This window comes from Tachypleus tridentatus, chromosome 10 (assembly GCF_004210375.1).
Source record: "Tachypleus tridentatus isolate NWPU-2018 chromosome 10, ASM421037v1, whole genome shotgun sequence".
In the NCBI taxonomy this organism is placed as follows: Eukaryota; Metazoa; Arthropoda; class Merostomata; order Xiphosura; family Limulidae; genus Tachypleus; species Tachypleus tridentatus.
In genome coordinates, this window is record NC_134834.1 from 188,012,639 (window position 1) to 188,084,727 (window position 72,089).

General features: G+C 36.6%; 2 protein-coding genes across 2 annotated transcripts; one reads left to right on the forward strand and one right to left on the reverse strand.

Moving 5' to 3' along the window:
* The first annotated feature begins 12,634 nt into the window (after positions 1–12,634).
* Positions 12,635–27,734, forward strand: LOC143228293 (uncharacterized). The gene is made up of 2 exons (XM_076459573.1): positions 12,635–13,076; positions 27,357–27,734. Exons 1-2 carry the CDS (start codon positions 12,933–12,935, stop codon positions 27,534–27,536), a joined length of 324 nt encoding a protein of 107 aa, XP_076315688.1. The 5' UTR covers positions 12,635–12,932; the 3' UTR covers positions 27,537–27,734.
* Positions 27,735–50,505: 22,771 nt separating this feature from the next.
* On the reverse strand, positions 50,506–66,669 carry LOC143228294 (uncharacterized). Its single transcript, XM_076459574.1, has 3 exons — positions 66,478–66,669; positions 52,129–52,331; positions 50,506–50,854 (listed from the first exon to the last, which is right to left on the reverse strand). The coding sequence occupies exons 1-2, from the start codon at positions 66,592–66,594 to the stop codon at positions 52,164–52,166; spliced, it is 285 nt and encodes a 94-aa protein (XP_076315689.1). The 5' UTR covers positions 66,595–66,669; the 3' UTR covers positions 50,506–50,854; positions 52,129–52,163.
* Between the last annotated feature and the right edge of the window lie 5,420 nt (positions 66,670–72,089).

A 72,089-nucleotide genomic window follows, 5' to 3' on the forward strand; every position in this document is an offset into this window, starting at 1 on the left:
GATTGGTTAAAGATTGAATAATGTTCATAAAAAAAACTTACCAAGTTTACTATGTAACTACAGCACACACTAAAGATAGTATAATGCAACACGTGCTACAAATTTCTCCCATATATATATATATATATATATATACATAAATGAAATAATATAAAAATGACTAAAATATTTTTTAAATAATTTTGTTTCAAAGACATAGATGACATCACAGTACATGAAAGTAGTAAATACAAAGCTCGAGTCCTTCAGGATGATCTTTAATTAGCGCACTGTTTGTTTGTTTTTGAATTTCGCACAAAGCTACTCGAGGATTACCTGCGCTAGCCGTCCCTAATTTAGCAGTGTAATACTAGAGGGAAAGCAGCTAGTCATCACCACCCACCGCCAACTCTAGGGCTACTCTTTTACCAACAAATAGTGGGATTGACTGTACCATTATAACGCCCCCACGGCTGAAAGGGCGAGTATGTTTAGTGTGACGGGGATGCGAACCCGCGACCCTCAGATTACGAGTCGCACGCCTTAACACGCTTGGCCATGCCGGGCCTACAGTTAGTGTACTAAATACAGGGTTTGTGTCCTTCAGGATGATCTTTAGTTAGTGTACTAAATACAGGGTTTGTGTCCTTCAGGATGATCTTTACTAAATCTTTCGTTAACAAGACCTACTTTATAACATAAAACTTCGTGAGGTTTTTTTTACCTTAAAGCTTTGTATATGTTTGAAACTCACTCTGTATGTTAAACTATATAACAGTTTGTGAATTAATTAATAAAATTTCTTATTTTCATAAGAATACTGCAGTGGAAATATTTGGGTAAAAATGGTTCTTTTAAAGTGTGATATTTTTCCATATTATATTTACTGATGTGTTTGTTAACAGGTAATGGGCTATTACTTGCATGTATAATACGAGATTTGAATAAATTTGCTCTCATATAAATGTTCTGTTTCTCCAACACATTTGTTTATAACAGATAAAAGATAATACATAAATAACATTATATGAATTATAATTAGATCTCGAGTTGATAACAAAATATTTTCTCCATAATATGACAAATAATATATTTAATGTGTGTTCTATTACCTTTCCTACGAATACGATAATTTGCTTCATTGCAGGAGAAAATACCTTCTCATATTTCTTTCGAGCCCGGCATGGCCAAGCGTGTTAAGGCACTCGACTCGTAATCTGAGGGTCGCGGGTTCGCATCCCAGTCGCGCCAAACATACTCGCCCTTTCAGCCGTGGGGGCGTTATAATGTGACGGTCAATTCCGCTATTCGTTGGTGAAAGAGTAGTCCAAGAGTTGGCGGTGGGTGGTGATGACTAACTGCCTTCTCTCTAGTCTTACACTGCTAAACTAGGGACGGCTGGCGCAGATAGCCCTCGAGTAGCTTTATGCGAAATTCAAAAAAAACAAACAAACATATTTCTTTACTTTATATTTGTGATTTAAGACAATATATAATTTTTAGGCTGTCTTCATAATGATACGATTTGTTTATATTTTCAAACGTAGATTTGAGAATTTTATCTGAAATTCTTTCTCGTTCAGATGTCATTAATATTAACTTTAGCTCCAATATAGTCAATGATGGTTTTAAAATTATATTTGGTGTCAGGACTTAAGGGTTAGCTACTTTTAAACGTTTAATTTCGTAAAGTTTGCATTTAGATAAATTTTCTTTCCTTTATTCACTAAAGCAGTTTTCATTGGACGATCTTAATATTGTATTATTTTTTATGTTTTCTTCCATTTTGTTACCGAAATCTTCATTAGAGGAGCTGGCGAAATACTACAGTCCAACGAGTTCTATTAATACCTAGAAATATAACATTAGTAATCGGAAAACACGTACGGCCAGAAAGGTGTTTATAACAAACAAACAAAAGTTTAAAGTATGAAACGAAAATGAAAAAAATAAAAATAAAAATGAACGTGATTGTCAATGACGTCACGGCTGCTAAGCTATCACATGACATCAGCAGAGAATTTGTTTGTTAGTGAATAACGCAAATATAGTGAACAACAAAGTAAACTAATTCCGATGTAGAATTTGTTTGTTTTTGAATTTCGCGTAAACCTACACGAGGGCAGTAGCAGTCTCTAATTTAGCAGTGTAAGACTAAAGAGAAGGCACTAGTCATCACCACCCACTACCAACTCTTGGGCTACTTTTTACCGAGAAATAGTTGGATTAACCGTAATATTATAACGCCCCCATGGCTGAAAGGGCGAGCATGTTTGGTGCGACGGGAATTCGAACCCGCGACCCTCAGATTACGAGTCGAGTGCCTTAACCACCTGGCCATGTCGGGTCATGGATGAATAATTCAAACCCTTTGTGGGTTAAAAAAATCTACATTGTAGAGTTATGAGTGTCTTATAGGGTTGACTATCAAATTCCAAAATTTAGTCAGATGAAACCAATCTAAAAGTTAGCTGTGGATGTTGTTGGATAGCTGTTTTCTATTCGGTATATAGTGGCCCTGCAGGGCCAGGTAGTTAAGGCTCTCGTAATCTGAGGGTCGCCCCAAACATTCCACGCCATTTCAGCTGTGGGAGTGTTTTTATGTAACGATCAATCCCACTATTCGTTGGTAAAAGAGTAGCATAAGAGTTGGCGGTGGGTGGTGATGACTAGCTGCCTTCCCTCTAGTCTTACACTGCTAAATTAGGGATGGCTAGTAGAGATATCCCTCGTGTAGCTTTGCGCGAAATAAAAAAAAACTCATCTAGTATTTAAGTTCAGAGGACTATGCGTAGAGAGCCCTCTGTGGAACTTTGCGTGAAATTTCTGAAATAAACAAATTGATGTAATAATTCGCTAAACTAAGCACTGAACTTATATATCGGTTTCCAACATCACAGAAACAGTGGACTTTACAGGATCACTAACAACTTATCAGTATTACTATCAACTTAACAGGACCAGTAACAACATGGCAGGATCTATATTAACTTAACAGGATGAATAACATTTAAAAAAGATCAGCATAAAATCGAAATGATGAGTGACAACCTTAGTGAGGAAGCAATAAGTTTCAAAAGAGTTTTAAGTTTTACATTTAATCAATGCGCACTAAACTAAAAGTCTACTAGAAACACAGAAGCGGAAAAGTTTAGAAGTAATACATAGATAGATATATATAGATATATTGCACTTACACGAACCAGGACATAATTATCTCTGGAATTTCTCTGTTTAACAAGAATGTTTGCTGGAAGTGTTTGAAAGATCGTCTAGAAACTGAAAAAAAAAATTCTTGTAACGCTTCCAACCGTTAAATTAAAAAGTCTTCTGTGATATTGACGAGACTCTCGTCTTGTTTACGTCAGTGATGTCCACCAAGCTGTCAAGTTGCCGGTGACGTTCCACAAAGGAAAAACTAAATACAGAAAGTTGGTTTACTTTATAGAACTGCTGTAATGTACTGGGCTTGTCTCAGCGAGTTGCTCACTTTGTCCACTTGGAGGCGGTTCAAAGAATTTTGTTCTATCGAAAAGAATCAGGAACTTACGAATTATTCCAACATTTTAGTGTAACTTAGCTTTTATGTGGTGGCTGAATATTTAACATATTATTAGGGCAGTGTTACCACTAAGTGTTATTAAATCAAATACAAAAAAAAAAAAAATCAGGGCCCTTTTGAAGTTAAATTTTATCAAATCGAAAAACACTTGGAGCAGAAAACGTCACGCCACTTACGAATTTCATTTTTGTTTCGTTCCGTAACTGCACTGTATTATACATTGTCCATCCTGACTGGCCCTCCAGTGGCTCAGCGGTATGTCTGCAGACTTACAACGCTAAAACCGGTTTCGATACCCGTTGTGGGCAGAGCACAGATAGCCCATTGCGTAGCTTTGTGCTTAATTCAAAACAACAACCATCCTGACTGGTTAGACTATAGTGTCCATTCTAACTGGTTAGTCTGTACGTTGTCCATCCTGACTGGTTAGTCTATTGTGTCCATCCTAACTGGTTAGTCTGTACGTTGTTCATCCTGACTGGTTAGTCTATAGTGTCCATCCTGACTGGTAAATAAGCATCAGACAGATTATTAAAGGGCAACAAATATTAAATCAGATAAGAAAGACACTTGGACATATCTAGGTTTTGTTGGAAGTTAAGCACAAAGCTACACGAAGGACAATCTACGTTCTAATCACCATGGGTATCAAAACCTTGTTTACGGCGTCGTAGATCCGCAGACATACCGCTGCGCTACTGGAGGGCGGACATATTTGATGCCTCGGAAAAACATTAAAAAAATGAATAAAATAACACTGAAGCGGTTTCTTTAATTTATAGAAGAGATATCAAAGATACAAAAATAATACTGAAGCGGGTTGTTTAATTTATAGAAGAGATCTCAAAGATATAAAAATAACACTGAAGCGGGTTGTTTAATTTATAGAAGAGATTTCAAAGATACAAAAAATAACACTGAAGCGGGTTGTTTAATTTATAGAAGAGATTACAAAGATACAAAAATAACACTGAAGCGGGTTGTTTAATTTATAGAAGAGATTTCAAAGATACAAAAAATAACACTGAAGCGGGTTGTTTAATTTATAGAAGAGATTTCAAAGATACAAAAAGTAACACTGAAGCGGTTTGTTTAATTTATAGAAGAGATTTCAAAGATACAATGCTTATTTTACAGAATGCAGTCTAATATCAACTTTAAACTGTGTGTTCTGAACATTGTAGAAGTTTCACGCCTTTAATTATTTTGATTATTGTTTTTTTATGGATTGTTAATTTATCTTTCCATCCAACCCCTCCGTACAGTAAGTGAAAGAACGTTTTCGAAAGATAGAAACAAGACTTGAAAGTTACGATTCGCTCTAGTGTTTACTTAGTCACAAGACCGCTTAAAGACTTCATGATCAAAGACTTAGTGATGAGTAGTTACCCAATTCACGGGAAGTGACGGCTCTTTAATCCAAAATCTCCAGCTCAGTTGCTTGGAAAAGTGTAGGATATTTGGATGAATACATCCACTCTACAAGAGAAAGAACACTGAAGCCAAAGCAGTTCATATGTCTGAAAGGCTTTCTATGTCTTTTTGTAAGCAATTCCAGTTTACTCAGTATGTTCTCGAGGCATTTCTGGAAATTCCGGGTTCTTAAGTCTTACTAGAACACTCTGCTATAACAGATAATACTGATTAGAACGAATTTCAAAATAGTCCAAATCTAAGTAAAATGTTATATTAATAATAGTCATAAAAATAAAGTAACATGCGCAGTACGTAGACACGTGTGGTTATATCTACTGTATATATGTTAAGTTCCAATATTATAAAAAGACACTAAACAAAATGGCGAATATTTATACAATTATTCTCATGCAATCCATTTAGTTTCTTCTGCCATATTTTTCTCCTCTTGATTTTAATAAAGGTTTATCCAAATCGAACTACTGAGATAAACTATGGTTTACATTGAATTTAGCTAGAAGTCAGTGGTTTAGATAAATATACAGATTAGAAGTCAGTGGTTTAGATAAATATACAGATATAGAAGTCAGTGGTTTAGATAAATATACAGATATAGAAGTCAGTGATTTAGATAAATATACAGATATAGAAGTCAGTGATTTAAATAAATATACAGATATAGAAGTCAGTGATTCAGATAAATATACAGATATAGAAGTCAGTGATTCAGATAAATATACAGATATAGAAGTCAGTGATTTAGATAAATATACAGATATAGAAGTCAGTGGTTTAGATAAATATACAGATATAGAAGTCAGTGGTTTAGATAAATATACAGATATCTTAAACTTCAATACTCAAGATTATTGATTTTCATTGAACGATTATTTGAAATTAAGCACAAAGCTACACAATGGGCTATCGGTGCTTTGCTCACTACGGGTATTGAAACCTGATTTCTAGCAATATGAGTCTGCAGACATTTCGCTGTACCACTGGTGGGCACTCAACATCAGACCAATGTCAGTTTCATTATATAATATTTGGAGCAACCTCGGACAAATGACGTCACTGTTCTTCATACTTGGACGTTCCTAGCATTACGTTTGTTGCAAAACATGTTACTGGTATCTTGAAAGACTTATTAATAATTTTACATCGTATAAACATCATTCTTTTTGTTTATATTCCGTCTTTCTTGGCAACCACTGAAGCCTGGCCTTCGTTCTAGTTTTGTTTCATGCCCAATAACCTCAATACCCAATACTTCATTTCTGTTGAATCTAATGCTATAACTTAATGTCTTTTTTTAAAGTATAGATTGTCTTTACTATTCCATGAGAATAACTTTTCTGCAAAGAATTAGACTGAGTCCCAAAAGCCTTTTGCGAATAGCTCTAGTAACTGTCTATGGCCTTTTGCAAATACTTAGGCCAAGTACCAAAATCATTTTGTAAATTACTAGAATAAATACCAGAAACCTTTTACAAACACTAGATGGAGCCAAAACACCCAGTCACAAATAAGTAAATTCAGGACTATGTTATTTTGCAACATCTCTAGAATGGATACCAGAAACATTTGTTAAATAACTATGTATCAGAAGTCTTTTTAAGTACCCCCTAATGCATATCGAAGAGCGGTTGTATTTGTACACTGGATTATCTGTTGCGAATCCTACACAAGTAAATTCAGAAGACCCAGAAGTGTTCTTAGCAATATGGCGCAATTCCCTATTAAGGAAGGTCAGACGAGTTTTGGTCACCCGGTCATGATTAGGGTTTAACATTAGGTTTTTAAGGTCATTGAACACGAACCTATCATTGGATTATGGGTTCCTTGCCGCCCCCCGGATCCCAAGGTCGCCATGATTGAAACTACGTTCATACCACCATTCACGAGCTAGACTAGAGGGATCAGACCTTGTGCACATGATCAGGTACCAGGAGTGATTATACTAACAAGGTTTATGTTCTGATAAACATCCTTCGAGAGGTAACTATACAGGTAACAGAGCATAATGAAATAACGTGATCGTTGTATATATATCACCCCTGTTAATCGTGAGGGAGGATTTGAATACCACTATTATTTTATTCTAGTCTATTTTAAAAGAACAAAACAATTTTAATTTTACATTTGTTCCCAGAATCTCTGAACAAAACAATATTTACGCTTCTGTGAATAAAATAAACGACAGTTTTACTATATACAGCTGATAAAATTAGTGTAGATTAAAGAAATAGTTCTTTCTAGTATTTGAAATAATGTTTAATTGTACTTTTGTGTAAATAACGAAAGAACAAAAGAACGTTTAATTGTACTTTTGTGTAAATAACGAAAGAACAAAAGAATGTTTAATTGTACTTTTGTTTAAATAACGTAAGAATAAAACTGCTTAATTTTCAAAACATGGAGAACAGAAATATTTTTAATTTTGTTTTTATTCAAATGTAGCGAACTTTACATCTTCTCGTGCTCAGCAAACCTCAGCAAAATTATATTATGTCTGTTTGATGTTCGTTCACTTCTCAGTAAATTAATGTTCAGTAAGAAATGAAAAATATAGATAATTTGACATATATATTTAATGTTTGTTTGTTTTTTGAATTTAACGCAAAGCTACACGAGGGCTATCTGTGTTAGCCGTCCTTAATTTAGCAGTATAAGACTAGAGGGAAGGAAGCTAGTCATCACCGCCAACTCTTGGGCTACTCTTTTACCAACGCATAGTGGGATTGGCCGTCACATTATAACGTCCCTACGACTGAAAGGGCGAGCATATTTGATGTGACGGGGATTCGAACCCGCGATCCTCAGGTTACGAGTCGAACGCCTTAGCCCACCTGGCCATGCCAGGTCCTATATTTAATGATCCAAACTGATATGAAGATATGCACGCGAAACTCTTAAAATATTGGACGTCTCTGAACAATTCCTTGTAATTGTTGTGTGTTACTAAGCACACAGCTACACAAAGGACCATTTGTGCTCTAGCGGTTACAATCCACAAAAGGACCATTTGTGCTCTAGCGGTTATAATCCACAAAAGAATCATTTGTGCTCTAGCGGTTACAATTCACATATAACGTGCTGAACCACTCTGGGAGGAGAATCTCTGTGCTTTCTACTTTAAAAAATGAAACAAATCCATCTAAATTCAGTTGTCCCTATGTCGCTTAACGGTACTTCTAAAAACTTACTTTAATGGCTAAAAAACGGGTTTCGATACCCGCGGCCCGGCATGGCCAAGCGCGTAAGGCGTGCGACTCCTAATCCAAGGGTCACGAGTTCGCATCCCGGTCGCGCCAAACATGCTCGCCCTTTCAGCCGTGGGGGCGTTAAATGTGACGGTCAATCCCACTATTCGTTGGTAAAAGAGTAGCCCAAGAGTTGGCGGTGGGTGGTGATGACTAGCTGCCTTCCCTTTAGTTTTACACTGCTAAATTAGGTACGGCTAGCACAGATAGCCTTCGAGTAGCTTTGTGCGAAATTCAAAACATAAAACTCGATACCCGTAGTGAGCTCAGCACACACAGCATCGTGTAGCTATATGTTTGATACAAACTAAAACTTTCACCTACATAGTTGAACTTATTGTTTCTTCGATATAGCCCAAAACGAGGGATAATGAAATAAGATAAGGGAATATTTTAAATAGAAGGTAAAAATAATCACAACAATATTTAAACTTGACAGTCAAGCTGTTGTACTAATTCATCATCGAATTCAAATGAAGTTTAAATAATGTTCATATTACCAATAGTTTTCACTTATTTTTTATGGTTTTCTCAAAGAGTTCTTTTCATATTCATCCGAGCAGGCCCCCGGCATGGGTAGTTGGTTAGAGGGCTCAACTCTGAGTGTCACGGGTTCGAATCCCATTCACACAAAACATGCTCGCCCTTTCAGTCGTGAGTACGTTATAATGTGATGGGTTAATCCGTAGGTAAAAGAGTAACCCAAGAGTTGGCGGTGGGTGGTGATGACTAGCTTAGGGACGGCTAGCGCAGATAGCCCTCGTGTAACTTTACGCGAAATTCAAAATAATCATATCGTCCGAACAAAGAAAATTTCAACAACCCGCCATTTTAATTGATTTTTGACCAATCACATTGTAACACATAGCATCTAATGTAGACTACATAACATTAAGTATCTGATATACGTATTATACTATAAATGGCTAATAATCCTCACATTACTGAAAAATAAGAAAATTCGTACTTTTTTGCCATCCAGGCAAAATATCTTTCAAACTTCAGTGCACAAAACAGCATAATATCAGACCGCTACTCCGGTGGCTTACCGGCAATTCCGAAGGCTTATAACGTTACAAACAGGGTTCTGTCTGACAACTGCGATGAAGAGAGCCATTATGTAGCTCGATAACAAGCAAACAATTTCGTGAGCATTCACGATATGTAATAAAAAGCTCCACCTAGCGGTGTTGTTTTAATAAGTTACTGTTTTTTTGTGTATTGTATGTGAATTACGGACTGCGCATTTTTACTTTGTTTTACTTTTTAAATAATGTAATTTTTTTTTTTTACACTCACCAGGAGGATGTTAGACGTTTTACGGATTTCAGTTTTGATCAAATCGAAACCTTTCCTAACTTTGAATTAATTTGTTAATTATTTTTGTGTTATAATAATTAGATTTGGTTTGTTCCGAATTTCACGCAAAGCTACTCCAGGGCTATCTGCGTTAGCCGTTCCTATTCTAGGAGTCTAAGATTAGAGAGAAGGCAGCTAGTCATTCCCAACCACCGCCAACTCTTGGGTTGCTCTTTTACCAACGAATAGAGGGACTGACCGTCATATTGTAACGCCCACATGGCTGAAAGGGCGAGCATGTTTGGTGTGAGTGGGATTCGAACCCGCGACCCTGGGATTACGAATTGAGTGCTTTAACCCACCTGGCCATGCCGGGCCTATTAATTAGGTAATTAATTAGCAGCTAGACTTTAATTCGGAGAGTGTACATAAACATAATCTTTATCAATTGATCATTACGCCATTATCTAAAAAAAAAAAACGTGTTTTTCTGCATTTTAATGACACAGTTAGAAACAGGAAAACTTTAATACAAAGCTGAAGTTCAGTTCACATGAAGAAAAGTGATGTTGAAACATTACACCTAACAATTATCACAAAGTTGAGTTTCTTTAAAGTATCTTCATGTAAATCAAAACGGTTTTCATCCACAATAATTATAAGTTTTGTAAACTTGTGGTTTCAAAGTGAATTTCTTGTCGTAATTTCTTTTCTTTTTTGCATGTTATATTTCAAGTTAAATTAAGAGTCAATTGGAAAATAAATAACAAAATCAGTTATTTTAAATAGAACGTATCAAGTTTTACAATTTTTTATTTATATATTAAAAGACAGAGTACTCTTTCGTAGTTATCAAGCAGAGTAGACAAAAACACACAGAACAATCATATATTGGCAAAGGTTAAGAAATATCAAATTACTCGTACATAGAATGCGTCTCCCCAATACGCTGTTCAGTTAACTTCTATAGTTTGACTGTACTTTGTTAAACGTAACCCGAACTCAGGTACTGATATCAGTTGTCATTGAAGTCGTAAACGATTTTGAAATCAAGACCAGGACGTTTCCACATCGAAGATCCCATCATGCTCTGCTACTAATACATAGGTCTGTTCCCGCTGGCTTGATGAATAGTATACTATAGACCCAAACAGTTAAGGCTATGTGGTTAGGGCGCTCGACTGACAGTCTTGGGATTTTTGGTTCGAATCCCTGCGCCCTACCAAATATACTTTCCCTTTCAGTCGCGGTGGCATTATAAAGTGACGATCGACCCCACTTTTTGTTGGTAAAATAGTAGCCCAAGAATTAGTGATTGAGTAGTGCTGACTAGCTGTCTTCCCTCTAGTCTTACTCTGCTAAATTAGGGACGACTAGCACAGATAGCCCTCGTGTAGCTTTGCGCGAAATTCAAAAGAAGTCAACTGGTTACTTTGATAACTTTATACCAAATAAAAATTATAACGAAAATCGACTTTATCAATTTAAGGCATCGTCTGAGGCTAGCAATTTAAATGTTAAAATATTGGATTATATTTTTGGTTCTAATTTAAGCTGATATTCTGACTTTAAAAGAAAATATCCAGTTCTGGTTTTCCACATTACTCTTTGACATTAAGACCAAATATTTGGTTTCAGTTTCAGTTTGCGTCTTTACCCTAAGTTAGTGTTAGATATATTACTTTGGTTGAAGCTGATTTTTTAATGTTTCAGTTAAATGTCTGGTTCTGACTTCGCTTACGTCTTAATTCTAAAAGTAGAAACACATGGTTCTAATATCAAGGCTGTCTTTTGTTTGTTGTACTACTCTATAATCTCAGAACAGTCAACAGATAGTGACACAATAAGTTGGTAAGTTAGTGAGAGCCATAACTCATTATGATATATGGCAAGAGGTTTATTGTATCAAACAGGGAAAGTGTTAGCTTCTTAGAGAGAGTTTGGATTTAAGAGCTAAAGAAATGGTTTCAAATCCGTGCAATACCACGGTAATATTACCTGCATTTTAGGCTGTTGAGGCGTGAAAAGAGTTACAATCAATCCCTTAATGTGAGTGGTGGATGGGTGGCACAGGTTATCACTTAATAGCTGCCTTCTCTCTGAGTAGAAGTTAAAAATTATGGAACTCTTCAGATGAACTTAGTAGCTGTAAGACAAAGTTAAAATTTAAATACATAGAAAAACAAAAGATATAAAGCTCACATTTCTCCTGCTGATTTACAACGCTAAAATCAGGGGTTCGATTCCCATCGGTGGACTCAGCAGACAGTCTGATGTGGTTTTGCTATAAGAAAACACACACAGACTGACATCTCAGGTTTATTACCATGTTTAATTGGAATTATTTGATTTTTTTTCTCGAACTGTCGACACGTCATGGTTTGAAATCAATCTAAGCTTTATTGAGAAAAGTATGCAATGTTTTAATCTTAGGCTTTGATAAAAGAACTGCATCGCATTCGTACATGCACGTGCGTTCCTTGAAGACTTGGTATCGTTGGTTGCTAAATTCTACTTGTTTGTTTCGGTGCATAAGCCACGCAATAGACTATTAGGGCTTTGTCGACTGCGGGAGTCGAACCCCACATTTTAGCATTGTGAGTACATAAGTTTACGGCTGTCCAACCAAGGATTTTTCTTCTTTATGTAAATGGTTATATCAGACGTAATGTAATCATTAATTAGGTCAGCGGTAAGTTTAGTGAATTAAAAGGCTAAAATTTGGGGCTCGATTTCCCTCGGCGTATACAACAGCTTGTCCAATGTGGCTTTCTCTAAAACAAACAAATGTCAGAGAAAATTCAGAAGCTTCATAGTTAACAAAAAAATCTAACTCCATTTCCAACTAATTCTTTTATGGATACTGAAGAAATAATTACTTGAAAATAAAAAAAAACAAACTAGAAAAAATAAAGATAATCACTAAAAGGAAGAATCCATTGGTGCTGCTGTAGACTTGTCGTGCGAAGCTCCTCCCAGTCAAAGCCAATCAAACAGCTTCGAGCTCACAGATTGGCTAGCCTATTTTGCAGTTATTTTATAGGTAATCTTTATACACCCACAGTTTTCCTTTATAACACTCCAAATTTAGTCTCTTTTTTTTATTATCTCTAGCTATCGCCAGTAAAGTTTAAAACGTTACCATGGACATGAAACGCTCAGGCGCAACGTCTATTTGAGGGGGAGTGAGCCTCTATAAAACCCATCTTCTTGTCTTGTTTTGCCATTCGACGGAGGCCTGTTGCATTTTCCAAGCAGCGAAACTTCTCTCGAAAAATCTCGTAGAGAAGAATACTTCGTAACCCTAAATCTGTTGATTTTAATTTCCAAAACATTTATTACAAACTTTCATTCTTTAGTCATTTTTTCTGTAACCGCAACTGAAAATTAAAAAAAATTAAAATAGTAAGAAAATGACAGGCAAAGAAGCGACTTTAATTTTCCTCTTTTTAACCCTAACATGCGCCCTTGTCACCAAAAGTGAAGACGTTTTCCCCGACTTCTGGAAGTCCATCAAATATGGTCCGATTTTTAGAGGCGAAGACAAGAACAGTCAGGTTAGTCAAAATCTATTATCAGACTTAAGAAATTCTGATACAGTAGACGATTGTTTGTTTTGAAATTAAGCACAAAGCTCCATAATGGGCTATCTGTGCTATGCCTACCAAGGGTATCAAAACCCGGTTTTTAGCGTGTAAGTCCGCACACATACTGCCATTGGGAGGCAGTAGGCAAAGATAAGAATAGTCAAGTTTGTCAGAATCTCCTATCAGATTTTGGAAATTTCTGGTAAAGTAGGCGGACACAAGACAACTCAGGTTTGTCGGAATCTGCTATCAGATTTGGAGGTTTCTGGTAAAGTAGACGGATACAAGACAACTCAGGTTTGTCAGAATCTACTATCAGGTTTTGGAAATTTCTGGTAAGGCGGACACAAGACAACTCAGGTTTGTCGGAATCTGCTATCAGAGTTGGAGGTTTCTGGTAAAGTAGACGGATACAAGACAACTTAGGTTTGTCAGAATCTGCTATCAGATTTGGAGGTTTCTGGTAAAGTAGACGGATACAAGACAACTTAGGTTTGTCAGAATCTGCTATCAAATTTGGAGGTTTCTGGTAAAGTAGGCGGATACAAGACATCTCAGGTTTGTCAGAATCTGCTTTCAGATTTGGAGGTTTCTGGTAAAGTAGACGGATACAAGACATCTCAGGTTTGTCAGAATCTGCTATCAGATTTGGAGGTTTCTGGTAAAGTAGACGGATACAAGACATCTCAGGTTTGTCAGAATCTGCTATCAGATTTGGAGGTTTCTGGTAAAGTAGACGGATACAAGACAACTTAGGTTTGTCAGAATCTGCTTTCAGATTTGGAGGTTTCTGGTAAAGTAGACGGATACAAGACAACTTAGGTTTGTCAGAATCTGCTATCAGATTTGGAGGTTTCTGAAAGTAGACGGATACAAGACAACTTAGGTTTGTCAGAATCTGCTATCAAATTTGGAGGTTTCTGGTAAAGTAGGCGGATACAAGACATCTCAGGTTTGTCAGAATCTGCTTTCAGATTTGGAGGTTTCTGGTAAAGTAGACGGATACAAGACATCTCAGGTTTGTCAGAATCTGCTATCAGATTTGGAGGTTTCTGGTAAAGTAGACGGATACAAGACATCTCAGGTTTGTCAGAATCTGCTATCAGATTTGGAAGTTTCTGGTAAAGTAGACGGATACAAGACAACTTAGGTTTGTCAGAATCTGCTTTCAGATTTGGAGGTTTCTGGTAAAGTAGACGGATACAAGACAACTTAGGTTTGTCAGAATCTGCTATCAGATTTGGAGGTTTCTGGTAAAGTAGACGGATACAAGACAACTTAGGTTTGTCAGAATCTGCTTTCAGATTTGGAGGTTTCTGGTAAAGTAGACGGATACAAGACAACTTAGGTTTGTCAGAATCTGCTATCAGATTTGGAGGTTTCTGGTAAAGTAGACGGATACAAGACAACTCAGGTTTGTCAAAATCTACTATCAGGTTTTGGAAATTTCTGGTAACGCGAATACAAGACAACTCAGGTTTGTCAGAATCTACTTTCAGAGTTGGAAATTTATGGTAAAGTAGCCGAAGCCAACAATACTGAGGTAAGTGAAACATTTCAAGCAGGTTCGGTTAACTTAGGTGCAACAACCGAAAGACCAAAACATTCAGATTAGTGAAGCCAGTACGAAACTGGGGAAAACATTCAGGTTAGTGAAGCCAGTACGAAACTGGGAAAACATTCAGGTTAGTGAAGCCAGTACGAAACTGGGGAAAACATTCAGGTTAGTGAAGCCAGTACAAAACTGGGGAAAACATTCAGGTTAGTGAAGCCAGTACGAAACTGGGGAAAACATTCAGGTTAGTGAAACCAGTACGAAACTGGGGAAACATTCATGGTTGGTGAAGCCAGTACGAAACTGGGGAAAACATTCAGATTAGTGAAGCCAGTACGAAACTGGGGAAAATCGTTCTCCTTAAATCTTACAAAACAATTTAAAAAATGCACTATGTTTTTTTCTTTCTTTAATATTACTGAACTAACTGTTTACTGATGATTTGTGTTCGTGTTGAGATTAAGTTCAGTTCTTCAATATTTTGTATGGTTTCTTACTCTAGGCCTAGCATGGTCAGGTGGGTTAAGGCGTGCGACTCGTAATCTGAGGGTCGTGGGTTCGCATCCCCGTCGCGCCAAACATGCTAGCCCTTTCAGCCGTGGGGGGCGTTATAATGGAACAGTCAATCCCACTATTCGTTGGTAAAAGAGTAGCCCAAGAGTTGGCGGTGGGTGGTGATGGCTAGCTGCCTTCCCTCTAGTCTTACACTACTAAATTAGGGATTACTAGTGCAGATAGCTCTAGTGTAGCTTTGTGCGAAATTCAAAAAACAAAACAAACAAACAATTCTTACCCTAAGAACGACTTAAAGTAACTGACTATAATGGTTTTAAGACTCTACGCTAACACTAATCTAGTTTATAATAGGCGAACTTGTTAGACAAAAGGAGATATTTCTATTTTAAGGGTATAAAATATTTAGTAATTTATGAATTATCCTTCAGAGATATTTTTTTTCAGCGATTCCTTTTTGAGTATATTTCAAGAAAATTAGTACTAAAACGGCTCTGGTTACAAGTATAAACCAGCTGGTAAGAATTTGTTTGTTTGTTTTGGAATTTCGCACAAAGCTACTCAAGGGCTATCTGTGGTAGCCGTCCCTAATTTAGCAGTGTAAGACTAGAGGGAAGGCAGCTAGTCATCACCACCCACCGCCAACTCTTGGGCTACTCTTTTACCAACGAAAAGTGGGATTGATCGTACCATTATAACGCCCCCACGGCTGGGAGGGCAAGCATGTTTAGCACGACTCGGGCGCGAACCCGCGACCCTCAGATTACGAAGCGCACGCCTTAACGCCTTAACGCCATGACAGGCCTAGCTGGTAAGAAACATACAGTAATAACGACATCACCGTGAACTTAAAGTAGTTCTTAGAGTTCAGAGTATTCGTCATATATGTGTAACAGAAATGGTCTTTCATACAAATATACTATTGTAAAATATCATCTATTTTCTATGTATGAATATTTATTTTGGTACACGCAAGAAACACAACTGACAATAAAAGTAAATATTGGTCGCAAAAGTGTTTAATATTTGACACTTAACACTTTTGACAACAGTGTAAGACATTTCCACCTTTTAAAATGGTGATGTGGTACTTTTCTTTGGGATTGTTGGTTAGATTTATTGTTAAGTTGTATATAACTGGCTTCAACTACGTTTGTCCCCGGATTCTCTCTACGATCTGATACCATTCGAGGCTTCACAAGTTTGTAACTAGTTCTCTTGTCTAAGCGTCGATTTGAAACTTTAAAGTTTCCTAAGTACGTTACATCACTAATGCAAAATTGTGTTTATATTAACACAGATGTTTGTGTATGTTCACATTAGTGTCTCAGAACTTTTGAATAAAAACAGTGTTAACCACAAAGACAGTCAAAGACTGTCCATGCTAACCGATCTGTAATTTAAAACTGATAGACTAGAAATAATTATTGGGTTACTCTTTTACCAACGAAATGTGCGATTAACTTTCATATTATAACGCCCTATTGGCCGATAGGGCGAGCATGCTTGATGACGGAAATCGAACTCGCGACTCCCACATTGTAAGTAGAACGCCTTGACTTCCAGACCAGGCCTGGTAGTTTATATGATAAATATCCAGTAAGTTAATCTATACGTTCTAATCAGTATAAGTTTTCTTTCACTCAGCTATTGTGCAGGACTATTTTCATTGCGTATTTCTACATAATTGCATGTGCAGGACTATTTTCATTGGCTTATAAGCTCCTTAATAGAAAGAATATGTTTGCTTGAATTAAATTGGAAGTTCTAGTCTAGTAGATCGTAAGGTACCTAAACCACACACACGTACATATATATATATATATACACACTTAGATAAAACGAGTTTGGAGGTTGCTATTGCGATTAGTGTGTTTTCTTACAGGAAAGCCACATCAGGCTATCTGCTGAGCCCACTGAACGGAATCAAACCCAGATTTAAGGGTTTTAAATCCGTAGACTTTCCGCTGTACTAGCGGGTGGCACTATCGTGATTAATATTATGTTACTTTATTTTAAACTTATAATGAACATATTGCTGTCCGACTGTTGCTTACAGTATTACTTGTTCTTTATTGGTATTCGCACACTACTGGACTGTGTAACATTTACAGGCACTCAATAGCATTATTAAATATTATCCCTACATAGTACGGGGAAGGGAAGCAAAACTGTATTCGGAACTTTGCAACTGAGCCACCGAGAAGGGGCGACCAGGTTCTTATATTTTTCTTACCGCACGTTTCGTGGCGTGTCAAACTAATGACAGTGTACTTTCTACCTGTTCCGATAGCCGGAGACAAGTTGAGTAAAAAAGAAGACATTCAGGGTAACCTTCTGTTCTCCTTCTAGGGCCCGGCATGGCCAGGTGGGTTAAGGCGTTCGACCCGTAATCTGAGGGTTGTGGGTTCGAATCCTGGTCGCACCAAACATTCTCGCCCTTTCAACCGTGGGGTTGTTATAATGTGACGATCAATCACACTATTCGTTGGTAAAAGAGTAGCCCAAGAGTTGACTGTGGGAGGCGAAGACTATCTGCCTCCCCTCTAGTCTTACACTGCTAAATTAGGGACGGCTAGCGCAGATAGCCCTGGTGTAGCTTTGCGCGAAATTCAAAACAAACAAACAAACTCCTGCCAGAGGACATTCTTTTAGGTCTTTAGGGTTTGTCAGTATGTTTTTTTTTCTTACTGTTCGCGTTAAAATTTTTGAAGTTCGGGACTATACATACGTAAGCTTTGTTTACTCTCTAGTCTATGATCAGTAGTTCAAAATTACGCGTGGTTCCGAAATTGCCGTTTAAGTCAAGTGCGCGTGAGGTTGAAAACCGCGATTCCGTCAAACAGATATGTAAACGATATCTAATTAAAAACGCCACCACCACCAACAAAACAAGTGTATTACAGAAGAAAAGCAAATGTTAAATGATTACATTCCCCTCATTTCTTTCCCGCCTCCTAGCGGCACAATGCTATATCTGCAGACTTAAAATGCTAGAAATAGGATTCCGATACTGGTGGTGAGCAGAACACGGATAATCCATCGCATAACTTAATGCTTAATAACAAAAAATACAAAACATTTCTTTCCTCGGCTATAATTTTCTAATATACTGCAATCCGATGTGAATTTTTGTTTTCAAAATTAATATAAAGCACTTCAAATTTGTTCGACTGAAACAGAATGTTCGCGATGTCTTTAACATAGGACTAAACGGAATTGGTTCCAGAGTGGCCTGTAGTTTAACGAGCCTGGACCGTGAATCCGTGTATCTTTGGTTGTTTTTCTGTTGCCACAAAAAATCACCCCGCACTGAGGGGTCGTAAGTGTGTTCTAAGAAAAATTGTTAATTTTTACTGATCAAAATCATGGTAGCCAAGCAGTTGGCGGTGGGTGCGTTAAACAGCTGCTTTCCTCTCGGTTTATCGCTTTGAATTTATGGACGGTTAGAACAAACACTTCTTGTGTTTTTTTTGCACGAATATTCGAAACAGTATTCTATAACTTTCACCTAAGCAATATTTATTTAGATACTAATGGACGACAACAATTTTTTTATATATAAATAATTTAGATTATCGTGAAATCCAATTAAGGGGATGTTTTAACAAGAAATGTCAAGGAAGTTTTAGTTAACAATCCCATCAGCAACGCCATCATTACACGTGTACAGTCTAGTCACGTGTCTCAGTTTTAGGCGTGATCTGATTGTGAATTCAAGAATTCTCGAATTCATGGTTTGTGATCCGTTTCCTCAATAATATACATTTGCTAACGACAGTCGTATTATTTTTATGGTAAGTTTGATTTTCGAAGTTTATATGTATAGGTTTCTTTTTTATATAGAAGCATCATGAAAAAAACCGGATTTCGGTTCCCTTGGTGGACACAATAATTGTTTGTTTGTTTGTTTTTTGAATTTCGCACAATGCTACTCGAGGGCTATCTGTGCTAGCCGTCCCTAATGTATCAGTGTAAGACTAGAGGGAAGGCAGCTAGTCATCACCACCCACCGCCAACTCTTGGGCTACTCTTTTACCAATGAATAGTGGGATTGACCGTCACATTATAACGCCCCCACGGCTGAAAGGGCGAGCATGTTTGGCGCGACGGGGATGCAAACCCGCGACCCTCAGATTACGAGTCGCACGCCTTAACACGCTTGGCCATGCCGGGCCCTGGACACAATAAAGATAGCCCATTATGTGGCTTTAGGCTTAACTACAAACAAGCATATAGAAGGCACCCACTTTTATTTTGATTAGTTTATTTGAATTTCATTTTAAAATTGCAAAACCATATCTAGAAGTGTTTAATAATGTAAACTTTGTCTATCCACGAACAACCCTTAGAAGTGTTTAATAATGTAAACTTTGTCTATCCACGAACAACCCTTAGAAGTGTTAAATAATGTAAACTTTGTCTATCCACAAACAACCCTTAGAAGTGTTCAATAATGTAAACTTTGTCTATCCACGAACAACCCTTAGAAGTGTTCAATAATGTAAACTTTGTCTATCCACAAACAACCCTTAGAAGTGTTCAATAATGTAAACTTTGTCTATCACGAAGAACTCTTAGAAGTGTTCAATAACGTAAACTTTGTCTATTCACGAACAACCCTTAGAAGTGTTCAATAATGTAAACTTTGTCTATCCACAAACAACCCTTAGAAGTGTTCAATAATGTAAACTTTGTCTATCACGAAGAACTCTTAGAAGTGTTCAATAATGTAAACTTTGTCTATCCACGAACAACCCTTAGAAGTGTTCAATAATGTAAACTTTGTCTATCTACGAACAACCCTTAGAAGTGTTCAATAATGTAAACTTTGTATATCCACGAACAACCCTTAGAAGTGTTCAATAATGTAAACTTTGTCTATCTACGAACAACCCTTAGAAGTGTTTAATAATGTAAACTTTGTCTATCCACGAACAACCCTTAGAAGTGTTTAATAATGTAAACTTTGTCTATCCACGAACAACCCTTAGAAGTGTTCAATAATGTAAATTTTGCATATTCACGAACAGCTCTTAGAAATGTTTAGTAACGTAACTTTGTGATACAGGGTAATTCAGCTGCGTACCTAACCCGTTTTTTGTTTTCTATGTGACAGTAGTTTGGTAAATTTGTTGCTACGTATCCTCTACTGACAGATCGGTATGTCTGTGAACGCACAATGAAACCGAGTTTCGCTACCCATGATAGGCAGAACACAGATAGTCCATTGTGTAGTTTCATGCCTAACTGTAAACACATTGCTAGCTGTGTGTTTTATCAGATGTAACATATGTATTGAAATCCTTAATTTTAGAGAGAAAAAATATGTGTTTGGAGCCCTCTATCAGCTATTATTTGTTTTTATTATACTTCAACGGTCTTTTCTTCTTTAAATCATTAACAGATTTGTCTAATATTTCCGCTCCAGTTCTTCCACTGGCAGCGTTTATTTCACGGTTTTTATTCGCGTAATCATGTTAAACTTATGGGGAATGCGAAAAGCGAAACAGGAGAATCCCACGAGATAGAGCTTAGGATTACCCGAATTCTGAGTCGAAGAAAAACACTAAAAAACCCGTATGATTCAAGGTACAGAGGTAAGAGCGCGCATCTTCTATACATGTATTTCAGAACTAATAACTTTCTTTCTTTTTAAATCAGCAGAAATGATGCGATAAAATATTAGAAACATATTAACGTGTTAGCTGTTAGCAAAACATTTATAAAACATACTGGGCCACTTAATGAAGGGTAAACATTCCGACGCATTCGTTTGCCTAAAGAACTTTAATGGTAATAATATTTCGAGTGAACCTGAGAGCAGAGATGTCGGTTGTTCCCTATCACCACTCGGATATTAATTTTGCACGTGAACAGAGGAAGTGACGAAGTTTACGGTCTACTAATCCAACAAAGTCAATACCGATCTGTGATGGAATAGCGTTGGGAAAGAAATGGAGTGCCCTGTTACTTAGAGGTTTTCTCTAATAAATCTCATATATAGTACACGTATGTGTGTATGTACATATAAGGGTGAGTGTGTGTGTGCTATTTTAGTTTATACACTGTTTAGGAGATTATAACTTAATTCTAAAAGAAGAAATAAGGTACTCGAAAACCTATAATTGAATATCGTGAAATGAATAATTTATTTTCAAAATGAACAGGACTTTATAAAGGATTACAAACATGTCACTTTCTTGATAAGCGCCCTCAGTGGAAACGAGTTGTACTACACAGCTCCGGATTAAGGCTATGCTAGCCATGTAGCGATTTGCCTCTACGTTAACATGAAATTAAATATATTTTTAACAATTACCTACTGATTAATACGAGTACATTTTAATTCATAGATGAACTATAATCTTTAATTGATCAAATTATTTTGTTTGTTCGAGTACAAACACGTTACTTAAGCCAGCCAGTGAGCAGTTAAGCAGTCGCTAATGGAAGATTTGCATTTCTTCGTGTATGGATGTCGATTTCAGTGCACGTGATCTGTTCATCGTTATGTGCGTGTGAAAAGAAAGGCTGGCGAGGCTTATGATGAGACGTTTAACAGTTTGTGTTCAACTTTTCTTACGTTTCATATTGTCTAAATCATATAATAAATTAAGAAAAAACAAACAGCCTCTCTGTGTTTATTAAAATACTGAAACAAATGATTATATTGTTTGGTGTCCAAAGAGAATCCTAATTTAGTTGGCTTTCCAACATCTTGTCTCTCTGTTCTTGTGGCTCAGAAAAAAGTCTGAGGGCTTCTAACGCTAAATAATCTGTTTTTGGTACGTGCTGTGTGTAGATCACAGGGAGCCGTTGTCTGCCTGGTTTCGAACAACCTATCAATTCGTGTTTTGTAAAAAAAAAGAAGTTATGTTTCACTCGTAGTTATTAACGAACAAAATGATCTACATTAATCTACTTAGAAAATTTATGCAGGCAATAAGAGTTATAAAATGGAGTTACGATTACTTTAAAAAAATTAGAACAGAGAGAATTTGAAAATGACAATTTCTGACCTTTCATCCCACAAAGATAGATTGAAAGTGAAAAGCTTTTTACCATTTTCTCCACAGATGGAATTTGAAAGTGATGAATACGAAATCCTCATCACATAGAGAAAAGTTCAAAGTGAAAAAAAACAACAACTCTGACCCTTTACCCCACACAGAGAAAAATAATTTGAAAGTGAAAAACTCTGACCTTTCACCCCACACAGAGAAAGATAGAGGGGTTGAAAGTAAGAAACTCTGATCTTGGAAACAAGACAGAAAGAAACGGACAATTTAAAAGTGACAATTAAAACCAAAAACAACCGTGATGTGACTTTTGTGTGACAAAAAATGCGGTCAGCTCGAATAAGTTCGAAACCTTGATCTGCTCTACTTGTTTTATAATTATATTTGTCAACTTCATATCGAGTTTCTAATTTCTTTTATATTTTAATATCTTTACTGATTATTCACAAAGTATTAAATATTGTCATTACCTCTCTGTCTTAACACCGTTATCACACCATCACACCAATGTACTTACAGTGATTTGTACCAGTCCGTTTGAGGAAGTACAGTGGTGACGTGTACCACACACTTTGTATATATACAGTGACGTGTTTCAGTCGGTCTAAGTATACACAGTACCAGACAATCTGTGTACGTACAGTACACACTGTATGCACCACTCCGTCTGTATAAATAATTGTGTACCAGTTAGTCGTTTCATTCAAATACAGCAGTTGCACTTTATTTTTGATGTCGCTTCATTCAAATACAGCAGTTGCACTTTATTCTTGATGTCGCTTCATTCAAATACACCAATTGCACTTTATTCTTGATGTCGCTTCATTCAAATACAGCAGTTGCACTTTATTCTTGATGTCCCTTCATTCAAATACAGCAGTTGCACTTTATTCTTGATGTCCCTTCATTCAAATACAGCAGTTGCACTTTATTCTTGATGTCGCATCATTCAAATATAGCAATTGTATCTTATTCGTGACGTCCCTTCATTCAAATACAGCAGTTGCACTTTATTCTTGACGTCCCTTCATTCAAATACAGCAGTTGCACTTTATTCTTGATGTCCCTTCATTCAAATACAGCAGTTGCACTTTATTCTTGATGTAGCTTCATTCAAATACAGCAGTTGCACCTTATTCTTGATGTCGCTTCATTCAAATACAGCAGTTGCACTTTATTCTTGATGTCACATCATTCAAATATAGCAATTGTATCTTATTCGTGACGTCCCTTCATTCAAATACAGCAGTTGCACTTTATTCTTGATGTCGCATCATTCAAATATAGCAATTGTATCTTATTCGTGACGTCCCTTCATTCAAATACAGCAGTTGCACTTTATTCTTGACGTCCCTTCATTCAAATACAGCAGTTGCACTTTATTCTTGATGTCCCTTCATTCAAATACAGCAGTTGCACTTTATTCTTGATGTCGCTTCATTCAAATACAGCAGTTGCACCTTATTCTTGATGTCGCTTCATTCAAATACAGCAGTTGCACTTTATTCTTGATGTCGCATCATTCAAATATAGCAATTGTATCTTATTCGTGACGTCCCTTCATTCAAATACAGCAGTTGCACTTTATTCTTGATGTCCCTTCATTCAAATACAGCAGTTGCACTTTATTCTTGATGTCGCATCATTCAAATATAGCAATTGTATCTTATTCGTGACGTCCCTTCATTCAAATACAGCAGTTGCACTTTATTCTTGACGTCCCTTCATTCAAATACAGCAGTTGCACTTTATTCTTGATGTCCCTTCATTCAAATACAGCAGTTGCACTTTATTCTTGATGTCGCTTCATTCAAATACAGCAGTTGCACCTTATTCTTGATGTCGCATCATTCAAATATAGCAATTGTACCTTACTCGTGATGTCCCTTCATTCAAATACAGCAGTTGCACTTTATTCTTGACGTCCCTTCATTCAAATACAGCAGTTGCACTTTATTCTTGACGTCCCTTCATTCAAATACAGCAGTTGCACTTTATTCTTGACGTCCCTTCATTCAAATACAGCAGTTGCACTTTATTCTTGATGTCGCTTCATTCAAATACAGCAGTTGCACTTTATTCTTGATGTCGCTTCATTCAAATACAGCAGTTGCACTTTATTCTTGATGTCGCTTCATTCAAATACAGCAGTTGCACTTTATTCTTGATGTCCCTTCATTCAAATACAACAGTTGCACTTTATTCTTGATGTCCCTTCATTCAAATACAACAGTTGCACTTTACTCTTGATCTCCCTTGATTCAAATATTGCAGTTGCACTTTATTCTTGATCTCCCTTGATTCAAATATTGCAGTTGCACTTTATTCTTGATGTCACTTCACCCAACCACATTATTTGTACTGGATCTATGGCATCGCTTCTTCCAAGTACAACAGTAATTCTCTACTACTCAAGTCGCTTTATTCAAGAGTAACGGGCCATTTTTTAGTGCAACTTCACAGACCTCTGTATATGTTATCGACGTCACTTAGTCCTCGCGCAATAGGTCTTTCAAATAACGTCGTCCGACTATAGCAATCAATTTAGTTTCAGTACCCGAAACAGACATAAGGTTTGAGAAAGTACCATTTTTTAGCGATTTCTAAGTAGTTTTTAAACGCGCTATTAAGTATTGTTCAAATATTAATAGAATTGTTTATTGCAATTATATCCGATCTGAAAGTTCTAGAACCATATAATGGGAATGTTCATGACTTCGAATTAAGATAGTAAATTTGTTAGAAGTCTGTGATCATATTCTGCTAGCCATGACTTCTCCGAAGAACATGAAACACGAATTTTCTGAGTGTAAAGAACTGGTGTAGTTTGATTATGTTAACAAGTGACCCCCCCCCAACAACTCGCAAGTGTTGTTTTTCAAATTCTTCGCATCATCCACTACTTTTGTAGGAAATCACACACTTTAGGGATAAAGAATAGATATATTTTTGTTATTCATTCCTTTGGTAAACTAAAACATTTCAACCTTTTTTGCTTTTAAAACGTTGTATAGGGGTAGCTGTGGGTACCATGTAGGATATATATATATATACTGTTTTTGTTTATTTGTTGACGAATTTCGTGCAAAGCTACACGAGAGCTATCTGCGATAGCCGTCCCTAATTTACCAGTGTAAGACTAGAGGGAAAGTAGCTAGTTGTCACCACCCACCGCCAACTCTTGGGCTACTCTTTCACCAACGAATAGCGAGATTGATCGAAACATTATAACGCCCATACGGCTAAAAGGGCGAGCATGTTTGGTATGACGAGGATTCGAACCCTCGATTTTCAGATTACGAGTTGAGTGCCTTAAGCATCTGGTCATGTCATGTTGGATTTATATGTGAATGTGTTGAGATTTAGTTCCGTTATTTCAAACTTTCAGCTTTATGCTGCCTGAGGATATTCATAATTAGATTTGCACAGTTGACCTTTTTATCCTTCTGCCTTGATTTCAGATTTTATTATCCTCCGATTGAACAGGTTTTGTACATAAAGTAAAGCTAAATCTGAGTATGTTAAGCAATTAATCTGATGTAGCCTTCTGACTAGAAACATGCAAAAATTGCAAAAGAAAAACTTAAAAAGAATGGAATACATATGTTGATTCGTTAATTGGATACTGTAGCCATTATCGGCCAATAATGGATCTTTCGTTTAATCTAGTGTTAGGATTTACCTGATTGTAAAGGTTAGGCGTATCTGCTCTGTATGCCCCATGGTTGGAAGCAACATGGGTTTTAAAACTAGCGAAAATCAGTGACAGATGATATTTGGTATGCTCAATAGCAGATAAACCTCTGGTGGTTCACATGAAGCCAGTCACAAAATGGTCTTTGATACAATAAAAATTAGTGAAATTACCACGATGCTAGTGATATGTTTTAGTCTGTTTAATCAATGTTGATCATATCAGTGGCTTGTTTGTGATAACTCTAACTATCACTATTATAATTTAGATAACCCAAAATACTGATTTCTTTCTGTCCAGCCAGGCGATAGATAAGAGTTTAAAACGTAGCCTATGAATCAAGGCTTAGGTAGCTTAGAAATATAGATATGTTAGTTATATTTTTACGAGAAATAATTTATCATGTTGAACATTGTTCAGTTATTAGCATATAACAACCGACCTGTTTAGCAATGTTTTGTCTTAATTAACTTATAACAACCGACATATTTAACAATGTTTTGTTTTAATTAACATATAGCAATCGACATGTTTAGCAATGTTTTGTGTTAATTACCTTATAACAACCGACATATTTAACAATGTTTTGTGTTAATTAACATATAACAATCGACATGCTCAGCAATGTTTTATCTTAACTAACATATAATAACCGACATGTTTAACAATGTTTTGTGTTAATTAACATATAGAAGCCGACATATTTAACAATGTTTTATGTTAATTAACATATAACCACTGACTTGTTTAACAATGTTTTGTGTTAATTAACATATAACCACTGACTTATTTAACAATGTTTTGTGTTAATTACATATAACCACTGAATTGTTTAACAATTTTTTGTGTTAATTAGCATATAACCACTGAATTGTTTAACAATTTTTTGTGTTAATTAGCATATTACAACTGACATGTTTGACAATGTTGTTTATTAATTAATATATGATAAACTATCATGTCAACGTAGTTTTAATACATACATAGAATGACAGCGAGACGATAAAACATCTTGTTTTGATCCCAACAACACAGAGAACGGAATCATTGATTTTATTACATCAATGAATCTATGGTTTTCATGAAGCTAATATTTAGAAAAGGAAGTCCATATTTTCACCAAAATTGTATGAACTAAAGTGTGTTTGTTTATTTTGCCGTTAAGCTGGAAGCTATACAATGGACTGTTTACATTGTGTCGAAACGTTGTTTTTTTTTTTCATAAGCCTTCAGACTTAACGAATCACGAATTACTTCAGACTTACCACTGGGGACAAGCGAAGTTATACTTTGTGATATTGTAATCGTTCGTAAGCCTTTAATAAAACAATTTCTGATATTTTTATTGTATTTATAAAACACTGCTAAGCCTAAACATGCCATTAATGTGTGCTATATATCATTTGTTTCGGACGTCTTTTTAGAAACAATGAATACAATGTCAATGAAACCTTACAATCTTTCAGGGTGACCCCAGAATACCGGAGGCCTTAGAAAACGACGAGGCTCTACTGTTAGGCCAAAGTGATCATCAACCATGGATAAAACAGCTGCCCTTTGATAGACGTTTTCTCCCCAGCAAACGTCAGATCCGGTACAACCAGTGTTACTTCAACCCTATTTCTTGCTTTAGAAAGCGAAATTAAACTTCTTGTTGTAGACGAAACACCCGGCAGACAAGCTGGTTATAATTTTGTGTATATATATATATAAATGATGAAAAGCAAAAGTCTCCAAATGTATCTCGTAGACCACAACACATCTTGAAAACTTGACGTAGATTTTCAACTTGTAGTCGTGTAATTAAAGTTAACGTTTAATAAATGTGGAACCAATGTAAAGTTTTGTCTCTTATGTCATACATTTCTTCTTTATAAAGAGTGCTATTAAAGTATACTGTTCATTTGTGATCTTTCAGTAGTTTTAACGTAAAAACAAAGCCATTAATCTCGAAAGTATACATCTGGTCGTTCGGACTCCGGAAGTTCATGAGAATTGTGTAACAACAATACAAAAACAGAGCTATTCTTTTAGAAAAGTGTACAACATCTGTTATTTCGCACTACAGATGTTCTTGGGGATTGTGTAACAATAATACAAAAACAAAGTTATTCATTTAAAAAAGTGTACAACATATGTTAGTTGGGAGTCCAGAAGTTCATGGGACTGCGTAACAACAATAATAAACACAAAGTTATTCATTTAAAAAAAGTGTACAACATATGTTAGTTGGGAGTCCAGAAGTTCATGGGACTGTGTAACAACAATACAAAAACACAATTACTCATCTAGAAAAGTGTACAACATCTGCTAGTTGGAACTACAGAAGTTCATGGGGACTGTGTAACAACATACAAAAACACAATTACTCATCTAGAAAAGTGTACAACATCTGCTAGTTGGAACTACAGAAGTTCATGGGGACTGTGTAACAACATACAAAACACAATTACTCATCTAGAAAAGTGTACAACATCTGCTAGTTGGAACTACAAAAGTTCATGGGACTGTGTAACAACATACAAAAACACAATTACTCATCTAGAAAAGTGTACAACATCTGCTAGTTGGAACTACAGAAGTTCATGGGGACTGTGTAACAACATACAAAAACACAATTACTCATCTAGAAAAGTGTACAACATCTGCTAGTTGGAACTACAGAAGTTCATGGGGACTGTGTAACAACATACAAAAACACAATTACTCATCTAGAAAAGTGTACAACATCTGTTAGTTGGAACTACAGAAGTTCATGGGGACTGTGTAACAACATACCAAAACACAATTACTCATCTAGAAAAGTGTACAACATCTGTTAGCTGGAACTACAGAAGTTCATGGGGACTGTGTAACAACAATTCAAATATTCTTTGCAGAAAACGCTGAAATTGTGAGAAAATATACAAGTGTTATTTCAGGCTCAGTCATACTTAGAATAAAAACAAACTTGGTAGTTATTTACACGTGAGATTAAATAAACGTAACGCTATATGTCACATCGAATGATAGATTCCTTCGACAATTAACTCTCTTTATCCACATCATTGAAATGACATTACAAATACTATATGATAAAAAATGTTTTATGTTTTAGGGTTTTCATCCTGAGAAGTTTTCTTGATAGTTCAAGTGTGAATATTAGTAAACATATAATTTACTATGTTTGTTTTGGAATTTCGTGCAAAGCTACGCGAGGACTACCTGCGCTAGCCGTCCCTAATTTAGCAGTGTAATACTAGAGGGAAAGCAGCTAGTCATCACCACCCACCGCCAACTCTCAGGCTACTCTTTTACCAACAAATAGTGGGATTGACGGTCACATTATAACGCCCCCACGGCTGAAAGGGCGAGCATATTTGGTGCGACGGGGATTCGAACTCGCGACCCTCAGATTACGAGTCGAACGTTTTAACACATCTGGCCATGCCAGGCCAAATGATTTAAGTAAGATTTGTATATAAAATGAAATTCTAATTTTACTTACATGATTTGGCCTGGCATGGCCAGATGGGTTAAGACGTTCGACTCGTAATCTGAGAGTCGCGGGTTCGAATCCCCGTCGCACCAAATATGCTCGTCCTTTTAGTCGTGGCGGCATTATAATGTAACGTTCAATCCCACTATGTATTGGTAAAAGAGTAGCCCAAAAGTTGGTGGTGAGTGGTAATGACTAGTTGCCCTCCCTCTAGATTAGGGACGGCTAACGCAGATAGACCTTGTGTAGCTTTGCCCAAAATTGAAAACAAACCCAACCTTAAATCATTTTTAGAACAACCCATTACCTTTTGTTTAATGGTGGTGTTATCAGCCATGACTCCATCGCTATTGTTAAAAGCAGCATTAACATCATCACAGTTGTTGTCGTTCTTACATAATATTAGGATAAAACATTTATATATAATTCTGAGGAATGAACATTAATGCTACGTCTTGAAACTTGTGCATTGGTCCCAGTCTGTAATGTTCTGACCCTCAAAAGAAATTACGTCACATATGAACTTTATAGTCACCCGTTGTTAATGAAGCAACCAGGGAAAACTTTGACACAAATGTGAACGTAATTCTAAGAGCCTTTGAATTAAAATAAATAATAATATGCAACTATATGTCAGCTACATTATACTGTAATTTTCGGTGACGACGAAGCTTTTTGTTTCATTAACAGAGCTCATCAGACCAGTTGGAATGCATTATTTATACTATCAGTTTTGACAACCAAAGACTGCTATGGTGTGAATTAGGTTAAGTAGATGAATTGTAATGATCTGAATTTTAATTTAAGCAACGTACAGAGTAGATTTTATAAAGGAAGTATCAATAACGCAATGTTATTTACTGACTATAATTTAATCCAAACATGTGTATTTAACGAAGAAAATTTTAGTCATTTGACGATAGAAAAACAAAACAAAAAGCTAGTGCTCGGTATCCTAAGGAGCAATTAGTTTCACCAATTATTATATTAAACACTATACGAAAGAAAATCACTAGTTTCTTCTCCTAGACGTTTTATGAATTGTTATTTTTGAGATCGTACCAGGAATAAATTGAAGGTTTCTGTGATCTTCTTTAGGTAATGTATTGACACATTGAATAGTTTTGGAGAGGACGTTTTGGACGTTGAAGAGCTTCATCTGGTTCGTTATTGTCTTCTGTTTAGTCTTGGAGACGACGTTTTGGGTGTTGAAGAGCTCCATCTGAAATCTTCCTATCTTCTGTTTAGTTCTGGAAATGATACTTCAGACGCTGAACAGATTCATATGGGCTGTTCTTGTCTTCTCCCTAGTTTTGGAAATGACGCGTTGGATTATTTGCTTCAGTACCTGAACTCAGCACAGAGTCCTAAACATCTTCAAAACTAAAAGGAAGCCAGGAACAGCTAGTATATATGTGAAGCTATTCTACTTACCTAGTATTTACTTTGAGTTAATTTTATTATACACGATGAGTCATAGCGAACCCACCAATAATAATAAAAATTATTTCGCACGCAGGAAGTGAAGTTCTCTTTACGACTAAGATGTGTCTGAATTCAGTACAATATTACAAAAGTTCAAAATGTCCACCGCCATTATCAAAGCACGTTTCTCAAATGGCATACACGTTTAAATGAAAACACCTGGAGTTATCCGGAGAAGTTCAACTGATTCTTTGATGAAATATCCAAAATGGTTGATTTCATTTTGCGCACTTGATCAAGTAACTCTGCTGTCTCATGAAAAACGTGTTCAGCTGATTATTGGTGAAAGATATCAAAATTATGTAACTTCACTTTGTATACTTGAGCGAGTACTCAGCTCGTCATGACAAAAAGTAACATGAGGTACAACACAGTTAGCCTTAGTACCTTCATTGGGAAGCTTTGTCCTGACAAAAAGTAACATGAGGTACAACACAGTTAGCCTTAGTACCTTCATTGGGAAGCTTTGTCCTGACAAAAAGTAACATGAGGTACAAGTCAGTTAGCAACTAGTAGTATCTTTATTGGGAAGCTTTGTCCTGACAAAATGCCAGGCTTTGTAACATGAGGTACAACACAGTTAGCCTTAGTACCTTTATTGGGAAGCTTTGTCCTGACAAAAAGTAACATGAGGTACAACACAGTTAGCCTTAGTACCTTTATTGGGAAGCTTTGTCCTGACAAAAAGTAACATGAGGTACAACACAGTTAGCCTTAGTACCTTTATTGGGAAGTGTTTTTTGGAGTATTTTGCGAACAACATATTATACTTTCGTGTATGAATACAGAACCAACGATTGTGTTTACACCAACATTATTCAATGTTTCTTTTAGTGTAGTAAACAAGATATAAGGTGTATTTTCAACCAATGTTTTGTTTTTCTATGGTTTCATTAAAGACCAGTTTTGATCACATGTTCTGACAGGTCCTCGACTAAGTTTGTTTGTTATTCTATATTAAATAACTTCTTATTTGAAGAGCTGTTAACCAGTTTGAAGTATTTTGAAGAGACAGTTCGTATGACTGTCATAACCGTTCTTTAAAAGAAGGTTCACGTCACAAAATTGCCGTAACCGTTTTTTTAAAAACAGAAATCACAAAACTTTCATAGCCACTGTTTATACATATCATAAACAGTCTACAAGATAAGATAAATATAACATATGATAACCATTCTTTAAAATTAGAAAGAAGTTACAAAATAACATAGACACTCTTTAAAAGAATGTCAGACTTCCAGTGGCATAGCGCTATGTCTGTACAGCTTTACACTAAGAAAACAACCTCGTTTACTTCGTGTTCAAAGTTATCCTTGTTTCTATATTAAAGGTTAAATTAGATAATTAGGTGGAATATATTCTTGTTTTTTTTATAAAATTTAACTCCATCAGTTAACTTTTGAAGGTTTCAGTTGTAATGCGGTTTTAACTTGATTATTCACCCAGCAGTTTTTATTAACAATCCTCTGATAGCAAGAATGCTTTATCGTTTCTTTATAATTCAGATAACAATTCGTATTTTATTATTTAGAATTAATCGCTAAACTTACCAATCAATTTTCAAAATTGTTTATATCACCTTTATTATTGTTCAGGTAATTCAATAATAATATCAGAACTTCCCAGTAGGTGTCTTTTTTTTTTTTTTCTTCAGTTGTTATAACTCACTTTCACTTTTGATGACTCATTCAAGAACAAAACAAGGCGAGATAAAATCATCACATTTATTTATATTATTGCAACGTCTATAACTTTTCTACAATGTCAAACTCAGGTTGTCACTCTGGATTTCGTAGCTTGAGAGTCAGGTTGGAATCTGAGATACCACAAATTATTCCTCGCAATTTAGGCTGTGGGTGCGTTATTAGATTGACAGACAATCTGTTAGAACGAATAATAGATGACAGAGTACTATGGTCAGTAGTTCAAAATTCAAAACAGCAGCAGATAGCTTTAGTAGCTTTGCAATAAACACGCATTAAAAACAAACAACACTATAGAATCTATGATTTATAAGGATTACACCGGAGAAGAAGACACATCTGCTTAAAGATTTTTTTAGGATAACCTCACCTGAAACCAATGATGGAGTTTAACGAAGAAGACTAGGTCATTACAGCATTTTTTGGTACTTACGGACAAAATTTACCTTAAGAAGACGATTTCAATTCTGATCTTTTGATATAACCTTGCTATTTTAGGACTTAATGTATTTGATTTAATGGATTTAGATACTTACTGAATTGCATTATTCTCAAAAAGTTCCCAATTACATCTAGAAGAAGTTGTAATATCATTAAGAGATCCCAACTACATCTTAAAGATGCACAACCAATTAATGATTCCAACTACATCTAGAAGAAGTTGTAGAACCAACAAAAGTTCCGAAGTACATCTGGAAGAAGCTGTAGTACCATTACATGATCTCAACCACATCTTAAAGATGGACAACCAATTAATGATTCCAACTACATGTAGAAGAAGTTGTAGAACCAACAAAAGTTCCGAAGAACATCTGGAAGAAGCTGTAGTACCATTACATGATCTCAACCACATCTTAAAGATGGACAACCAATTAATGATTCCAACTACATGTAGAAGAAGTTGTAGAACCAACAAAAGTTCCGAAGTACATCTGGAAGAAGCTGTAGTACCATTACATGATCTCAACCACATCTTAAAGATGGACAACCAATTAATGATTCCAACTACATCTAGAAGAAGTTGTAGAACCAACAAAAGTTCCGAAGTACATCTGGAAGAAGCTGTAGTACCATTACATGATCTCAACCACATCTTAAAGATGGACAACCAATTAATGATTCCAACTACATCTAGAAGAAGTTGTAGAACCAACAAAGTTCCGAAGTACATCTGGAAGAAGCTGTAGTACCATTACATGATCTCAACCACATCTTAAAGATGGACAACCAATTAATGATTCCAACTGCATCTAGAAGAAGTTGTAGAACCAACAAAAGTTCCAAAGTACATCTGGAAGAAGCTGTAGTACCATTACATGATCTCAACCACATCTTAAAGATGGACAACCAATTAATGATTCCAACTACATGTAGAAGAAGTTGTAGAACCAACAAAAGTTCCGAAGTACATCTGGAAGAAGCTGTAGTACCATTACATGATCTCAACCACATCTTAAAGATGGACAACCAATTAATGATTCCAACTACATGTAGAAGAAGTTGTAGAACCAACAAAAGTTCCGAAGTACATCTGGAAGAAGCTGTAGTACCATTACATGATCTCAACCACATCTTAAAGATGGACAACCAATTAATGATTCCAACTACATCTAGAAGAAGTTGTAGAACCAACAAAAGTTCCGAAGTACATCTGGAAGAAGTTGTAGTACCATTACATGATCTCAACCACATCTTAAAGATGGACAACCAATTAATGATTCCAACTACATGTAGAAGAAGTTGTAGAACCAACAAAAGTTCCGAAGTACATCTGGAAGAAGCTGTAGTACCATTACATGATCTCAACCACATCTTAAAGATGGACAACCAATTAATGATTCAAACTACATCTAGAAGAAGTTGTAGAACCAACAAAAGTTCCGAAGTACATCTGGAAGAAGCTGTAGTACCATTACATGATCTCAACCACATCTTAAAGATGGACAACCAATTAATGATTCCAACTACATGTAGAAGAAGTTGTAGAACCACCAAAATTCCGAAGTACATCTGGAAGTTATATAATCGATAAATGGCTATAATATCACAAATTAATAGTCCATCTACATTTTCTATAAGATACTATACTAACACAACTATTTCTTTTAATAGATAAAAAAGGAATGAAAACATTTAGTAGAGTATTGATTCAAAATTTGACATCACTAAAACGTGCTTTAGAAGTGACAAATTGCCAGTCTAAGTCTTGAAACCATAGAAACATGAAATACATCGCTGTTAGTAGATATTGGTTTGTATTTCGCACAAAGCTACATGAGGACTATCTGCGCTAGCCGTCCGTGATTTATAACGACCTCATGACTGAAAGAGCGAGCATGTTGGGTGTGATTGGGATTGGTACCCGCGACCCTCAGATACGTAAACAGCTGGCCACGTGGGGCCTGTTAGTACATCTGTCCTAGGTCGTCGTCAAGTTAAAAACAAAAGAAGTTAAAAATGACTTTTATGTGTCATTTTATTATCAAATCATCTTGGAACCTTCTGTTTTCGCTTCAAAGACAGATTACTATTATTTTCAAATTGATTGACTACTTTATTACAGGTTATTTATTTATTTATTTAATTGTTTGGGATATGCATGTATAGTTCAATCCAAAGGCTAACTGCGTTAGCTGTTGCTAATTTTCAACTGATATAACAAAGAAAGCAACACTTCTTTTGTGCTATTATAAACCAATAATGGATTGGCCCGTTACTCATATAACGCACATATGGTCTAAAATGTGTAGAGCGTTGATGCTGTTGGTTTCTTTAATATATCCTTGGAAGATTAAGGATGTTTAATGGACATTATTTTACTTTAGTTCTGCTCAAAAACCAAAATATTCAAATAAACATTTCTGCTATTCTTCAAGGCCCGGCATGGCCAGGTGGTTACGGCACTCGACTCGTAATCTGAGGGTCGCGGGTCCGAATCTCCGTTACACCAAACATGCTCGCCCTTTCAGCGCCGTGGGGCATTATAATGTAACGGTCAATCCCACTGTTCGTTGATAAAAGAGTAGTCCAAGGGTTGGCGGAGAGTGTTGCTGATTTGGCGCCTTCCCTCTAGTCTTACACTGCTAAATTAAGGAAGGCAAGCGCAAATAGCTCTCGTGTAGCTTTGCTCGAAATTAAAAAACAAACAAACTATTTTTCAAAATTACACCTGAGAAACAGTCTTGATGTGAAAAGTTTTGGTAAATTTGTGTTATCTGTTTTATTACTGTAAGCCCACTTATTGTAAATTTAAAATACGCTGTATAGGCTAGCCTTTATTACTTTTGTTTTAAAAGTGATATTTGCTAAACTAATGCACCACCAATAGGATGATTTGAGCAACTGGGAATTTTGTATACGATTTTTTACCCCTCACTTAATATTACACCGACACCCCTCTGCTCGTCATTAAATTTCCCGCTCAACCTTTTTCTCGCATATTTTGCTTCCATCTTAGCGTTTCTACTCCCCGCTAGTACAGCAGTATATCTGCGGATTTACAACGCTAAAATCAGGGGTTCGATTTCCCCTCGGTGAGCTCAGCAGATAGCGAGATGTGGCTTTGCTATAAACACACACACACACAGACCTTAGCGTTTCTTCTAGGCATTTTATGCAATGCAAAGGAACAAGGAATTTAAGAGAATAAAAGGTGCCATTCAATCAAGAGGAAAAAAACAACAACAAACGAATAACGATTATTTATTTAATAATACAATTACTGAGCCTAGTAGTAAGGGGAAGGGTCACTAGAAGCTCAATTAACACCCTTACTTTCTGTCAGAAACTCTTCAATGGAAAACTTTGTTTACCGGCATCAATACCTTCTTCTGTCTTCTGTTTTTGCTTCCCACGTACTCACAAAGTACAGCGAACATAAGACGATTAGATACCCTCGAGCCAAACGCTCCCGTCTTCATTTATCTAATTTTAAATACCCGCTAATGCAGTGATTCACTAAGAGGACACCGCAGAGACTTTCCAGGTTTGATAATGTCTGAAACACACTATCTAAGGAATCACAGTTACCGACTTCAAAGACGCGTGCCGCAGGCAAACATGGAAGTCCTTCCAAAGAGAAGAAAACGTTCATGTAATTTACATGGATGATATGTCTTTCAAGTTAGTACCTCCAGGTTTCAGCACGGAGAAAAAAATCATATCCATCTGTGAGACTGTTAAAACAAACAAACAAATTATATTAACTTGAATATAAATTTATTTATTTCTTTGTAATGAAGCACAAAGCTACACAATGGGATATCTGTGCTCTGCCCAACACCAGTATCAAAAGCCGGTTTCTAGCGTTGTAAATCCGCAGACATTCCGCTGTGCCACTGAATACAAATGTATGACATGGATTTTAGTAAGAGATTGCAGGAATATGTCCTTACCCCTAAAAAACCTCGAATCAAGTTATTGTAAACATGGATTTTAGTAAGAGATTGCAGGAGAATGTCCTTACCCCTAAAACAACCTCGAATCAAATTATTGTGAACATGGATTTTAGCAAGAGATTCCAGAATTATGTCCTTATTTCTAATAAAACCTCAAATCGAGTTGTTGTAAACATGGATTTTAGCAAGAGATTCCAGGAGAATGTCCTTACCCCTAATAAAACTTCGAATCGAGTTGTTGTAAACATGGATTTTAGGCACAGTTTCCTTCCTTTTCTTTCCGCTGAAATTACTTTTCAATCTATTGGGTGAACCGTTATCGTTTAGAGTTAAAGTCACCATTATCGTAAAGCAAGGTTGTGTAATGGAAAGTGAATTTCAAATTAGAATTAAATTAGGCAAGTACAGAATGACTGTTAGGTTCAAAGGCCCCCTTGTGATTGATTGAGACACTAATGTACCGGTAAACTTGCTCCATTATCCTCAATTATTTCTATACATACTCAAAAAAAGGGATCTGTGCCCCATCCCACTCACAAAATATTGTATATGTATACATGATAAGGACATTAACGATCCTGGTACAATAGCTTTGTTTGTTTGTTTGTTTGTTTTGGAATTTCGCACAAAGCTACTCGAGGGCTATCTGTGCTAGCCGTCCCTAATTTAGCAGTGTAAGACTAGAGGGAAGGCAGCTAGTCATCACCACCCACCGCCACCTCTTGGGCTACTCTTTTACCAACGAATGGTGGGATTGACCGTCACATTATACGCCCCCACGGTTGGGAGGGCGAGCATGTTTAGCGCGACGCGGGCGCGAACCCGCGACCCTCGGATTACGAGTCGCACGCCTTACGCGCTTGGCCATGCCAGGCCTAGGTACAAGAGCATGTGCATCACCTTGGGTTACGTCAATGGAAGTAAAAATTAGTTTCAAACAAGACGCTCCCGGATACAGAAAGATACCAAAAATCCCAAATCAGATGCCTCAATCAGACTTATCACTCCTGAAAATCTACTCCCTGATCCCAAAATCCATCAGTGTGTTTATTAGCTATCTTGGTACCCCCCCCCATAAGAAGCTAAACCACATAGATAAGAACGTTCTATAGGACACCTTAAGACCGCTTGCCAAGTTTGGTTCTGCTAGCTCTAAAACCATGGGAAATCCGAGAATAAAGAAGTTCTTAAGTGTACAAACATATACTTATAATTCAAAATATGATAACCCGTTTTAAATACATTGCGTTTATTATTATTAAAATACAGATGTTACAGTGATATCCTCGTTAGTATAACTACACTGGGGAACACTTTTTCAGTAACTTTGAGTTGCATTGGATATTTTAACTGATTCTGAAGGAGTTTTAGGCGCTGATTTCAAATCTGAAATTAGCTTTTCTCTACAAGCTCTAGTTTGTATGCAATTTGAGGTTAATGAAATTGTACAAATGTGAACTTGCGTAAACCATGTATAAGCATTTTCACGTCCATATATATAGATAGCTTCTAATATATTGATCATTCTTCTTTTGTTTCAGATCAAACATGGCTTCCAAAAATAGATATCATTGCAGAAACAAACCTGATGCCTTCTGCTACATATGTGGATGCTACACACTCAATCGTCAGAGACGTAACATATCCTCGTTCGTCAAGCGTGCCTACAAGGCATATTTTGAAGTTAATCTTAGTGATCAAGACAAGCAATGGGCTCCTCATGTTGTGTGCCACAATTGTGAGGAAATGCTTCGAGACTGGACCAAAGGAAAACGCAATGGTCTGCCTTTTGGTGTTCCAATGATTTGGCGCGAACCCACCAACCATGTAACTGACTGTTATTTCTGCATGGTAAACATAACGGGTGTTGGGAAGAAAAACCGACATAAGATTACGTATCCGAACATTCCCTCAGCTATTCGGCCTGCTCCGCACTCTGAAGAAGTTCCTGTTCCAGTTTTCAAAGGCTTGCCTTCATTGGACGATAAAGACATTGAACATGATACAAGCGAACAAGACAGTTGTGACAGTGAATTGTCAGAAAAGTGTACACAATCGGAGAACTGTTCTTCAGACACTGAACCTTTCCCCGTCCCCAAGCCTCTTCCCCAGGCTGAACTGAATGATTTAGTGCGGGATTTAGGTCTTTCAAAGAAAGCAGCAGAGCTTTTGGCATCAAGATTACAAGGCAGAAATCTTGTTGATCACTCTGTTAAAGTATCATATTTCAGAAAGCGTGACCAGCTTTTAGTGACCTTCTTTTCAGAAGACAGACAGTTTGTTTACTGCCATGACATCCAAGGGCTTCTTAAAGAACTGGGTGTACCTTACTATAGTCCTGCTGAATGGAGACTCTTTTTAGACAGTTCAAAATGCAGTCTAAAGTGTGTTCTTTTACATAATGGGAATGTTTATGGAGCAGTACCTGTCGGTCACTCAGTGCATTTGCAGGAAGACTATGATGATATGAGAATGGTCATGGACTTATTAAAATATCATGAGCACAATTGGATCATTTGTGTAGACTTAAAGATGGTCAACTTTCTTCTCGGACAACAGAAAGGTTTCACCAAGTTTCCATGTTTCCTCTGTATGTGGGGCAGCCGAGCACGAGACAGACATTGGGTCCAGAAGGACTGGCCTATTCGTGACACCCTTGAAGCAGGCATGCCAAATATCATACAAGACCCAATTGTAAGCAGAGATAAGATCATCTTTCCTCCTCTTCACATCAAATTAGGTTTAATGAAGCAATTTGTCAAGGCACTGGAAACCGAAGGTGAATGTTTCCAACACATCATTACAGCTTTACCAGGGTTATCATTTGAGAAGATCAAAGCAGGCGTGTTTGATGGCCCACAGATTCGAACCCTAATTCGTGATGATCAGTTTGTTGCTAAGATGACCGCTTTAGAAAAGGGAGCATGGTTATCCTTTGTGGCAGTCGTGCAGAACTTCCTTGGAAACAATAAGGCGGAGAACTATCAGTGTACTTGTGAACAGAATGCTCCTCGCTTTTCGTGATCTCGGGTGCAACATGAACATCAAGCTTAATTTTTTGAACAGCCACCTTGATAAGTTCCCTGACAACCTGGGGCTGTGAGTGACGAACAAGGAGAACGATTCCACCAAGACCTAAAGGTCATGGAAGAACGCTACCAAGGGCGCTGGGACACAAGTATGATGGCTGACTACTGCTGGAGCATTAAACGAGATTGTCCAGATGAAGTGTACAAACGCAAAAGTTACAAACGCAAATTCCTACCTGAATAAAATACACAAACAAATTGATAAGCTATTCCTATAATTTCCTATAATAACGAAAAATTAAAAAATAAATAAAAATGTCAAATTGCATAAAATCTATAGCTTGCAGACAAAAACCGACTTCAGATTTGAAATCAACACTCTCAAATTGACTATAGAAAGGTCTTTTTTTTAAATGCAACAAAATGAGTGTTCCCCAGTGAGCTATTAGTTAAGCCTTACAGACTATATAAACACAATAGGAAGAGAGTGAAAAGATATCTTTATTCAGAGCAAAAGCAAATAAAATGAATTAATTATAAGAAAAAGCTTAGAGTGAAGATTTGGCTCAAAGCTGTTCTGTGAACTTGTTCCAGACTAGAAAACACAGAGCTATAAGGCTTGTTTCAGACTGAGAGAACACAACCTTATATAGCTTGCTATACACTGAGAAAGCACAGCACTCTAAGGCTTACTCCAGACTGAGAGAATAAAAACACTATAATGCCAGCCTTTTCGACATGACTTCACTCTTCATGTCGTTGTTGGTCATTCCAATAACAAATAAGAAGGGCACGACATCAATGTATAATGTGACTCGCCAATGGATAAGGTCGTCATCCACGAGTAAATAGTATATTGTACTATGTACCTATTTTCCCCTAGATAGAACGCGTAACACCAAAGGGCAGTGACCAAATACAATAGGTAACTAGTGGTAATGGAATTTGCTAAAATTCGGTGTCTATAGTTTCACAAACAAACCTACACACGAGACTATAAATGAGTATAAAATTTCAAAAATTGTTAGGAACATGAATTTTGAAGTTACTGAAGTAAAAAACGAAAAGATACTAACTGTATATATATCACGTGCTATACATGAAAATGGATAAATTAGCTCCAGAATTGAAGTTAATCAAAAATAAACTTTAAATTGAAACTATCGCAGTTGTGGGGCGAGGACTATGGTTGATGATTAGATGCAAAGCATCTTCGAAGAGTTTGTTTTTTTGCATTTCTCTCAGAGCTACACGAGGGCTATCTGCGCTAGCCGTCCCTAATTTAGGAGTGTAAGACTAGAGGGAAGCCAGCTAGCCATCACTACCCACCACCAACTCTTGGGCTACTCTTTTACCAACGAATAATGGGATTGAGCGTCACATTATAACGCCCCACGGCTGAAAGAACGCGCATGTTTGGTGTGACGGGAATTCGAACCCGCGAGCCTCAGATTACGACTCGAGTGCTTTAACCACCTGGCCATGCCGGGCTGCCCTTCGAAGAGTTCTTAAGAATCTTACAAAAAACATTTTATATCACATTTCGTCAATATTTTAGACAATGCTAAAAAAAATTAACAAGGCGGTTGATTATTTCTCCAGTTTTCATTTGAAATGGACTTCAATATTCATTAACTAGATATTTTTCTTTCTTTCACTCTATAACGAGGTAATTACGTTAGAGAATACATTACTTTTAGTAATTAATGGTTTGACTGTCACTAGAAGAGAGTTTTCACAATGAATTCGTGTTTCGAGTCCTCTCAGTAACAACAGTACAAAAAAAAACACCAATTGCAAACAAACAAAAACACCACACTTAATGGCAGAATCGCAAAGAAAAGAAAACCCAGAATTTCTAATTTACACATTTATTTCGCTGCCTGCTAGGACTTTTCCAGTGTTAATAATTACTGTTCCCTCTTCTATGTAGATTAAGACTTACATAGTAGAGTAATTTATATCAAGAGAGATAATATTTCTTCAATTAGTGACAATAGCTAATACTAATAATAAGATGTCACTAGGGGGTCCAATCCAACCAATATTTGAATTGTAATCACCATGACAACGGAGACAACATGTTGACTGAATGTTCTGACAGTATATTTCAACGACGCCATCTGGATCGGAAGGGTCGTTATTTTAATAATTATTATTATTTTGTTTTACACGGGTATAAATCAAAATTTTAATATTTATTATATTCCCAAAATCCCTTAAGGAATTAATCCAACAGTAAACGGTTTTCTTTCCTCATGTTTTTCAGCGAAAGGGCTTCTCAGATTTCCTGCTTATGTGCACATTTTCTCAGAAGTTCAAGTTAAATTTCCAACACACACACACGTATAGCGCCAAAACCTCAATATGCATTATGAAACTAACAGACTTTATTTTGACGATGTACAGGATTTTTTTGTTAAAAAAAACCCACAAAAAAACGAACTTTCATCATTGTTATATTGTGTTGATTTTAACAGCCTATATGTTTCACATCTAATTTATAGGGTTAACATTCTTTACTTCGTTATATCTACATAAATATAATTATACCGTCTATTGTACGTCCACGTAACTAATTCGCAGAATGTGGATAGATGTTTTCCAAAATTGGTATGGAGGTTTAGTGTGTCCAATACGAGAGACATGCAATTCTGAGATGCGTTCTGCCGTTATTTATGGGCGTTTTTTTAAGTACGACTTCACCTCCTATAGATGGATCTTAACCAAATTCAGCAGGGTTTATTAAGTCTTTTTGAGATATTTACAAATTTGGAGTTTCAAATTTTGTATTTTGAAATTTTTATTGGCGTTCTTGCATTTTTGTAAAAAGTTATATAAATGAGGCAACTTTTCTTATCTTAAGATAACCTTTCATTAAACATGAATTTATATAATTTCCTTCAAGGGGATGGGTACAACTGTGCTTACCATAGGCTATTGTTTTCTTCAAAGGAAATTTTGTATTCGATGTGGCTATTCAAAATTAGTTTTTTTTAAATAAAAATTCTCATTTTTTAAAGTCTTAAGGTTTTTATGAATGTTTTGCCATCTTTCATTTTGTCTTATTCCTATAGAGAACATAAAAAGTATATGGAATTTCCAAAATTCTGTTTGCCAAATTTGTGAAGTATTTACGTTTATTTATTTCTGTGCTTTGCTTATTATATTTTTAAGTATAGATGAACTAGATTTCTGAATGTGTGCGTTTTCCTGTAATAAAGCCACAGGAGGCTATCTGCTGGATCTACCGAGAGGAATCGAACCCCTAATTTGAGCGTTGTAAATCTGTAGACTTATAGCTGTGCTAACGAAGGACGTGATTAAGGAAATGATAGATGTTTTTTATCACACTCTAAATCTTTAAATTCTGTTGTTTTGACGAATTAATAAGCCATCTGAACTTAGAAATCTTCGCTGTATTAAACTACACGGTTATCTCCATATTTGAACAATGAAATACATTGTTTTCGTAAAGTACTAAAGGCCTTTGATGTTTTTGAAAAAAAAAAGTTGTACCACAGACTTTGATGTTATTTTATGAAAAACTTGTATTGAAAGAGGGCTTCTCAAAAATATAATTTTACCTTCAAAATTTTATGTAGTTAATTCTTTATGTCCCAAAATACCCATTAAAGTACGCTTTTAAAAATCTTTTTTTTTCGTGAGAATGCATTGTATTTTGGAAAGAAATGGTTGTATCATAGATTATTATTTCTTCAAAGGAAATTGTGTTGTGGGCAAAGGCATTTATAAACAAAAATAGAAATTATTTTTAAAACATCATAATTTTTTAAGCCTTAAATTTGTACGAAAATTTTGTCCTCTTCGATTTCGCTTTAATCTTGTAGAAAAATAAATACCTTTATGGGTCGATAGAAATACAATGGTACTGTGTATTATTTGTTGTATAACTATTTTGCAAGGTGTAGATGGATCTTTAACAAAATTGGTGTGGAGGTGCATTATATCGGTGCTTTATAAGTTTTCAGTTTTGCATTTTGAGGTATCCAGTTTTTAACTGCGATTTTTCGTTTTATTTTTACCACTACTTCGTTTCTTTTCGATGGATGAAACTCAGCATGAAGGTTTGTTGAGTTCATGCGGAGGTACTTGCAAACTTCTGGTTTCACCTTTTTTGTTTGGCACTTTTTATGAGTGTTTTTTTACAGTTATATATAAGAGAAGCAACTTTTCATGTCCGTAGTCCTGTCCCATAACGTTTTACTAATCACGAATGTATATAACTTCCGTCCAAGAGACGGGTACTCTAGCTAGTATATATATATATGCTTACTGTATTAAAAACAAATACAATGATTTGATCTGTCTCTTTGAAATGATTAACAGGATTCACTGTTTCTTTTATAATGCGCCCAGAGATGGAAATGTGGAAAATATTAGTATTATCATGGCACGAACCTTGGACCTATGAGCAATACACAAATATGATGTTTGGCTAATCATTAAGTGATGTCCGGCAAGTCAGCGATGGAACAAAGTATGCGGATACTAAATAAGTAGCAATATTTCAGGACCAACCATTGTTTTGATGTCAACTTATAGACAAACGAAGAGACAGTTAAAGTTTTGTGTATTACATATTTTTCTTTATGTGATCCTATGACTCTGAATAAAAGTTTTAACAGTTATCGAATATTAGATAAAAAAGGTTATAAGAAATTCATACACACATACATAAATAATTACGAACCCATGTTGATAGGAATCTTGAAGTCAAGTTATAAACCGAAAAGGAATGCGAGATGTCATCTTTTGCTTGGTCAGAACTAGTCCTAGGAAAGAGAGATCTCATGGTAGAACAATCTACCCTAGTAAAATAGCTTCAAATAGACTGTTCCTGCCTCGTTTTGGAGACAACGTTTGGAACTGTGTTCTTATTTCTTTAAAATAAAATACACGCTTCATCTTAATGGTCGATTTTTAGGCGAAGGCAGACGAAAAGTTATATATTAAACGACATAACGTACGCAAATTTATGGCCCAACTAGTAGAAGTTCAATAAATAATTTAAATTTCTTAGAGAGTATAAATGATGTTTGAATACGATATTTAAAGCTGTTTTGGTCATTTCTGTATCGTATTTTCGACCCTCTTCAACTTTCTCGCCAAAAAGGTTTTGTTATTATTCGTTTTTAATACAATTTTTGATATTTTTAACTAGAATACCTTCTTAACTTTAAAAATCCTTCTTTCTACAGAGTGTTCGGCACAACCTGGTGCCGTAATTTGAATTTGAGGATTTACGGTTCCCGCCCATTTGTTCTGAGGTTATCAGAAGATACAGTGGGACAAGTACAAATACGATAATCGAGACTTTAAAATTCTTTATTTCAATATCTTAAAGTGGTCTTTAAAATATTGTTCAGACCAAACTTGGAGTGGTTGTAGCAGTTCTAGAGTAACGGTTCTTCTGTTTATCTCTTTCTTCTCCTAATCGTCCTTCTATTGGTTTCTTCTCTTTCTCTTATTACTCCACGCCATCATTAATCTGCCTATATTGTACTTCTTTTATCATATTACATTACTCCTTGTCACCGTCCTTCCCTCCACTGATTGGTTCTTTTGTCTTTCCTGTTTTCAATCTTTTAGTCTTTCTGTCCTTCCTTTAAAAAAAATCCACATCACTGACCTTCTTAACCTCACTTGACATGGTGGTTATAACTGAAAGTTGCAGGTTCACATCCAATTCACGAATATACTCACCCCTTGAGACGTAGGGAGACATTATAATGTGACAGTCCATCTTGTTACTTATTGATAAAGAATATCCCAAAAGTTGGTAGTTGGTGATGTTGATTAGATGCTTTCTTTCTAGTCTATCATTTCAGAATTATGGACGGCCATCGTAGATGGACCTCAAGTAGCTTATCCACGACATTATATTGTGTGTTTGTTTTTGAATTTCGCACAACGCTACTCGAGGGCTACCTGTGCTAGCCGTCCCTAATTTAGCAGTGTAAGACTAGAAGGAAGGAAGCTAGTCATCACCACCCACCGCCAACTCTTGGGCTACTCTTTTACCAACAAATAGTGGGATTGATCGTAACATTATAACGCCCCCACGGCTAAAAGGGCGAGCATGTTTGGCGCGACGGAGATGCGAACCCGCGACCCTCAGATTACGAGTCGCACGCTTTATTACGCTTGGCCATGCCGGGCCATGACATTGTCTTGTGTATCTATTGTTCGTTCTGTTCTTACTTCTACTTCCACTCGCTGTAATACATTCTTATTTTCTTCAGTAAACACATACCTTCATCTTAGTGTTTATCAGTCCCCTTCAAGTGTCTCAGCTGTAAATCTGTAGGCCTATAATGCTAAAAACGGTTCTTCGATACGCTGGTGGGCGTAGTAAAGATAGCCCACAGTGTATAGTTATGCTTAATAACAAATAAACAAGCCCTCCTCCAGTGGCAAAGCAGTATGCCTGTGGATTTATACTGCTAGAAACCGGGTTTCGATACCCGTAATGGGCAGAGCACCGATAGCCTTTTGTGTCACTTTTTGCTTAATAACAAACAACTACAAAAATGAACAAACAAAAACTATCTGTCTATCCGTTGTTTCTTCTATTCTTCCTTCTATAAACACATATCTCAGTTTGTCTATGAGTTGTTTCTTCTATCCTTCCTTCTATAAACACATATCTCAGTACATCTGTCTATGGGTTGTTTCTTCTATCCTTCCTTCTATAAACACATATCTCAGTTTGTCTACGAGTTGTTTCTTCTATTCTTCCTTCTATAAACACATATCTCAGTTTGTCTACGAGTTGTTTCTTCTATTCTTCCTTCTATAAACACATATCTCAGTTTGTCTATGAGTTGTTTCTTCTATCCTTCCTTCTATAAACACACATCTCAGTACATCTGTCTATGAGTTGTTTCTTCCATCCTTCCTTCTATAAACACATATCTCAGTACATCTGTCTATGGGTTGTTTCTTCTATCCTTCCTTCTATAAACACATATCTCAGTCTGTCTGTCCATGAGTTGTTTCTTCTATCCTTTCTTCTATAAACACATATCTCAGTCTGTCTGTCCATGGGTTGTTTCTTCTATCCTTCCTTCTATAAACACATATCTCAGTACATCTGTCCACCTGTTGCTTCTTCTATTCGTCGCTGTCTAATCGTAAAGTTTCCCTCCGTTTTCTATAAATCCACAATGTGTGACTTATAAATTTTCTCAGACTTACATTTTGTGACACAACCATATCTTTGCTCATCCTATCCATTAGAACAGAAATGGCTCTGAGGACGTTTTATTTAAAAAAAAAATAATTTAACGTTTTATTATGAAGCAACCAATGGCTAATTGGTTTCAATTTCTTTGTAAGATGTTTTTACTGTTAACCGCATAATGCCAAACATGCCACCTGTACCAACCATATAAAATACCTAATACACCACCCGCACTAACCGTGCAGTACCAAATATATTGTAATTTTTGCCTCACCTTGTGTATGTACAAATCAATCATTCGTTCAGTAACTGATCCAATATACTTCACCAGATTGTTTATCGAACAGTCATTTTGTCTCTTCCTTCATACGTACGTTCTTCAGACAATTCGCGTTGTCACTCGACTCCTAGTGGTTTTCTTCATCTACCTACTTCCGAAGCTAGACCCTCCCCAGTTTGTTGGTTGATCAAGAGGCGGGAATTTAACATTCATTTAACCGGTACTCGCCTCTCCATACATGTTTGTCTATAACACACACAGTCCAGCTTCGTCTGCTTGTCTTCTACGCACACAAAGTGAGACCAATGTTCCATAGGAAACTTTCCACATTCTTTTCTACAGTTCCCCCCTTTTCTCTCTCCCCTTTATTTGTCTGTATATTTACGCACTTTTCAAGTATTTTCAATACATGCCATTATTACGTATTTGTCTTCTGGTAGTTCATCCATTTTTCTTACATATCAGTGCAAATTCATTTCACCCATCTATCCTTCTGGTGCTCTGTTTTCATTGTATACCAATATGCTGTCTTGGCAATCATTCTGGTTCTCTACCAGCTGTATTTTATGTCGCTATATGTTTTTGTTTACTCATCTGATACTCAATACGTTTTACTTTTTTGCTATTATTATGTTAATATACTATTCTTTCTGTCCTCCTGGTACTCTAACCATTTTTACTGTATGTCCATAATTAGTTACTGTACTGTCTTGTCCGGACAATAATAAGTTACTGTACTCTCTTGTCCGTCCTTCCGGAACTGGATCTGATTTATCACTACTTTAGTATTACATAACAGTAACTAATTTTCCATCTACACATTTCTTTATTCTTTTTCTCCTGTTTGTCTGTCATTCAGTCACCTTTCAGTGAATTTCATTCTTCTGTAATTTAGGTGGGATATTTTTGTAACACAAAGAACCAAATAAGAATAAATTATGACATCACCGTATATGATCGGGATAATTTACTAAACGCTGGCCGTAGTTTTATATAAGGCTGCTCTCGTTGAATGTTAATATAAATGAACAGTACAACTCATGTTTGTGCACACTGAATATGTGATGAGTTACGACAGTGTACAATCTACAAAACTAACACCATTATATTTGCCTTACTCTGTTTAGTTACGTTTTGCCACACAGAACAGAATGCGAATTTTGGCTTGACCCGATTTCTCTACAAACTTTGGATTGTGGATTGATTTGTTTCTTTGCAGTATAGCAAAAGCTACATTTGGGAATCAAACTCCGGATTCTCGCGACGTAAGTCCGTAAACTTACCGTTATTCTACCGGGTAGCTTGTTGGCTGAACAAAAACTGTTTTTGTGAAGATATAACTGTTTAGTGAGTTTCCGGACTTACAACGTTAAAATCCAAGGTTCGAATCCGCGTAGTGGGCAGAGCATAGATAACCGATTGTATAACTTTGTGCTAAAACCAAAACAAAAAAAAAAGACTTTGAATCAGTTGAAAAGTGTTTAACAAGCTATTTTTGTCTTCTACTTTCTATCCAGTTTGCCAGCTAAGATTTGTGACGGTGGACTCAGCAGATAGCCCCATGTGGCTTTGCTATAAAAAACACAGAAACACATGGAATTTTTGTTCCGAATTTTATAAAAAAAAATCGTGAAAAAAAGCTTCGTTACAGTTGACAGTATTACAGTCTCCAACCCGTTTTACTGCCATTTGCTGTTTCCACCGAAGGGAATCTAACCTCTGATTTTAGCATATTAAATCTAAAGACTTACCGCTGTCTCACCGAGACGTGGACACTTTAGTGACGTAGTCTAGAATTTTTGTTTCTTAAGTACGTTATTCCAAACTATGCTTCCTGGTTGACTTTCAATTTTCCCTAAAGTTATACGACGACTGTACGCGTTAGCAGTCGATAATTTAGCAATGATTGATTACAGAACGACCTCGGGGCTGAAAGAGCGAACATATTTGCTGCAACGGGGATTCGAACCTGCGACTCTTGAATTGCGAGTCGGCCATGCCAGACCCAACATGTTTTTCACTTCAAATGCTTGTTGTATTTTTTTTTTCACGCTAGTCTCTTGTTTGTGAACAGTAATAGAATTTTATCATGCGTAATTTATTCTAATTCAGCTTTGTTTGTAATAATTTATGTCGTATTTTCTTAATAAACTCTACACAATTTCAATTACTAAATATCTTTTCATTGCTTCTTTTTACATGTTCTTGAGCAAAGTCACGTTGAGCGATCTGATTTGTCCACCAGGGGAATCAAACCACGGATTTCAGCGTTGTAATATCGTAAAGTTGCCACTATCTTATTGGGGAAGCAAATCCTCTTCAAGTGATGACGCTAAGGATATGTTTTTAGTCTAGCAACGACTATAAAGCATGATACTAAATAATAATTAATATTTGTGAAAATAGTTCATCGATTAAAAACGATTTCTCGAAACACCTTTGAAAACTGTTTTATTTTTTTAGCTATTGATAGAACGTTTTAGTGACTTGTTTCGTTAACAGCAGTAAGTATATGGACTTGCAACGCTAAAATCTGGGGTTTGATCCCCGTGATGCATTTAGCAGATAACTCAACGTGGTTGTGCTTTTATTTCTTGAAAACGTGTTATATTTGATTTAGTTGGATCTAGAATTTTTGTACATAAAACTATACATAGATCTATTTACACAATAGCCATAAGTTGATAGACTGAAGGGATGCCCGGCAACGGGAGGTGGTTAGGACGCTCAACTCGTAAACTGAGGATCGTGGGTTCGAATCCCCGTCGCACAAAAATGCTCACTCTTTCGGCCGTAGGGGCGTTATAACGTTACGGTCAATTTAATTATTCGTTGGTAAAAGCGTAGCCCAAGAGTTGGCGGTGGGTGGTGATGACTAACTGCCTTCCCCTCTGGTCTTACACTGCTAAATTAGGAACGACTAGCGCAGATAACAATCGTGTAACTTCGCGCGAAATTCAACAAACAAACAAAGACTAGACGGAAGGGCCTACAGTCCGAGAACATTGAAGAAAACAATACGACAGTTCTAATTGATATCTTTTGACAAATTCACCACTTTATTTTTCTGGCACTCATCATAATTGACAGTGTAGCATACTTTAGTAAGAAGAAGTCAACTTTTATCGACAGACCACTAGAAATGAAAACAACAACATATTTGTTCTAAGTGTAAAACCAAAAGAAATGTAGTCAAGAAATCCCGATAGTCATGCAGGAAGTTCACCAGACTTGCAGTTGGAAAACAAAAATTTAACGTTCTGAACACAAGCACTGGGTATACGCTAGTCGTGTAAATTAATACAAACAAAATGTGGAGGTTTTTATCACAGACAAGTCTTTACGTAGTATAGTTTCAATCCACGAACATTTTCTTAAAGCCATTCTGAAAACAGAAAACACAGAACATTTCGGTGACATTCTTTGCTTGGTTTCAGATCACCGTTGTAAACAATTCTTTTTTTCAACAAAATTATCAAATTTGAAAATTTCTTATTTGGTCTCAAGAAAGTTAAACCACAACTATTTTAAATAAGATACACTGTAGGATCCACAAACTGTAAACATGAATGTCAGATTGGAGGACCTACAAACTATAAAGATGTTTGTTAGACTGTAGGATCCACAAACTGTAAACAAGAATGTTAGATTGGAGGACCTACAAACTATAAAGATGTTTGTTAGACTGTAGGATCCACAAACTGAAAACAAGAATGTTAGGTTGGTGGACCTACAAACTATAAAGATGTTTGTTAGACTGTAGGATCCACAAACTGTAAATATGAATGTCAGATTGGAGGACCTACAAACTATAAAGATGTTTGTTAAACTGTAGGATCCACAAACTGTAAACATAAATGTCAGATTGGAGGACCTACAAACTATAAAGATGTTTGTTAGACTGTAGGATCCACAAACTGTAAACATGAATGTCAGATTGGAGGACCTACAAACTATAAAGATGTTTGTTAGACTGTAGGATCCACAAACTGTAAACAAGAATGTTAGATTGGAAGACCTACAAACTATAAAGATGTTTGTTAGTCTGTAAGATCCACAAACTGTAAAGAAGTATTAAGATTGGAGGATCTACAAACTATAAAGATGTTTGTTAAACTGTAGGATCCACAAACTGTAAACATGAATGTTAGATTGGAGGACCTACAGACTATAAAGATGTTTGTTAGATTGTAGGATCCACAAACTGTAAACATGAATGTCAGATTGGAGGACCTACAAACTATAAAGATGTTTGTTAGACTGTAGGATCCACAAACTGTAAACATGAATGTTAGATTGGAGGACCTACAAACTATAAGCCTATCCGTTAGATTGAAGAACTACAAACTCTAAACATATGTGTTAGGTTGGAGGTTCCACCAACTGTAAATAAGTATGTTAGATTGACGGGCTCAAAAGTTATATACATATTTATTACGTTGGATAGTTCACAAACGTTTAAACTGGTATGTCAGATTTGAGAGCCCAGAAGTTATATATACACACATTAAATTGCATGACCTACAATAGAATAGTATAGGTTTGGTTATGAAATTTCAGTTGTATTTCAAAACTATCAATTCATATGATAATTAAAAAAATAAACGTTTACCAGAACATGATATTAAAAACAAACATTTAAAAATTTTCAATGCTCACCTTAGTAACGACTCGTTAGGGAAACCAATCAAAATTTACTTTCGGCGAAAACATGAGACAGCGTTAAAGTAACATCTCCAAAACTGATGTCCATGTCGCTGATGCTCCATCTGGTGACTAACTTCGTCTTCTTCTAGAACAGCTTTCTTGAAGCCATATATCAACTTATTGAGTAACATGGTTGATCGCTTAGGGGTCACAACCTACAAGGGGAAGTACACCCCACATACAAAATAATCTATCCACTTTTATTTATGTTTTATTCTAAATCAAAATTCGAATAAACTAACTAAAACGTTAAATATTTTAAATCACCTAAATATCTAACTCTAGAGCAATTGCTTTGCCAATAACTTTGCCAATCACAGAGTTTTTAATAACACATAAGTCATAAAAAATGTAACTAAAAATACCATCAAATATTGCATTTAATTCCACTAATTACTGGTGTGTCCCCTATTTAGAGTTTACATGTAAAATGGGTGTATCCAGCAAATTTTTTTTTGGCTTTTTTAACAGTTACTTTGGTTGCTATAGAGAACACTGAACTACATTAACAGCCAATTGTGCAGCTTTGTGCTTAACTACAGGGCCTGGCATCGCCTAGCGCGTTAAGGCGTGCGTTTCGTAATCTGAGGGTCGCGGGTTCGCGCCCGAATCGCGCCAAACATGCTCGCCCTCCCAGCCGTGGGGGCGTTATAATGTGAAGGTCAATCCCACTATTCGTTGGTAAAAGAGTAGCCCAAGAGTTGGCGGTGGGTGGTGATGACTAGCTGCCTTCTCTCTAGTCTTACACTGCTAAATTAGGGACGGCTAGGACAGATAGCCCTCGAGTAGCTTTGTGCGAAATTCCAAAACAAACAAACAAACAAAAACAAGCTTAATTACAAACAAATAAACTCTAAGTTGTTTTTACAATACAAACTTTTAGTTCCTATCCCCATCTCTTGATCGATTTGAGGTATAGCCGCGGTTATTGAAGATTCTATTTCGTTTTACTCTTTGAAAATATGCATAAACATTTTTTTCTTTAATGAAAGAGAAAGTGTCTGTTTTCAGGAAAAGTTATTTATGTTACTAAAAACAAGAGTCTAAACTGAGTTCGCAAGGCATTATCGGTAGGTGTCTCTGCGCATGAAGAAATATTATCTTTAAAAAAACTGATATCGGATAAAAAGATTTGTTTCTTTTTGAATTTCGCTCAAAGTTACACGAGAGCTATCTGCGCTAGCCGTCTCTAATTTTGCAGTGTAAAACGAGAGGGAAGGCAGCTAGTCATCACCATCCACCGCCAACTCTTGGTCTACTCTTTTACCAACGAATAGTGGGATTGACCGTCACATTATAACGTCCCCACGACTGAAAGGGTGAGCATGTTTGGTGTGACAGGAATTCGAACCTGCGACCATTGGATTACGAGTCGAGTGCCTTAACCCCCCTGGCCATGTGGTTGTAGCAGTCTGTACAATTGTTATCACAAATGTTAGAGTTATCCGTTTTTAAGTGTTCGACAATATTCGGCACTTAAATCATAAGATAGGATAATAACTTTTTATTAAAGTATGATATTTCATACAGTGAATGGTGTTTAAAAAAAAACAGAAACAAACTTTGGTCTTTCATAACCAACCTTGACTTACGAGTTCTGGTATTGAGAACTCTTGTGTTACAATTTATTGGACACTAATGATATATAATATGAAATGTTACGTTTACACATCTCTGATTTAGACTCAGTAACGTGATATACTGAATAGAATGTGGAAGATACACGTTTATAGTTTATGTGTTTGTTATCTAAAATGTTGGATCTGCTGTGTCAAACAGTTATATAAACGTTATGCTTTCTTCTGTAATTACGAGAGTTAACTTCAAGTTTCGACACATATTTCCATTATGACAGTTAATTAAGAGTCCCCCAGTGGTACAACAACACTTCTGCGGACTTATAACACTGAAAACCTAGTTTCGATACCCGAGGTGGGCATAGCACAGATAGCCCATTGTGCAGCTTTGCGTTTTAATAACAAGGAAATAACAAAATTCGAAGATTTCGTTCCAAAACGATGTCCCTCTTAAACCGTTCTTAGATTGCATTATTCAGTTGAGACCAAATAAAAAAAAAATAAACTCTTCCGAATGAAATTCCGATAACCCATAACCTGAATGTTAACACTCACCGACATCGAAACCCAGAATCAATCTGTTGTCTTTAAATTCTAAGTCAATAAGGCCACAGTCTTCAAATTAATAAAGTTTTTAGCGATTTGAAAGGTAAAAGGAAGGAAAACATGGAGATAGTGTTAGCATTAAAAGACAAGTGTAACCCTTCTTTCAAAGTTTTTTTTTTTCTTTAGAATTTTCCTGTTTATTTGCACGTGAAAAGAGACTGCATGGGATCCGAAAAGTGGTTTTAAAAATCCAGAAAAGCAGGAGAGGGCTTATTATTCAGCAAAAATCTGAGCTTCGCGACTTCGAATTCCTTCCGTAAACATGGTGGTTACTTCAGCAGTTGGGGCGTTACAGTCTAATGGCTAATCCTACTATTGTTTAGTAAACAGCAGCCCCTTCGTCGACAGTGAATAGCGTTCTGTAGCTCTCTTTCTTCTAGTCTGTAACTTCAAAATTTTGAACAGCTAGCAAAAGTAGGCCTCGAGTGGCATTCCGTGAATTTCGAATCAAACGGAATGTGACACAGCTGAGCCGGGCTTGGTTTAATGGCAAACATGCAAATCCGATGGCTTATGATTTGAGTTCCCTTTGCCCAAAAGTGTTTTCTGGGGTCACTAGGTTAATATTACTTGCGTTATAAGTGTGACCGTCAAATCCCATCATTCGGCAATACAAGGATATCTCAAGAATTGAAGACGGGTGCTTTCCTTCCTTCCAATTCATCAGTTCATCATTAGGAACAGCTACGGGCCCGGCAATGACCAAATGGTTAAGGCACTCGACTCGTAACTTGAGGGTCGCTGTTTGAATCCTCGTCGCACCAAACATTTTCGTCTTTTCAGCCGTGGGAGCGTTATTATGTGACTATCAATCCCACTATTCATCGGTTAAATAGTTGCCCAAGAGTTGGCGGTGGATGGTCATGACTAGCTACCTTCCCTCTAGTTTTACACTGCTAAATTAGTAACGACTAGCGCAGACAGCCGCCGTGTAGCTTTGCGCGAAATTCCAAACCAAACCAAGGAAAGACTGTAAACACGTAACAATTTTCGCGAAACTTTTAAAAATAACAAACAAAAACAAATTTGCTCTAGCTATTAGCCAGGTTTACTGAATATGAAATTTAGTTCTTGAAATGTTGTAACTGACACTAAGTGTTTGCGAACAGAACGGCAAAAGTATACAAATGGACACAATTTAATAAATCTAAAGACAAATGATATGAGGACAACCTCGGCATGCAGCATCCCTGATGATTATACTGAAGAAAAGGCAATTTGTAACACTAGTTTCTTGTTAAAGAGAAAATTATATGACCGCTTCCTCGAACACGTGCAGAAATCTCGTAACAGCAAACCGTGGGGAAGAAAAACAGCGACATGTTCTCCGGTAACCACATCAAATTAACAAGCTCCATGTTCGAGGAAACACGATTCTACCAGTCGTTAATACATCTCATGATACGGTCGGTCTTTCTTAGTTATCTTGTCCCTTGTTCGTCAGTAGATACTTTGTTTTTTTCTCACAGAAAATTTACAAACAAAAACCATTATATATAGACAACAATATTAATCATGCAGTAATTTCATGAACCTGCATGGCATTCTTTGGTACTTTATTAATATTTTATAACAAAGAACAGACCTCCTTCGTAACAAGCTCACCGTGACTTAGTTTGTTTGTTTTTTAATGTCTTTCGTGAAATGAAGAAAAAAAAAAAAGTGTGTTTTTAAGGCACAAAACGTTACGGTTGCCCACCAGAGGGCAGATAAGCAGGGGTACGGTTTATTTATACATGTCTAATATGTGTGTAGGTAACGCGCTCCCTTCCGCAATCGACTATCTGTTGTGCCTACAGGAGGGATCTAGCCTTGATATTTAGAGATATAATTCTTTAAAATTAGCACTGATTCATCGAAGGCCAACTAAAACTCACACGACAACAGGTACACATTATTTCTATTATGTAATTATGTAATGTTTGTCGCAATCTTTCAATATCTGAAACAAAAGGAACAGAACACTACATGTATGAAAATGTGAAAGAGTTGTTACCCTAAATGTGTATATGTCAAGGTAGGGGAGTTCTTACTATAGATACTGTGAAGATGGGGGAGTTGTTACCCTAAATGTGTATATGTCAAGGTAAGGGAGTTCTTACCACAGATACTGTGAAGATGGGGGAGTTGTTACCCTAAATGTGTATATGTCATGGTAGGGGAGTTCTTACTATAGATACTGTGAAGATGGGGGAGTTGTTACCCTAAATGTGTATATGTCAAGGTAGGGGAGTTGTTACTATAAATGAGTATGTGTGAAAGTGGAGGGAAGTTTCTATTATTAATAAACGCAATGCATTTCAATTATTAAACAGGATTTTTAAAATAAAGGAAAATCTCACTACAGAAGAAAGAGAGATATAATATCTAAAATCTTGTTTACTTTGAGTCGGGCCTAGCGTGGCCTAGTGTTCAGCATATGGGACGGTGGATCTCTGAGTCCTTGTTTCTTGTACCGTTACCACCAAAATCAAAAAAATAAAATAAAAAATTGGGCTTCGCATTTTGTGGTCATTGTTATATTATAAAACTAAGTTAATTAAAGTAGTCTAAGAACTAGTAGAAGGTAGGAGCTGTTTCTTACCTTCTAGTATTTAGGATCACATTTGAGAGAGCCATACGATGTAGAGACTGTTTCTTACCTTCTAGTCTATGTGTTCACACTTAGACACAGCTATACAGAGGTAGCGACTGTTTCTTACCTTCTAGTCTATGGGTTCACACTTAGATACAACTATACAGAAGTAGCGACTGTTTCTTACCTTCTAGTCTATGGATTCACACCTAGAGACAGCTATACGGAGGTAGCGACTTTTTCTTACCTACTGGTTTACAAGTTCACACTTAGACACAGCTATACAGAGGTAGCGACTGTTTCTTACCTTCTAGTCTATGGGTTCACACTTAGACACAACTATACAGAAGTAGCGACTGTTTCTTACCTTCTAGTCTATGGGTTCACACTTAGAGTCAGCTATACTGAGGTAGCGACTGTTTCTTACCTTCTAGTCTATGGGTTTACACTTAGAGACAGCTATACTAAGGTAGCGACTGTTTCTTACCTTCTAGTCTGTGGGTTCACATTTAGAGTCAGCTATACTGAGGTAGCGACTGTTTCTTACCTTCCAGTCTATGGATTCACACTTAAAGACAGCAATATGGAGGTAGCAGCTGTTTCTAACCTTCTAGTCTATGGAATCACACTTAGACACAGCTATACGGAGGTAGCAGCTGTTTCTTATCTTCTAGTCTGTGGGTTCACACTTAGAGAGAGCCATACAGAGGTAGCAGCTGTTTCTTACCTTCTAATCAATGGGTTCACACTTAGACACAGCTATACAGAGGTAGCGACTGTTTCTTACCTTCTTGTCTATGGGTTCACACTTAGACACAGCTATACAGAGGTAGCGACTGTTTCTTACCTTCTTGTCTATGGGTTCACACTTAGACACAGCTATACAGAGGTAGCGACTGTTTCTTACCTTCTTGTCTATGGGTTCACACTTAGACACAGTTATACAGAGGTAGCGACTGTTTCTTACCTTCTAGTCTGTGGGTTCACACTTAGAGTCAGCAATACAGAGGTAGCGACTGTTTCTTACCTTCTTGTCTATGGGTTCACACTTAGACACAGCTATACAGAGGTAGCGACTGTTTCTTACCTTCTTGTCTATGGGTTCACACTTAGACACAGTTATACAGAGGTAGCGACTGTTTCTTACCTTCTTGTCTATGGGTTCACACTTAGACACAGCTATACAGAGGTAGCGACTGTTTCTTACCTTCTTGTCTATGGGTTCACACTTAGACACAGCTATACAGAGGTAGCGACTGTTTCTTACCTTCTTGTCTATGGGTTCACACTTAGACACAATTATACAGAGGTAGCGACTGTTTCTTACCTTCTAGTCTGTGGGTTCACACTTAGAGTCAGCTATACAGAGGTAGCGACTGTTTCTTACCTTCTTGTCTATGGGTTCACACTTAAACACAGCTATACAGAGGTAGCGACTGTTTCTTACCTTCTTGTCTATGGGTTCACACTTAGACACAGCTATACAGAGGTAGCGACTGTTTCTTACCTTCTTGTCTATGGGTTCACACTTAGACACAGTTATACAGAGGTAGCGACTGTTTCTTACCTTCTAGTCTGTGGGTTCACACTTAGAGTCAGCTATACAGAGGTAGCGACTGTTTCTTACCTTCTTGTCTATGGGTTCACACTTAGACACAGCTATACAGAGGTAGCGACTGTTTCTTACCTTCTTGTCTATGGGTTCACACTTAGACACAGCTATACAGAGGTAGCGACTGTTTCTTACCTTCTAGTCTATGGGTTCACACTTAGACACAGCTATACAGAGGTAGCGACTGTTTCTTACCTTCTAGTCTGTGGGTTCACACTTAGAAGAGTCAGCTATACAGAGGTAGCGACTGTTTCTTACCTTCTAGTCTGTGGGTTCACACTTAGAGTCAGCTATACAGAGGTAGCGACTGTTTCTTACCTTCTAGTCTATGGGTTCACACTTAGAGTCAGCTATACTGAGGTAGCGACTGTTTCTTACCTTCTAGTCTATGGGTTTACACTTAGAGACAGCTATACTAAGGTAGCGACTGTTTCTTACCTTCTAGACTGTGGGTTCACATTTAGAGTCAGCTATACTGAGGTAGCGACTGTTTCTTACCTTCTTGTCTATGGGTTCACACTTAGACACAGCTATACAGAGGTAGCGACTGTTTCTTACCTTCTTGTCTATGGGTTCACACTTAGACACAGCTATACAGAGGTAGCGACTGTTTCTTACCTTCTAGTCTATGGGTTCACACTTAGACACAGCTATACAGAGGTAGCGACTGTTTCTTACCTTCTAGTCTGTGGGTTCACACTTAGAAGAGTCAGCTATACAGAGGTAGCGACTGTTTCTTACCTTCTAGTCTGTGGGTTCACACTTAGAGTCAGCTATACAGAGGTAGCGACTGTTTCTTACCTTCTAGTCTATGGGTTCACACTTAGAGTCAGCTATACTGAGGTAGCGACTGTTTCTTACCTTCTAGTCTATGGGTTTACACTTAGAGACAGCTATACTAAGGTAGCGACTGTTTCTTACCTTCTAGACTGTGGGTTCACATTTAGAGTCAGCTATACTGAGGTAGCGACTGTTTCTTACCTACTAGTCTATGGGTTCACACTTAGAGTCAGCTATACAGAGGTAGCGACTGTTTCTTACCTTCTAGCCTGTGGGTTCACACTTAGAGTCAGCTATACAGAGGTAGCGACTGTTTCTTACCTTCTAGTCTATCGGTTCACACTTAGAGTCAGCTATACTGAGGTAGCGACTGTTTCTTACCTTCTAGTCTATGGGTTTACACTTAGAGACAGCTATACTAAGGTAGCGACTGTTTCTTACCTTCTAGTCTGTGGGTTCACATTTAGAGTCAGCTATACTGAGGTAGCGACTGTTTCTTACCTTCTAGTCTATGGGTTCACACTTAGAGTCAGCTATATAGAGGTAGCGACTGTTTCTTACATTCTAGTCTATGAGTTCACACTTAGAGTCAGCTATACAGAGGTAGCGACTGTTTCTTACCTTCTAGTCTATGGGTATACACTTAGAGACAGCTATACTGAGGTAGCGACTGTTTCTTACCTTCTAGTCTATGGGTTCACACTTAGAGTCAGCTATACAGAGGTAGTGACTGTTTCTTACCTTCTAGTCTATGGGTTTACACTTAGAGACAGCTATACGGAGGTAGCGACTGTTTCTTACCTACTAGTTTTCAAGTTCACACTTAGACACAGCTTTACTGAGGTAGCGACTGTTTCTTACCTACTAGTCTACAAGTTCACACTTAGATACAGCTATACAGAGGTAGCGACTGTTTCTTACCTACTAGTCTTTGGGTTCACACTTAGAGTCAGTTATACGGAGGTAGCGATTGTTTCTTATTTTCTGGTCTATGGGTTCACACTTAGAGACAGCTATACGGAGGTAGCGACTTTTTTTTTACCTACCAGTCTATGGGTTCACACATAGAGTCAGCTACATTGAGATAATCCTTACGTAATTTGCGTAAAATTCCAAAACAAAGAAACATTTAGTTGTTTGTTTGTTTCTTCTACTGTGAGCAGAGTACAGATAGCCCATTGTTTTGTTTTGTACTTAACTTCAAACAGTACTATGAAAAATGTTTTATTTTGTTTTATTATGAACGCCCCCTAGTAGCACAGCGGCATGTCTGCGAATTTACAAACCGGTGAGCAGAACACAAACAGCCCATTTTGAAGAGATTTGTGCTTAACTTCGAACAGACAAGAGACAGATTTTTCTGAGAGAAACAAAACAAAATTATTTTATGAAAGATTTGAACATAAAAATTTGAGCACTTATCCAATAAATAAATAGAACATTGTAGCTTCTAAAAAGAAGTTTGTTTGTTTCTTGAATTTCGCGCGAAGCTACTCGAGGAATATCTGCGCTACTCGTCCCTAATTTAGCATTGTAAGACTAGAGGGAAGGCAGCTAATCATCACCACCCAACGCCAACTTTTAGGCTACTCATTTAGCAACGAATAGTGGGATTGACCGGCTGGGTGGGCGAGCATGTTTGGTGCAACCGAGATTCGAACCCGCGACCCTCAGATTACGAATCGAACTTCTTAACACGCTTGGCCATGCCGGGCCTATAATAGGAAACGTTGCATTAAAGAAGCGTACGAAAATTTTCCGAAATTTGTCACTTATTAATGGATACCTATTTTTATATCCAATTATGTTTGCTTATAAGAATTAATAACAGTGGTTTAAGAGATGACCTACTTATAATATGAAGCGTAATTCTATAATTAACTGGTTTACTGCTATACATATGAGGCTATATATACTATTAATACACTTGATAATTGATTATAATGCTTTGATAAATTACATTCATCCTAGCGCTTGAAGATACGAACACAATGTACAAAAATGTGTAATTTCCTGATTAAATTAAAAAAACAAAATTTAATGAATAGAAAGTTCTGTTAGATTAATGAAAAAGAAGTCAAGTGTATGGGATTAGAGACATTTTTTTAAAGAAAAGCCAAGATTAAATTATATTTTGAATACTTTACGACACATGCAATGTTACGCGAAAGAAAGGGTGAGTAGAGGGCGCTATAAACCCTTACGTAATCATAAATTTCATAATACAATTGCTTAGAAAATGAGAAATACTTCTGGATAGGTGAATAACATCTGGAAATAGATTTATGAAACTCCTATTTTAATACAGTACCCAAGTTTCAAAACCTAGTGATGTAATGACATCTTGACGGGATCTTTTATCATAGATGTTGATTAATTACAAGTTTCTACAATATATATAAAAGGATTATTTGCTCGTGGCCATTCGAAATTTTGAAACGAAAGACAAAAGTTAGCGTATCAACAGCACCAACCGCCAACTGTCCTCTGTCCAAACAGTGGGATTTAACCCTTTCCTAACATCAAATACAAGGCCCCAATGTTTTATTGTTTTTGAATTTCGTGCAAAGCTACACGAGGGCTATCTGCGCTAGCCGTCCCTAATTTAGCAGTGTAAGACTAGACATTACCACCCACCGCCAACGTTTGGGCTACTCTTTTTGGGATAGATCGTAACATTATAACGCTTCTACGGCTGAAATGGCGAACATGTTTGGTGCGACGGGAATTCGAGCCCGTGATCCTCAGATTACGAGTCGAGCGCCCTAACCACCTGGTCATGCTGGGCCGACCCCAAAGTGATGAATGCATTTTTGTGACACGGGACACGAACCACAGACCTTTGAATTTACGTTTCTGTTACGCTAGTGAGGAGGTCACGCCAGAGTTCTTTGGTTTGGACACACTCTTTGACAAATATTATTTCTGTTCTGTTATCCAACATTTCTTTTATCTAGTTTTATATAAATTAGACAAAACAGCTTAAAAGGCAAAATAAAAGAAACTATAAACCTATTTCTTATGTTTCAATACTTTCAACTCAATCAATATACACAAGAGAAAGTATATGATACAATTTCTTGCCCAACGGAAGAAGAACAAACATCTTAGCCTGCGTAAAGTTTTCATATTTATCTACTTCCAGAGCAATATATCACAAGGTAAATTTTTGGGTTCGCTAATTCCGAGACAGAGAGCTCAGGTTACGGTCATTTTCATATAGATTTTCTAGGTTCACAAATCTCGCTAACAAACTTTACTGCGTTTAAGAGATACAAGCCAACGTACCATCATTATAGAGTATCACTTTAGGCCAAGTTACTAATTAGTTCCTTGTTCTCGTTTGCTGTTGCTCATTTACAAGTCTGTTATCAGTACCGTGGTAACTGTGTGCTCTCTCTTGCATACAAATTAGAAAGGGTTATTAACAAAAATCAGGGCCATTTGCTAATGTTTTACAGAATATTCTTTTAACAGTTAAGCCTAATTTTGAATTTGAATTATAAATAAATGGTTGAGATGTTATTTTATATATTTACACTTACATATAGTAAATAATTAAACAGTACATTTTACTTTTTTGATATTTCATATCTCTTACTTCCTGGAAAGATAGGGTAAAGAGGAGGGAACACAGAACCAGAGGTGTCATATTACAAAAACAGGATAAATGTTAAGTGTATCTTTCCAACTACTTCCCGAAAAGGGACGGACGAGTGCAGCTGATGGGTGGTGAGCTTGGATTGTGGGTCAGAGGATTCACAAGTTAAGACTAATTCCTAAAAAACAACAACATGATCAGCACTTTGAGTCCATGAGTGTGTTATCAGCGTGACAGTCAAATTCCAATGTTAGATCAGTTAGCCCGAGAGCTATCAGTATATGATGTTGACCAGCTTTCTTCCATCTAGCCTGCCCCCCAGTGCCACAGCTGTATGTCTGTGGTCTCTCACCGCTAGAAATCGGGTTTCGATACCCGTGGTGGACAGAACACAGTTAACCAATTATGTAGCTTTGTGATTAATTTGAAAGAAACAAACAAATTATCTAGTATATCACTTCTTGCTGTTGTTTTGTAAAGCTACACGTTGAGCTGTCTGAGCTCTGTCTAACGCGGGGAACCGAGCATCGGATTTTGGCATTTTAAATACGTAAACTTAACGCTGACCCATTGGAGATCTTACTAATTTATCAATACAAAATTGGCTTATGCGAAAATTCTGAAAAAAACAACAACAACCAATAAACTTCACGAAGAAAGAGTTCAAAGCTTGTCGCTTTGGCGTCTTATGTTTATTTGTTTGTTTGTTTTTGTCCGACATGAAAAATGATTTACTGTTTCTCAATGTATATGCTGAATATACATATACAGTGGACTTAGAAATATTAAATAAGCTTAATAAATGAATTAGTTTTGAAACTCACTAATGAAGAAAGAAATATGAATGTACAGATACAGTGGACTTAGAAATATTAAATAGGCTTAATAAATAAATTAGTTTTGAAACTCACTAATGAAGAAAGAAATATGTGAACTGATACAACACATGAAAATATTTTAATTTTACCAAACTGTGAATAGAAATCAAGGTTTGAACCCAACATGATATCATTAGTAATTAAATTTCTTGTTCAGCACAAAGCTACATACAATGGATTATCTCTAGTGTGTACACTACTAGTTATAAGCCTTCGGATCTATCGCTGTGCCACTAGAGAGCAGTAGTTTAGGTAAACAGCTGAATCTTTATTGGGGTTCTATAAATGTCACAAAATAACATTTTAATAATGTTTATTTTAATCTGTTATCAGAATTCTTAAGAATGGGTGAAGACTGGATGAATATGTGTGTGTTTTCTTATTATATCAAGGCTACAACGAGCTATCTGCTGAGTTTACCGAGAGGATCTGAACCCCTGATTTTGGCGCTGTAAATCCGTGGATTTACCCCTGAACTAGCGGGGAACGGATGAACAAGCGGCTGGATTTGCGTTTGTGATTTGGTTTGTTTTCAACTTCGCGCAAAGTTACACAAGGGCTATCTGCGCTAGCCGTCCCTAATTTAGCAGTGTGAGACTAGAAAGAAGGCAGCTAGTCATCACCACCCACCACCAACTCTTGAGCTATTCTTTTACCAACGAATAGTGGAATTGACCGTCATATTATAACACCCTCACGGCTGAAAGGGCGAGCATGTTCGGTGTAACGAGGGTTCAAACCGCGACTCTCGTATTATGAATCAAGTGCCTTGACCAGCTGGCTATGCCGGGACTTGCGTCTACGTCTACAAGAATTAAAAAACAAGTTCTCCTGAAACTTTATTTGTAACAAAAGACTGCAAACTAAAAAGGATCAAATAAACAAATTCAGAAAATATTATAAGCTACATTGGATAAGAAAAATAAATTCATAGAAGTCTGCATTATTTTTATTGTAAAGTGTGATTTCACTCGCCATAATGCTGCAATCATAGATCAGCTCCATCTCGTGTAAACTACACTGATTATTCAGTATAACTCAGAAATGTTTTCATTACCCTTGATACTGTTCATTTCAATAGTTATTATCGGTGCAAATAGTTGGTATATTTGTATTTTCAACCCGAAACAGGAGCTAAGTTAATGGTTCTCAAACTTTTTAGATAGCGGACCCCTTAGCCCACACCCGCTTTTCCTCCCCAAACGTTTTGTGGTCGAATATTCTGGTCCTGACTGTTTTTTACTAGAGTTGTGTTACTCATCGCAATAAATCATTTTGGCGGGAATTTCTTATCGCATCTTCCCACGAAGTCCTTGGATCAATTCTGCGATCCAGATTTTGATGATCTCTGGGATAAACTATATTTATTTATAAGATAACGTTAGATGGCGTTTGTTACAGCTTGTTTACCAAAAACCGTTGGAGTTTTTACTAGTAGAAACTTCTGAAACTGTTTATTTTTGATTTTAAACATCAGTTAGCGTTGAGTGGGGGAATTTTTATTCTTTGACTATAAAAATAGTCCCAGTGGCTCAGCGGTAAGTCTGTGAGTTTACAACCCTAAAATTCGGGTTTCGATATCCATGGTGGCATAGCACAAATGGCACATGGTGAATTTTTTTGGTTAATAACAAATAAAACCAAACTATGAAAGTAATATAATCCCAAACACAATAAAGAGATATAAAAAATATTATTATTATTTTTAGAATGAAATTGTTTCGGAATTTCGAGCAAAAACTACACAGAAGTAATTGCTCAAAATCGAGAATCCTGCTTTATTCTGATTTGATAAACCAGAAAAAGGCAGTTATTCAACATTCCCCTCGGTGGACTCAGCAGATAGCCCGATGTGGCTTTTTTATAAGAAAACACAAACCAGTCAACATTACTTATCGCTAACCTTTTCAATAAAGAAAAATTTAAGTTCTCAGTCTAACGTTCTCACGTTTTAGGTTAAACTAATTTAATAATGCCGATATAAGTATACTAAAAAACGATATTTTGTAAGAAACGTAATTTATAAAGAAAAATTAAAAAAATAGATACATGAACCGTGAAAAGTTCTTTCACTTAGTGTTACAAAAAGTGCATCTAGGTGAGTAAAATTATAAATATTTCTGAGCAGAATAATTATTCACACTATTTTTGGGATGGTGATGTATCCTCCCCCAATGCTAAAGCGGTAATTTTACGGATTTACAACCCTAAAATCAGTGGTTCGATTCCCATTAGTAGACTTAGGATATAGCCCTATTTGGCTTTGCTATGTTGATGTACTTTGTGGGGGTTTAATATTCAAAAAGACGTGTTAAAACTGATCATCGAAAATTAAAATGGTTGATTAATGTCTTTGAAACTGGGGTAAAACTTAAAGCAACACTTTAAAAGAAACTTGACTTTTTCATTAAATAAAACATCTTAATAAAATGTTACAGAATATTTTTTTTTTTGAAAACAACAATGCAAAAAATTTATTTTGACACGACTGAATTACATCAGCACTTATTGTCATTTAAATCATCTTTCTAGACGAAACACAAAACAAAGGAAAATCCCTTCAAACGCTGTCCTTTACTCACCACACTTTTAGAAGCTTAAAACCCATAAGTCTAAATAAGAGTTAAATAAATGTAATAAGTGGAAAACATTGCGTGATCAACGAAACTTACTTTGAATAGTTTTATGTCTATGTCCAGGTCTCCAATAGCCGAGTGCGACTGTGTTAACTTAAGAAGTAACGCACAGATGACCAACGCAGGAAGGAAAGCTGTAGCGGTCCTTGGCATCGTCTTGTCTAGAATCGGGAAAGCGTGGACAGAATAGAAAGGGTAAAAAGATCTCGAGATCAAGAAACTGTCTGAAGTCGAAACACACAAAGTGATTTTCTACCCGCCTTCTTATTGCTGTTTCAACATAACGTCTCGCGATAGACGTCACCCAACTGGCCAATCAAACGATTGTAAAGGAGGTGTCTTCTCCAATATGTTGACCTTCTAAAGATTATAACGGTAGTATAATAAAATTCCAGATTAAACTTAAAAGGACTAATCCTTTTGCAGTGTGTAGTGGCGAGGCTCGAAATCGTGTCTGCTTGCAGCTTAAAGCACCAATTTTGGTTAATAGCATGTTATGGTTCAACTCCATCTTCGTTTGTTTGTGCGCCTCACCTTCACCCAGTGTGTACAGACTCACTTAACTGCTATTTTCAAACACTGTTGACGTCAGCCCCAGTAATATAATGCTCTTTCACTGGTCTTTATAATAAAACAACAGTCGTTTCAAATCAATCAACGTTATACGATTTCAGGAAGATGTTTTCTCCAAGCTAATCTTATTCAGACAATGGAGGTTTATCAGCTTAATGTCCATTTGTCATGCAGCGTTCATTCTGACCGATTGTTGTTGGGTTTTTTTGAGTGGGTGGGGTGAGGATTGCCGCTGAGTTGGTGACTTATACAGAGTTTTGACACTAAACGACTAGATTTACTACTATATCACGTTAAGAACTAATTCAATTTTTGGAGAGATTTGTTAACCTTATTGTTAGATACTCCTGTCTGAAACGATTGAAAGGACTCTCTTCCAGGGATTATCTTTAAGGGATCTCGCTTATTTCCCCAGAGATTGCGTTAAAAACTTTTGTTTAATTCTCCAGGGATGGCCTTTACGGGATCTCGTTAGCTTTCCCACAGATATCATTTGAAACTTTTTTTTTTTTTTCAGAAGTGGGATTGAAACCATCTGTACTTCAAAATAGTCATTTATTTTCTCGAATATAGTATTTCCAGGCCCACTGTCACATTATAACTCTCCCAACGGCTGAAAGGGCGAGCATGTTTGATGGAACGAGGATTCCAGCCCACGACCCTCAGATTGCGAGTCAAGCGTTCTAATCACAAAATTAAACGATACCAACGTGAAAGGAAGAACAAAGTTCGTGGAAGACATTTAGTCTTTAAAGAAAATAAACTTTCCAAGCTTGGGTGCTCAGGAATAGTATCCCTCTTTGCTCCACTCGTGGAAGATTTTATTTTATTTTTATAAAACTAGCGTTAAAATTATGCAAAATAGAAATGTATGTACATATATGTATACAAACTTATACATTCACTTGTTTCGTTTCTTGGTTTCTAGGGTTAATGATTAATGTAAACAATGGAGAACCATTAATAAGACTACAGAGGCTATTAGGTCGAAGTATGATGCTTTCGTTTAACAGTTTGGTTTAGAACAAAGCCACACTGGGCTATCTGCTATGTCAACCACTGGGAATCGAACCTCGAATTCTTATACTTTAGTCAGTAAACGTACCGCTGACATATTGACAACTACACCACGTCGAATACAACCATTTTTGTAAAAAAAAAAAAAAAGAGCCCTTGATGGGACAGCCATAAGTTTATGGACTTACAACGCTAAAATGTGGGGTTCGATTCTCCGCGGTGGACATAGCAGATAGACTAATGTAGCTTTATTCTAAACATCGGCGGACTCCTGTTACACAAATATGGCTTCTAAAAAGAAAACGTATAAATATTAGAAGAGCCGAGTAGTGTTTGTGTTTTTCTTATAGCAAAGCAACATCGTGCTATCTGCTAAGCCTACTGAGGGAAATCGAATCACTGATTTTAGTATTGTAAATCTGTAGACTTACCGCTGTACCAGCGGGAACCAAAGACGAGTGGATTACAAATTAAGCTAAAGTAAAGACTTTTTTTTGGCTGTTGTGATAAATGTACATTTTTTTCTTAGTGTATGTTTTCTCCCCACCAAAGACGTACTTTAAATACCTTTACCTTAACGTACCTTCAATTAAAACCAAATAACGTCATCTGTTTTACAGTTAATTGTTTTGGACATGCCTACCGTATCAAGCTCATAATACGTAATTCGAATTTACCAGTTTTATTATTTACTAACCTGGTTTTATCTATTATACTGGCAAGGTAATTTGGATTTACTAGTTTTATTAGTTACTAACCTGGTTTTATCTGTTACACTGGTATGGTAATCTGGATTTACCAGTTTTATTAGTTTCTAACCTGGTTTTATCTGTTACACTGGTATGGTAATCTGGATTTACCAGTTTTATTAGTTACTAAACTGGTTTTATCTGTTACACTGGTATGGTAATCTGGATTTACCAGTTTTATTAGTTACTAACCTGGTTTTATCTGTTACACTGGTATGGTAATCTGGATTTACCAGTTTTATTAGTTTCTAACCTGGTTTTATCTGTTACACTGGTATGGTAATCTGGATTTACTAGTTTTATTAGTTACTAAACTGGTTTTATCTGTTACACTGGTATGGTAATCTGGATTTACCAGTTTTATTAGTTTCTAACCTGGTTTTATCTGTTACACTGGTATGGTAATCTGGATTTACCAGTTTTATTAGTTACTAAACTGGTTTTATCTGTTACACTGGTATGGTAATCTGGATTTACCAGTTTTATTAGTTACTAACCTGGTTTTATCTGTTACACTGGTATGGTAATCTGGATTTACCAGTTTTATTAGTTTCTAACCTGGTTTTATCTGTTACACTGGTATGGTAATCTGGATTTACTAGTTTTATTAGTTACTAACCTGGTTTTATCTGTTACACTGGTATGGTAATCTGGATTTACCAGTTTTATTAGTTTCTAACCTGGTTTTATCTGTTACACTGGTATGGTAATCTGGATTTACCAGTTTTATTAGTTACTAAACTGGTTTTATCTGTTACACTGGTATGGTAATCTGGATTTACCAGTTTTATTAGTTTCTAACCTGGTTTTATCTGTTACACTGGTATGGTAATCTGGATTTACCAGTTTTATTAGTTTCTAACCTGGTTTTATCTGTTACACTGGTATGGTAATCTGGATTTACCAGTTTTATTAGTTACTAAACTGGTTTTATCTGTTACACTGGTATGGTAATCTGGATTTACCAGTTTTATTAGTTACTAACCTGGTTTTATCTGTTACACTGGTATGGTAATCTGGATTTACTAGTTTTATTAGTTACTAACCTGGTTTTATCTGTTACACTGGTATGGTAATCTGGATTTACCAGTTTTATTAGTTACTAACCTGGTTTTATCTGTTACACTGGTATGGTAATCTGGATTTACCAGTTTTATTAGTTTCTAACCTGGTTTTATCTGTTACACTGGTATGGTAATCTGGATTTACTAGTTTTATTAGTTACTAACCTGGTTTTATCTGTTACACTGGTATGGTAATCTGGATTTACCAGTTTTATTAGTTACTAACCTGGTTTTATCTGTTACACTGGTATGGTAATCTGGATTTACCAGTTTTATTAGTTACTAAACTGGTTTTATCTGTTACACTGGTATGGTAATCTGGATTTACCAGTTTTATTAGTTTCTAAACTGGTTTTATCTGTTACACTGGTATGGTAATCTGGATTTACCAGTTTTATTAGTTACTAAACTGGTTTTATCTGTTACACTGGTATGGTAATCTGGATTTACCAGTTTTATTAGTTACTAACCTGGTTTTATCTGTTACGCTGGTATGGTAATCTGGATTTACCAGTTTTATTAGTTTCTAACCTGGTTTTATCTGTTACACTGGTATGGTAATCTGGATTTACCAGTTTTATTAGTTTCTAAACTGGTTTTATCTGTTAGACTGGCAAGGTAATCTGGATTTAACAGTTTTATTAATTACTAAACTGGTTTTATTTGTTAGACTGGCAAGGTAATCCGGATTTACCAGTTTCATTAGTTGCTAACCTGGTTTTATCTGTTACACTGAGTAAATAATATGGATTTATCAGTTTTATCAGTTATTAAACTGATTTATTCTGTTACAATGAACAGTTAATCAGTATGTGTCTGCTATAATGAGTGTATTAACTAAATTTAATGTTAGTTGAGGTTTGGAGCCAGTTTCTAGAGTAATCTGAACCCGAGAGTTAACGGTTCGTAACTCGTCATCGTAACAACATACTTCAGTCTGTGAATGAGCTTCTGTAGTCAGCACAATGCGCTTTACGGCTAATAACGTTTTCCATACAATCACATTCGCAATCCTGAGTTTCAATAATACTCTTAAATAACGATGACAACACTGCTAATGTGTCACGTGCCATGATATAACCAAAGAATAATCGGAAGTTAAAAAGTGTCGCAAGTCATAACAACAAACAATTGTTTGTTTGAAAGTATCACACAGAGTTGCATAAGAGCAATTTATCTATAGACGAATCAACAGCATCCACCGCCAACTTTTTGGCTACTCTTGCCTGACACAATAATGGGACTTGACAGTCACTCTTATAACGCACACTTGGCTTCAAATTCTTGGATGTGTTTTTTGCAGCAACCAGGCAGGAACCACAAGCCCTTGGTTTTACACTCTAGCCACCACGTCACGTGCTCAATACCCACAAAACAAATAATCAAAAAATTAAACTCCTTGGATTTTGTCTTAAATGTAAACTCTATTTGCATAAAAGTGTAGCGATGTTATTGTTTTATTTTGATATATTTTAAACAAAATGTTTTAAATTTGGCCCTAACGATTGCTATAAAATATATTGTTTTCAGCCTTACTCTCTTATTATAAACACACTTTATGGTGGGCTGGAAAAGATCTAGTGGTTAGAATGCCAGTCTGCATGTAAGAGAGTCCAAAGCTCGAGCCTTCATATGTCGCCGAACACGTTATGTACTTGCAGTTGTGGGGGTTTATATCTGTAAATGTCAATCTCAATACCTGGCCAGGAGTAGTCATTGACACCTTTGGCACTGCTGATTATCTTCCTTCTGACCAACAGCTCATTTAATTTAGATGGTCCGTCACACCAAACATGTTCGCCCTTTCAGCCGTGGGGGTGTTATAAGTGGTGGTCAATCCCTCTATTCCTTGGTAAAAGAGAGAATTGAGGCAAGTGGTGATGACTAGCTAGCTGATTTCTCTCTAGTTATGCACTGCTAAATTAGGGACGGCTAGCGCAGATAGACCTCGTGTAGATTGGTGTGAAATTCGAAACAAACAAATTTACCTGAACACTGGGATGTCTGACAAGTAGTTCTAATTTAACGGCGGCTATGCCTGAACCTCAGGGAACCCGTTTGTTTGTGTTTGGAATTTTGCATAATGCTACACAAAGGATATCTGTGCTAACAGCCACTAATTTAGACGTGTCAGACTAAGCAGCTAGTCAACCCCACCCACCGTCGACTCTTGGGTTACGCTTTTACAAACGAAAAGTGGGATTGATCGTTACATTGTAAGTCGGTCAATCGACTGAAAAGGCGG

Excerpts from the sequence above, each read along its gene's own strand:
- LOC143228294 (XM_076459574.1), bottom strand. The coding sequence starts at position 66,594 with ATGCCAAGGACCGCTACAGCTTTCCTTCCTGCGTTGGTCATCTGTGCG. Across the intron at positions 52,332-66,477 it reads TAGACATAAAACTATTCAAA|GTTGTGACCCCTAAGCGATC; the intron begins GTAAGTTTCGTT and ends TTCCCCTTGTAG.
- LOC143228293 (XM_076459573.1), top strand. The coding sequence starts at position 12,933 with ATGACAGGCAAAGAAGCGACTTTAATTTTCCTCTTTTTAACCCTAACA. Across the intron at positions 13,077-27,356 it reads GCGAAGACAAGAACAGTCAG|GGTGACCCCAGAATACCGGA; the intron begins GTTAGTCAAAAT and ends ACAATCTTTCAG.